This window comes from Ylistrum balloti, unplaced genomic scaffold (assembly GCF_031769215.1).
Source record: "Ylistrum balloti isolate Yb309-2 unplaced genomic scaffold, AGI_CSIRO_Ybal_v1 Utg370392, whole genome shotgun sequence".
Taxonomy (NCBI): Eukaryota; Metazoa; Mollusca; class Bivalvia; order Pectinida; family Pectinidae; genus Ylistrum; species Ylistrum balloti.
Genome location: NW_026782271.1, coordinates 17,758 through 89,846, shown reverse-complemented (window position 1 = coordinate 89,846; position 72,089 = coordinate 17,758). Strand labels below are relative to the sequence as shown.

The 72,089-nt window shown below is 34.1% G+C and overlaps 2 protein-coding genes across 2 annotated transcripts; both read right to left on the bottom strand.

Moving 5' to 3' along the window:
* Positions 1-20,042: 20,042 nt before the first annotated feature.
* Positions 20,043-55,407, bottom strand: LOC132554314 (carbonic anhydrase 2-like). The gene is made up of 8 exons (XM_060218620.1): positions 55,293-55,407; positions 24,314-24,343; positions 23,836-24,006; positions 23,465-23,613; positions 22,974-23,066; positions 22,683-22,746; positions 21,855-22,012; positions 20,043-21,361 (listed from the first exon to the last, which is right to left on the bottom strand). The coding sequence occupies exons 1-8, from the start codon at positions 55,393-55,395 to the stop codon at positions 21,134-21,136; spliced, it is 996 nt and encodes a 331-aa protein (XP_060074603.1). The 5' UTR covers positions 55,396-55,407; the 3' UTR covers positions 20,043-21,133.
* A 9,661-nt stretch (positions 55,408-65,068) lies between these two features.
* Positions 65,069-71,286, bottom strand: LOC132554345 (mesenchyme-specific cell surface glycoprotein-like). Its single transcript, XM_060218652.1, has 9 exons — positions 71,202-71,286; positions 70,192-70,390; positions 69,950-70,079; positions 69,508-69,622; positions 68,425-68,607; positions 67,529-67,612; positions 66,830-67,065; positions 66,060-66,283; positions 65,069-65,198 (listed from the first exon to the last, which is right to left on the bottom strand). The coding sequence occupies exons 1-9, from the start codon at positions 71,284-71,286 to the stop codon at positions 65,069-65,071; spliced, it is 1,386 nt and encodes a 461-aa protein (XP_060074635.1).
* Positions 71,287-72,089: the final 803 nt, after the last annotated feature.

The window sequence follows — 72,089 nt, the reverse complement described above, 5'->3', positions numbered from 1 at the left end:
TCTTTTTTGTAATGTGTGATATATTGTTGTACTTTTATCTGTTCAACTTGGAATCTCAACTGATTTTATTTTCATGTCTTATTCATTTCACTGTTTTTGTTTTTCCTAGAAACTTATTGACGGTTTCCTGAAGCAATCCATCAAAACAGGATGTGCATGTAAGGTGTCACGTCTCTTACACATGTATTATAGGTATCTTGTTCGTACAAATTGTGTTTTAAGTAATTATATTAATACATTATACATTTGCATACATAGGTGTATGGTTTCCATTATGTACGTATTAGCATGCCTTTTGTAAAATTAAGACACCCATGATAATGAAGCGTCACAGACAAATTTGCGCAGTAATGGAGAACTCAACGAACTTTATCCGCAATTGAACCAGTCATCGTGTGTTTGATAATGTTTTTTTGTTACTGACTGACCTGCTTGTTATTGTTGAAGAATTTTGTGGTACGAACCTGGATCCGGTACAACCGGCATGTTCAAGGTAATACGGGGCTTCACCTGTATCCGGTTCCCACAGACATGTTTAATTATCTAAATCTATTACATCATGGGGCTTCATATGTTTAAGACTGAGTATTTGAGAGAAGCGTGCTCGACCGACTTCCTTTTGTTGTATCATGTTCTTTATGAGTTCACACGTTTACGATAAATTCACACATATATAAATGTGGTTTTCGACTGTATTTGTTTGTTGGTGCAATTCGTAACCGTTTATCATTGTTGTTATTTGCTCTTCAAAACTGAGAGAAAGAGATAGTAGGAGAGAGAGAGAGAGAGAGAGAGAGAGAGAGAGAGAGAGAGAGAGAGAGAGAGAGAGAGAGAGAGAGAGAGAGAGAGAGAGAGAGAGAGAGAGAGAGAGAGAGAGAGAGAGAGAGAGAGAGAGAGAGAGAGAGAGAGAGAGAGAGAGAGAGAGAGAGAGAGAGAGAGAGAGAGAGTTCACTTGTACCTGTCTTGTTTGTATATTTATTTTATTGTTCTAGCGTTCATGCGTCTATGCAGATGATGTCTAAAGCCACGAGAGGTCAGTATGCAAGGATAGGGGATCTTTGATGGACAGTGACAATACATTGAATTATCCGGATATCTACATGGTGGCATGGTGTTTCATTTGGTAACATTTACTATCATTACTGAAATCCATCAAATGAGGCAGACGATGTTAAGTACCGTTCCCAAGAAACATGACTCGTCTGGGTCACAAGATCAGTACCTTTCAACATCGATATCAAAAAAGGAAGTATCGCCAAGTCAGAGGTCATAGAACACAAATAGATGATTAGAGGGAAGGAAAAAAAGATATTGCTGCATGTGGCGTACAATATATCAATCATATTCATCAACTAGCCCTATTGAAAAAATGAGTTAAAAAGAACAAATTCTTATTGAACCAATAAGGTATATGAGCTACTGAAAAAAGACTACTGATTTACAAGAATGTAGAGTTTATATTTTGACGAGTTGGTATGTTGTCAGGTGTGTTCCAATTCCATTAATGTATTTATATGATTAATTGTCCTATTTCGTTAAAAAAAATCCAACTACTTATATTGTCAGATCTGGGGGCCAAGTCATGTTATTTCATGGAGTAGATAGCTGACAACAAAACCAGCAACTGATCCGAGTGCGTGAAATCCTACGATTATACATATAATGTTTGTATATCAGCTGGTTACATTTCTGTTCTTGTTGACTTTGAAACTATTCAGAATTTGATTCCAACTGAAGCATCTGTACCTGATCAAAAAGACATTTGAAATAAATTGGTATTCCACTTCCCTCTTGATATCTACAATATGCATACAAGTAAACACCTCCTTTACATTCATACCGTATACATGTATATGTTAAATAATCAAATTGCCTCTGCCATCTAGAGTTCTTCAATGCTATTAGGCGCCTAAAGTGTGCAAATATATAAGCGAATCACTAGAACGAAAATAAACTAAACCATATTACAAATGACCCTTGTCTATAATCTTGTCTGATATAATCGATAATAATTTGAGTGTTTGGGTAATTTTTAACCGTTATAATATTAACTTACTTCCTCCAATGACAGTAAAGTCAGCAACAACAAACCAAAAGTCGAACTATCGAATGTCGAGCACATCTAACTCCATATCGTACCAGGAAATACTATGTTATTATCATTGTATAGTGTGTTTCCTTTGTTGCAAAATTTAATGCCTAATGTTAAGATTTAGGGACTATTCTTAATTCACACTTTCCGTCTTTGTTACTGTGACTTGGAACTTGAAATGGATTGTTACTGACATTTTAATTTAATCAATCTGCTAAGACGATATGAAATTTATCTTTTTATGTTATACATTTTTGTTATAATAATAGCGGCGTTTCATTAAATATGCATTAGTTTCTCTTTGACAAAATATTGTCGGTGTAATACATGCACATAACAACACTTAAACCCTGGGAGATAGATTTCATTACCAATATCAATATGATACTACCTAAAATATAAATGAAGCGCCAAAACAATTTTAGGTTAAGCGCTAAACGTGACTGGAAATAATATGTTTCATTTCAAATGAAATGATAAGAGTGTTCTACAATTATATTTAATGAAAATGTGATATAGATTTGTGTACCATGTTGGAAAAACCTGTACGACCGCAATTAATTTTTTTCATGTTGTTATATCGCCACTTTATAAATATGTTCTCTCATGCAATGTTTTAGGATATTTGAGGGGCAGTGGTGGTGTGTTATTTTGTATCATTTTTGCACGCTCATCATTCGAGTATTATGTAATGAGATACGACAGCCTGTGAATAGGTCAGCTTGTTAGGAAGAAGTCACGATCTTTAGTGGTTTGCCAACACAAATGTCAACAATCAACAGCTGTCCTATATGGCTTATTTCTATACTTGTATCCATCAATTTTATCATTGTCTCTCCGTAGGAAACATTACAGTTTTAACAGAGGTTGTATAAAAACGTATTAATAAATGGCTTATCTAATCAAGCATTTTATCAATTGTGCATACGGATAGGTAATTAAAGGTATAATTAAGATATTCCATTCATAGTCTCCGTCTCTTGGCCTAATTATTAGAATCGATACATTATTTGTATATATATATCTATATATCAGTTTGATTGTTCATTCTTTTACACACCGGATAAAAAACATTAGAGGTGGCATAGAAATATATTTTAGATCATAATCTAAATACAGAAACTATAGTCAAGAATACAAGAATATCGGATTTATGTATAATTATCTACTTGATAGCAGGTGTCACATCATGTAAAATTGTATAAATATATTCTGCAAAAACTAGGTTAAAATCTTTAGGTTAGCAATATACAAGGGCATTTGGTGCAGATTTATAAACACCAACCTACATTTTATTTTAATTGGACTATAATATTTGCATTGGTAATCTATTAGTAAAAATACCAAATGTCTAATACAGTGAAGTTTTAATGTTCCCTGTTTGCATTCAATTAATCAACCGGAAAGGCTACCTCAGCCAAGATCCACAACGAAGTGAAAAAGAAAAAATGCCACATATCAGTTACCATGGAAACGAGCCATGCTTCAATTTGTCATATCGCGGATGCACGTATTCTCAGAACATTCCGATGTCGACTGATTCATACTTGTCTTGAATCGAGATATGATTAGCCTTTTGAGAATGAAAAGCATTGAAATAGGTTAAGTAAACAAATGACTATATGGGTAATTTCGTCCAACTATCAGCTCTCCAAATTAGTGTCAATGGCATTTTTTTTAGTGTTTTCTACATTTTTTAATCTGTATTCTCCTGGTATTTAGTATATATATATAATCTCCCTACACAGATAGTATTTCTAAATCATTTCAATGCTTAACGGGTTTGTCTTGTCTCATCGTGTAGTAATGGCTGAAATATCCAAATGTAATTTTGTTTCATTTTTGTGATGAATAAAAACAATGTATCACCATAAATATAAACATGACAAGGCAAGAGCTATCGACTTTTAAACAATGAGTATATCCATCGATGACACCATAAGATATTGCTTAGGTTGTAATAATTCACTACTCCACATATTGGACTAGCGTATTACTATAGTGATAATACAGTCATTCATGTTACTGAGAGTTCCAACATTCCGCACATTTACCCACGGTTACTGCTGGAGGATAAAGTAACTGAGTGCAATTTTACGCACAAAAAGGCATTCTACTGAGGATAAGAGTGCTAGAATATTGGCCAGGAAGGTTACATGTACAGTCATTGAGAGTGAATGACCTGGTGTGAACTGTCAGGCATATCTAAGAATATCTACTGTACAGAAAACACTTATCTACCGAGAAAGTATGTACCTGGGATATATAGCCGATGAAACGGAGGTTAGTCGTCTACTGAAGAACAATGTGTCTGGTTCTCGCACTGAAAAGCAATATTGCAGGTTACGGAGACTTTTATTGGTTTGAAATACCCATATGGATTTAACAGTGGTAACCCAACAAACAATCTGGCAAGGAATAGAAATATCACCACGTGGATGTAAGATCATATACAGTGTAGAAGACCCAGATTAGTTGAGTGTGTAACGACACATTCATCGATCATCCTCCCGCAGTCAGATTGCAATCGCAAGTGCAAACTGCAATTTAAAGAATATATGAAGAAAGTAATTTAATGTTCAAAATACACATGTAATTTCACACTTCGTTCGCCATTTAAACTATCCAAACGACGGCAACATGGAGACTTCGCAGCGACGGAATCGTTAACACTTCTAAATGAGTTCCAAAGGCATTAAAACAAGCCAATTTCGTTTGGTACAGCTTAAATGAAAGTATCCAGGTTTTAAAAAAATCTGTGCTAATGACATCGTCTCTGAAACTACTTTATTAACATTTGCGAGTGTAAATTTAACCAAACTGCATTGGACAATATATGATTATTCGCTTAAGAATAAGACATCGTTCTGAGTAAAACCACTTTATCATAGCCTCCATGCCAAAATTTACCACGTTTTCACTATCCCGATGCAAAGCATAATGAATGATATTTATCGAACTGAAAGCACTCATTAAAACCATGTAAAAACGATGAGCTATTACCAGACGGCAGTAAACAGTCGATATGAATTCAATTTGGCGTTCAGATATTAAGTCACAAATTCAACTTTTATACAAAAGATGCAACTGTCGAAACGTTTTAAATTATTATTTTAATTTTCTTTCATTTGAAACAAAGACTGTTTATTGTGTTTTGGCAGTTCACTAAATAGTTATGCGACTCTCAATCATGTTTCGGGAATTATTTCACGTTTTCGTGTCATGGTGTGCATTGATGTGATTTTCCATTCGCTCATGTCAGTAAATGACGATGATTTGGTCGTAACGGATTGTTGTATCAACGCATGGGAGACGAATTTGACAAACTTGTTGAAAATATATTTATGCTTTATAATTTTATAGCTAAATGAATTATCAAAACAAGTTAATAATAGTTAATAATCGAAGGTTTGCTACAGAATGTCAATAACTCAATAACTTAAGCCTAACTCAATAACTTAAGCCACCTTCCCATTGACAAAACAATCTTACTTCTGCTATACAGTGCCAATAACCCAGGTCACCTTCCCATTGACAAAACAATCTTACTTCTGCTATACAGTGCCAATAACCCAGGTCACCTTCCCATTGACAAAACAATCTTACTTCTGCTATACAGTACCAATAACCCAGGTCACCTTCCCATTGACAAAACAATCTTACTTCTGCTATACAGTACCAACAACCCAGGTCACCTTCCCATTGACAAAACAATATTACTTCTGCTATACAGTACCAATAACCCAGGTCACCTTCCCATTGACAAAACAATCTTACTTCTGCTATACAGTACCAACAACCCAGGTCACCTTCCCATTGACAAAACAATCTTACTTCTGCTATACAGTACCAACAACCCAGGTCACCTTCCCATTGACAAAACAATCTTACTTCTGCTATACAGTACCAATAACCCAGGTCACCTTCCCATTGACAAAACAATATTACTTCTGCTATACAGTACCAACAACCCAGGTCACCTTCCCATTGACAAAACAATCTTACTTCTGCTATACAGTACCAATAACCCAGGTCACCTTCCCATTGACAAAACAATCTTACTTCTGCTATACAGTACCAATAACCCAGGTCACCTTCTCATTGACAAAACAATCTTACTTCTGCTATACAGTACCAACAACCCAGGTCACCTTCCCATTGACAAAACAATATTACTCCTGCAATACAGCACCAACAACCCAGGTCACCTTCCCATTGACAAAACAATATTACTCCTGCAATACAGCACCAACAACCCAGGTCACCTTCCCATTGACAAAACAATATTACTCCTGCAATACAGCACCAACAACCCAGGTCACCTTCTCATTGACAAAACAATCTTACTTCTGCTATACAGTATCAATAACCCAGGTCACCTTCTCATTGACAAAACAATCTTACTTCTGCTATACAGTATCAATAACCCAGGTCACCTTCTCATTGACAAAACAATCTTACTTCTGCTATACAGTACCAACAACCCAGGTCACCTTCCCATTGACAAAACAATCTTACTTCTGCTATACAGTACCAATAACCCAGGTCACCTTCCCATTGACAAAACAATCTTACTTCTGCTATACAGTACCAATAACCCAGGTCACCTTCCTATTGACAAAACAATATTACTCCTGCAATACAGTACCAATAGCCCAGGTCACCTTCCTATTGACAAAATAATGAGATCGATTTACAAAGAAAATCACATTTATACTACCTTATATCAGTTACTCGGGTCGTATGCCTTTTGACAATTCAATCTGGTGTCTGCTATATAGCACTAATACCCTAGACCACTTCTCAAATACAGACAAAATTGTAACGAAATTCAATACAGACATCATCTGGCAGGAATCGAATTCAAAATAAACGTACACACCGACACTTTTATTGTTTCTTTCATATTGTTAAAATTGTATTGTGAAATTATATGTCGTTTTGTCAGTGAAGTAGCAAGAAGATATATTTTCTATAAAACGGCCTCATCCACAGAAAAAAACCCAGTCTGCTGGATAACTACAGTATATATGCTTTATTTCCCTTTCTTCTTAACATCAAACGCTTGCTACAGGGCAAAGTACCAGGATCGTTTACAAGAAATCATTATTGTGTATAATCACCGCGAGAGTTTATGTCATTGTTTATACATTTAAATTATGTATATCTACAGCGATAAATATTTGCAGACGAATTACGGTATAAATTGATAACAAGAATATACATATAAAATAGATCGTTTGAAAAGTACGGTGTTTGGAGTCTGTTATGTCTTGTTTTTTTCTCTCTGTGAACACATTAATGAATCTACAATCCTTTGATCGACTGTGATAACCGAGGAAGTATCACAAATCAATAGCTGCAAGAGAGATTCTTTTCTAATCGAAAACACTTCTGGTCATAACATTATCGCTATATTCAAAACATAATATGATGATGGCTGGTATCCCTACCGCCTGGCAGTAAACACGAAAATACCTCCTTGATCAAAATCAACTCCGACCATTAGATTTTACACGCTGTGTATAATATTTCAAGTTCTTAAGAAAACCATATAGAAAACAAACTGGAACTATTCTCCGTTTCGTTGGATCGACAAGAAAATGCAGATATTTGAACAAAAATAGTTGAATCGATGGCATATTAACAAAAAGACTTTTGAACAGGCACAGTGATGTAAGATCAGATATCGATCCGTGTGTGTAAATTGATCTATCAGCTTTCGGAATCGACTTGTAAGAAACAAGCCCTAAAGCATCCACCGACTGTGACGCTTCAATGCGGTATGTTTGGGAAACAGGAATGGTGCTACCCAGAAATGGAAATATCACAATAATAATATCATCTTTAGTAAGATTGAATTACAGGATTCAACTATATCTTGAATATGGTCCTCTGGGGTCTCAATCTATCGCTCCCAATAATAATCCTAACAAGAGTTTGGTCAAGTAAAAATGGAACATTTTAGGAATACGTTTATGATTGATGATTTCTTTAGAATGAGGACTTATAATCAGGCTGTTAAAGGGTATGTATTTATGATGAAGACGGTTTATCAATTCCAAATATCACCAATACATCTCAGGAATGGAACGGCATCTGTTTGTATGGTCAGTGTTGCTAGTTTTGCTTGAAACTCGTAAGGAAATCAGTCTACAGAGTGGTACAATTGTCCCCATGTGAATACTAGCAACATATTATTAGATCTTTCCAACTATCTCAGCGAAGATTTGTCAATCACATTCGCTCTAGTATAGTTCATAATTCTATACTTAACATTTCTTTGAGGTGGAAGATTTTTTAAAATGTGTGGAAATTAAGGCGTATGTTTTTCAACAATCTCGGTTTTGTTCAACGTGTTTCCTTTTAGATACATAACATGACGCTGGACGGAATATCATTACAAAAAGAAGCAAAGGGCTTGATGTCGGCCATCACGGATGATGTTTGAAGACAAGTTTTCTTCCAATCATCAAAATTCTACACTCTTCTCATCGATAATTACATATACCACGTGATACCGTTATTGGTATATGGAAGTAACCTATTGATAACTCAGTAGATGGTATACTACTGAAGCGTGGTATACCACCGCCATTTAATTGGAAAGAAACCTACCACCACAGAAATACGCGAGCAATCTTTAAACAATGTGACGAATAACAGGCAGTCATGTGATAAAACATGTAATGAGGGACCAGCATGACCGCCAACAAATCAGACGGAAAGGAAATCTTAAAAGATTAAGGTCAGGGAAAACCGCTTACAGGCTGAACGTTTTCGTGGAATAAATACCTGAAAAAGGTCACGTTTCTTCTTACAGGCTTGACACTCTCTATAGATCTGCTGAATCAATCACACACACATAACGTTGTGATGGTGTTGGGGAGTGAGGAAACTAAACTGAAGTTTCATTCTTTTAAGAAAGGAACGCAAATGATGCCACTTAATTTGATTATGTTGACATTGTTTGTATTATAGTAGTTGTTAACTTGCTTCTGCTAGATATAAACTTTGCCGTAACCTGCTTTCCACGTGTTAATTCAATCGAATATTGACACGGTTCAGAACGCTCACATGTACTTGACGTTGGTCTGAATTTATCAGATATATGAAAATGACTAAATGTATTGAATTATGGGGGCTGTTACAGCTCTCCGTCTAGATTTTCACTTTTCTTTCAATTACTTTGAATTATCCTCAGTTGTCTCCTATATCATTAGCAACACTAACGAGTCCTAGAAACAGATATATGATGCAGGTTACTTCATTGTTTGTCTGTAATGTATTTAACTCTAAATTTGTATTGAAAGGTGCGATTCATTTGTGTCTTTTGTGCAAACTTGAGAATCATTCTCGTACAAAACAGATAGCTGAGTTTTTTTGTTTTTTTTTTTTTTTTAATTTTTCAATTCAAAGTTTTTTGCTTTTTACTGAAAATGTGAAACAAAATTTAGAAACTTGAACTTATCACTTTTGTTTACCCGAAATGACGTTTCGAGGAATCTTTATCGAAAAACGAAATCGAGCTACAATGGAAAGCACACATGGTCGGACGGGTTTCGATATTTAGGTTATACCGTGTTATTTTTCGGGAAAAAAATTACATTTTCGCTATTTCGAGGTACATTAACGAGATAGAAGAAATGTAATTTTTGAATTAATGAGACACGTGTGTATTGGGTGTCATTTGACATCCAGTTCGCGAAATTTTATTACATTAAGATATGATCAGTTCGTTTTAAAATAAAAACCTTGAAAATATTGACCCTTGAAAATTATCAGCTATACGGTTCATTTTTTAATGAATGCTGATGTAACATATACGAGAGAAAAGTATACTATACTATAAATACAGTGTGATAAGTTAATGTTTGATATTACATATTAAGGGTGAATATATGTCGAGTTCAGCTAAATAGATCCTAAATGTCAATGGTATATAACACTATATATGATGAGAAAACCTTCCACACTAGTTTGATAGTTTTAAAGAGTTTTAAGAATTAGTCTGAAGCACTTGTACGGCTTTGTAAAAAATGCAAGGTCAGGCAAAGGTTAGATAGGTTTCCTGAACTCCAACGATAAATAAAAAATGTGCATAGATTTGTATAATCAAGTTGTTTGTTTCCGGAATTAAACTGTTCAGCCATGGTGTTAGTTTCCTGGCGTCCTTCTGTGATTTAAAAACAGCATTCAAAGGGTTGATGTTTAAAATGCGAGAAACAAATCAGGTATGAATTAAGCAAGAGTTATGTACAACGTATGTCTTCTGAACGCTGAAAAGCATTAAACACTGTTTGATTGGAGAATTTTCACGCTTGCATGTATTACTCTTCAAAAGAAATCCTTACATTTTGAGCCTTCAAAAGACCTTTTTCTCAAAGATCAGAATTCCATAGTGAAAATAAATTCATTGACACAAAACAGTCGCTTTATTTTCATTTTTTTTATTCGGAACGAAGGAAATTTCTGAGAAGAATTCAGCGTGTCCATATCTTGTTCTCATACATTCTCTGTTTTCATTCCAACATTAACATCTCGAAACAGCAGGTAGTGGTTAAGGACGAAAGCCAATAACACCATCAATATCACTAATTCTATGTTTCTATTTCATTTCCAATATCATATTCAATCAACATTTACTGACAACTTCTGTAGATGTGTCTACCCTTAAATTCAATAATACACATCTTTCTCTGCCTAGCATAAAATTATCACGATCTGTTGTATACGTCTCTCGAGTTAAAGAAAATTGAACTGTGTTTGACGGATTAATACACTTTCAAACATGATGTTTATCAAAATCAAAATGTGTGCTACGGTTCCGTTTGGCAATACACAATTTGCCTCTAGTTCCGCCGCTGTTTCCTGACAAACAGATAACTAGCCATGAGAACTATTGACCCTTTGCTGGACCATAAACGTCCAGCTTCCTGGGCAGTATATAACAGGGTCATGCGGATGCCAGGAACAATAGTATATAGTATATGTATGTAAGCATACTCGTACTTGTCCTAAACACTATATTAACAGTCAACAAGCCTCAGGTCATTAGCAGCGTTGAATCAGTTAATTCTTCTTAAATTGTCAAGAGAGAAATTTAAAGAAACTTCCTTTGAATAAACGTGTTATTTTTCACTGCCTTGAAATATAACACTTATCAAAAGTTATCTTTCACAAATGAAAATTAACGCTTGAAAGACTTACACAACTGAAATACGAATCTTCTTAAAACATTGCCAAACAGGTATTCAAAAGGAAAATTGTCATATAGAGTTTTGACGTGTTTTCAGACATCGCTACACCTGTTGTCAACATTAAACTCTTTTTATATCCGGATGTCCGTCTAAGGAATTGTGCAGATTATCTTCAGTTGACATAACGAACATTGAAAAGGTTCTCTACAATAACTTGTTAATGATACTTCCCATCTCCTAGGACATATATTACGGTATTACAGTGATAAGAATATTCAACGTTCCTCTCTCTAATTCCACGAGGACCAGAGCCTGTATTTTTTCATCACTAAATACACAGATGGATGGGTCTTAGAAGTTATTATGAGAATGCTAATCAAGTTCTATTTCTACCTATAAAGTAGTAAGAAAATATACCGAAATACGCTATGATTTGCGGTGCCCTGTCAAAAACTAAAATTAAACACACGATCTGTAGCAGGTGTTGCTTATTCTAAAACAGATATCACATAGATTTCAGGTTAAAAATGCGATAAGGTATTACAAAGTAACATAAGTCGGTTTAAACATTTTTAACATTATCTGAAAAATAAAAAATGTAAGTTTTTTATTTATAGTATTTAGTTTCGTGAGACAAAATAAAATAATTACACAGCAAGATTCTTCCCTGTTTTCATTTGTATATTGTCTTGTACTGTTCAGTTTCTGGGACAAGGCTATTGGAGACCCGTTTTAGGATTTATAACTTAATTCAGTTTTATACTGTATAAGGCATCGCATGTAAATGAACAAGCCATTATTGGTCTCAACTCAGGTGCTTAAAAACCACGCATACGACATTTTTATCGGTATAGCGTTACTTGGCCTAATGTCTAATATAGATCAGTTTAGACAGAATTCTGTAGAACTGATGGCCCTGAATACTCCCACTGTGACCTATTTACTGTTGTTAATCACCATTTTTAAACAGATCTGTCAAATTCGTCTCACTTTCGGTTCTTTCCTGCTCAGTTTTCGAAATTTCCCCGTTTTCTGAATGAACGGATCCGTAAAACCGTCATTGTTATAAAGAGGCATGTAAAAGTACAGCTTTACGGAGTCTCGTTATCATGAATCATGTCATTCTACAAAAACGTTGTAAGGTGCTGCAGATAAGTTATAAAAGCTATTATCTAGGACATGCGATTTCACGCCAAAACTCCCGGTCTCGTGGCTTTTACAGACGTCACATGTACGTTTTGCACACCCATAAGCCTTCCATTAGATAAGCGTCGTGGTGATAAAGAGTTAATAATTTTTAGAATGGATATTCAGTCATGACTTGATAACTCCAACGCTCGTTTGTATTATCAACAGATAAGAAAAAATGAATAAATAAATACATACATAAGATAAAATAAACAAACATAACTGTACATAACAAAAATATTAATAAAAAAAATAACCAATTTACTCAGTTCTGAAAAAATGTCACGATAAGATTAATAGAACATACATTGTAACAGTAACTAATATCCCTTTAGGCAAGGAAAGTATCTCGTATGAGACGTTAGAAATTGGAATTTTGAGACTTGTGCATGAGTTCCCACATGTCAAAATTACATAAGCAAACTGCTGGTAACAGGAAAGCAATGAAATGGTTACAATAATATTTTGAATAAAGCATTATCTCTAGCCACCAACAACTGCCTACTGGACTCATAATTCTGAAAGAACTTTTAACGATAGACAACCTACGGAATGCATGTTTCAACGCTGAGATATGACTTTAAAAATCTGTTGTCAAAGGGATTTTTCTTCACATTTTCTTAACATTTACATTTAACATTACCAAAAAATACTTTTCTCTTTTTATTCAATCGTCAGTTTGTATACAACGAAATATAATAGACGTAGTTTCGGCTTTTCGAACTCTCGCTCGAGTTACATATATAGATTTATCAATATGATATGAAAGCTTCTAAACACTGGGAATATAAGCATTGGATGTGATGGAAATAATTCGATATTGAAGTCTGTTAAAACATGTACATCGCGACACCTGTTGTCGTTACTACTGGATCTCTATCATAAGAATAGTTCAGATATGCAATTATCTTCAGTTGACATAACAAACTTTGAAAGACTTCAATAAAATAAATTGTTTATGGTCCTCCGGATCTCTAAGGATATATATTACCGTATTAGAATAGTTGTTGCTTTGTACGAATCTCTAATTTTCTTTTCTTTAATTCCACAAGAACCAGAACCGGAATTTTATTTTCATCGCCAAATGCATGGTAAAACAATGGCGAAGAATCATTAGAAACAATTATAAGAATACAAAACAAATTCCTTTTTTCAAACTTTAAAGTATTACGAATAGACACTGTAACACGATTTGAATTGAAGTATCCTGTCAAAAACTCAAATAGATCGTAAAGCATTGTTGCGAATTCTGAAACAGATATTACACTAATTTCAGATTTAAAAACGAGATAATGTTCAGTGATACATATTAAAACAAGTTTCTTCAAGCAACTTTAAAACTTTGATATTATTTGAAAATTAAATGGAAGTTTCTTTTAACTTTTAACGCATTTACAGATTTTTAGTTCAAATATATACCCGATTGAACCGGGTACAATTTTCGACTACCAAATATTTATACAAAATCATTTGAAAATAAACTAGAGAAAAAATAAGATCCTGTATTACAATAAAGTCCTATAACAACGGAATAGCCAGGTATCAGGAATGAAGTAAGAACATCTCATTTCAGGCAAGGATGTAAAATGTTTTCAACTGAAATCGAATGTTTTCAATGAAATCGTCATGGCTACAGACATTTTACCCAAATCTGCTTCTCTTGAAAGCCAGTTGTCAGATATATATGTCTTTCAAGCTATCAAACATTACGTGAACAATAAAATACGATAGTATTACAACGTGATTGTATGATTTGTAGGGACAGGGGATAACAGAAAAGCCGACATATTATATAAAAGTACTAAAATATTGTAAAAAATAATTTGATTAATGTATGCAGATATCGAATGAAATTAAGAAACATGATAGCTACCTTCACAAAAGGCGAATGAAAAATAAACGACAGTTGAAACGCTGTGCTGCAAATAAGACATTGAGGTATGGAAGGTGACTAACAAGCGGTATCCTAACCAAATTAATTTATCAGATTACAATACACTAGACATTAGCATATCTATAATACTGTTGATGTTTTACTATAGACGTGGATATCACGTTCTGTTTGTGCAACACAATCACGTGTCAACGCGTAAAACACTTCCTCTTAGGGAACAAAAACGGAAATATGGTGACAAAGATTATGGGTTAATCATGTAAGATGTCAAATCTTATCCAACTAAGATTGATATATGTACTTTTTTACTTATTATTTCCCATAATATTCATGTGTCATTATGTAATGCGTTATTTTTTGGGTTGTGTTATCTCGGTCTGGATATTGTAAGTAAGTGTACTGCATCTGTACACTTTCAAAAACTCTATTTTTAATCGCCAGTAAAAAAAATGTACAGACATTACTGCATTTAATCCAACTCATTAATTTCTCCTGTCTCCTTAATGAGTTTAACATTTAACATTCTGTTGACAAGGCGGTATTTTCCTGGCTGGTTATCTATGTTATGATAAAGTACATGTTTGATTTGTTATTTTTTGTTACTACATGTCTGCTTTATTTACATGTATATTGTTTTATATGTTATTGCTGTGTTAAATTTCTTCATAATTCATGACATTTCAAGACAAAAATACTGTGACATACTCCTTTTTATATTGATTTTATTTCTTAAACGGTGATGTTGATATTTCTTCTGTATTACCTATATAATATATGTATGTATTACCTATTTTATATACATATGTATTACCTATATTAGATATATATGCACCACCTATAATAATCTATATGCATATATATATATTTATGTATTACCTATATAATATATATATGCATTACCTATATTGATCTATATGCATTACCTATATCGGTCTATATGTATTATAATCTATATATAATATATATATGCAATATATATATGCATTACCTATATTGATCTATATGCATTACCTATATCGGTCTATATGTATTACTTATATTATATATGATCTATATGCATTACCTATATTGATCTATATGCATTACCTATATTGATCTATATGCACCACCTATAATAATCTATATGCATTACCTATATTGATCTATATGCACCACCTATAATAATCTATATGCATTACCTATATTATATATATTTATGTATTACCTATATAATATATATATGCATTACCTATATTGATCTATATGCATTACCTATATCGGTCTATATGTATTACCTATATTGATCTATATGCATTACCTATATTGATATATATGCATCACCTATATTGATCTATATGCATTACCTATATTGATCTATATGCATCACCTATATTGATCTATATGCATTACCTATATTGATCTATATGCAATACCTATATTGATCTATATGCATTACCTATATAAGACATATATGTATTACATATATGAGATATATATGCATCATATTACATTAGAAAAAACGAATAGTTTGAAGTCTGAAAGGGTTCACATGGTTTTATGGTTTGAGTCGAGGTATTGATTTCCCTTACCTTATCTCAAACTTATCTAATTCTGAAAGTCACATGTAGGAAACATCTAATTTCTTTTGACAAAAAATGATTACAACAAGAAGCCCTACAGACTGCAGAGCCGGAGTATTGTGGTCAACAAAAATATGTGACGTCGCCGATTATAGAGTCGATTCATATTTTCATTTTAACAATTTAGATTTTCCTCCGGCGCATCTTAGGTTCTAAAATGAAGCACTTTAGTATAACTGATGAATCCTAGAGGGACGAAAAAAGTTATATAAGTATCACGTGGCACTGCTCTATCTAATTCTGAATTTGTATTAGACGATGCCATTCGTGACCGCTTGTGTGATTTTTGTACAACTTTCAATGTTTCTTCATATCAAGATTTATGTATGAGTATTATGTGACTGACACAGAGTAATGGCGAGACAAGCATTTCACCCAACTGATGATGTCTTCTAAGCCCGTGATCAATATCTGCATACATATTGCGTTATTTCTATATGTCTATTTAAAGGTACCAGAGTATTATAACCGGCATACTGATGAACCACATCATCTCTTTCCTGTATAGAAGCCACACAACAATTGTCAGATATTCAATGGTAAAGAACATACATATTTGCAAGTGGTATTGTCAAGACATCACCAGCATGCATATATTGTTGCATTTGAAAACAGTGATAAACAATGCATCGATATTTCATATAATGACTAAATCTACTATCTATCAAACACATTGCACAGAGAATGTTGGTTGTGTAGTCGCAAGCTGTAGAGTCACGATAATAATCAATAAGGCGTTCCTATTGTTCTAAGAAGTGTTACGGCGTGGTCAGTAAGCTCAACAGGCGTGAAACCTCAAAATGTTTTGCCTGATTCAAAAGTTGAAAAGTAGATATTATACAAAAAAGACATCGGAGTATAAATATCGTCTGATTTGAATGAAGCAAGATGTCCACCTGTAATTGATTTTGTAAATTTTGGTTAAAACAGGGAGCTTACTCCCACAATTCAATAAAAAATGGTCACCAGATCCGTTAGAGCTACGAGAGTTATTCCCCTTTGCTGTTGGAAAATATAGGTTGTCTTGTACTAAAGTAATGCGAGAACACCACGAGGAAACATGAATCAAAAGGAATTTGACTCGCTCGTGCATAGAAAATAGATAATGATGTATTTTTAATACAGCTTGTAAACTGTACATGTGTACCAAACCAGAAAAAAATGTTTTTTGATGTAGCCTGAAGTAAATTTATGGTCAAAATCATGATCCTATTGGGATGTTTTCTTGTGCTTGATCCTTGCATATTTGTATATATATTTGTGTGTATATATGCATGTTGATTTTTGGTATCACGTGTACCTATCTTGTGGACATTGCATTATTTGTATTGCCCATAAGTTACCTTTCTAGAACATTTTAAAGTTATAAATTAGAACTATATTTTTTTAACAATGATTTGTATTTTACTACACACAAACTATTGATTGATTCATTGATTTATTGATTGATTCATTCATTCATACAAATAGATACATCATCTTATATATGACATACACGTAACTATGACATGTTATAATGCATTCTCACGTTCTAAAGTTGTATTGATTAATATATCTTTATTTGGGATGTATTTGATTTGCAAATTGTGATAGAAACATATTTCGATCACAATATATTGATATCGAATTAGTTTTAATAATCATGTCAGTTTAAATGAACATTCACTTGTGAGTGTATTTAGTAATATGGACGGGATCCATCCCACTAGATAAACTTATTTGAGGTAAAGGAAATTGATTCACAATGCTTTAGCTTCCACAGTGTTCCGAGCGAAGGTTAATCTAAAGTGTGAAATGGATATGTTATTATCATATATGGTACAAAATCTAAAAGATTGAAGATAGCATCAAAACACAAACGTGTAAAATACGCGATATCCACCTGTGCTTCTGCTACTAATCAGTATAGCTTAACTCGCGCTGATAGTGACCCATTCGATAGTGACGTCACAAGTTCAACGAGTGACTGAGGGGATACAGGATGCTCCCTCACGTCGCCAGAACACAGGAGACGTCACGGAAACGATAACTCGTCAATCAATCAATCAATCAATCAATCAATCAATAAGTGCAGCAGCTATCAGTAGCCATGGTATGCAACTTCAGATTACAAATTAATATCACTGAGTTATGAGGAATGAAAGAATGATGAGAAGAACATTATGTAGACGTTATCCATCCACATGAATTTCGCCAAAATCTTTAGACAGTGGTTGCATTGATTATAGTTTCTGAACACAGAATTTATCAAATAAACGAGGGGAACTGATCAGTGAAGTATAAATGTTGTTAATAAAAATTAGTTCTTTGTTTTATATGAAGAATCAGTCAGCAATAATTTTATTTACTCTACAGTGAGACACATCACTCAGAGAACAGTGATACTTCGTACCAGAATTGATCTATCGCAAAGTTATATTCCAGGAGTACCGTTAGGGTCCAAAAATACAGAAATGTATCAATGAAAAATATTTATAAAACAACTTCAAAATTTGTTTCAATTGTTATAGTTTTCTCGGAAATATAAATGAAGTTTTTTTCCATAAACATATAATATACACAAGTTATGATTCAGCGTCTTCGCTCTCTAATCATCCCGATTCACTCCCTTAGTCTACATGGGTATGGAATTTGTGTACAGGTAGATAACACTAGACACACTTGTGTCACGTGCTGTCACGGGAAGAGAACCAATATACCCTTTTTTGCACCTGTGTCAAGGTATGACATCGAAGGGATTTCAGCAGGTGGGCAAGAAGTAACCTGAATTTGAAGTTAGCATTTTGATTAGACTTCCAATTTCCCATTTTACAAAAATGTCCACTGGCATGAAAACTGGAGCAAATATTTCAGGATTAATTTGAAGATATATAAATGAATGAAATACGTTAGCCTGGTCAGATAGTTCAGTGGTCAGATATCTCAGTGGTCAGATACTTCAGTGGTCAGATATCTCAGTTGTCAGATAGTTCCGTGGTCAGATAGTTCAGTGGTCAGATACTTCAGTGGTCAGATATCTCAGTGGTCAGATACTTCAGTGGTCAGATAGCTGAGTGGTCAGATATCTCAGTGGTCAGATAGCTCAGTGGTCAGATAGTTCTGTGATCAGATTGTTAATTGATACATTATGTCATTACTTATCTTTGTGAGACTGTCCATCAGCAAATAATAGTCCTTTTTATTGTGTTAAGTTCAAATGATAAAAACTACTATACTCAAATTTTCGTGTTTGGTTTTCAAAATTATTTGCAGCAAGCACATTGTTAAGATAGGGTAAGGAGTAACATTGGCATGTACATTCGTAAGTGAAGGTGTTTTATGAACACTAAAATTTACAAGGACTACATTTCCTTATGATCAGCAACACTTTGTGTGTTAAACTGTATTCAATTCAAAATAAGTATTAATCGAGAGAGCTAGTGTTGTGAACTAAACATATTTTCGTGTGCAGATCAGTATTGTTTTTAGGACAAATATAGAATAACCCTGGAACAAGAATGTTGTAATGATATTCTGCAATGAATATAAAATTGTCTTCATAATTCAGTTAATCTGCGATTTGTTTTCTAGTGTGGGTGCAATGTCTTCATAATAAGACAGACGCAGGGATATTAAATCCAGCACCATCTCTAAATACCGTTTCATTAAAATGACCTGTAACCCGAAACTCTGGAAAATCAAATTATACTGACCAAATTGTTGGTTAGTCCCTACCACCAATTCTGGCTTGATGGTTTCGTTCATGTGACATTGTTTATTTGGATAAACCTAGATTTCATAGCGAGTATTTGTGATGGACAAACTAACGCTTATCCTGGTCTCATTCTCCTTGTTGTTGTCAAACGACTCTGTTTAACTCTTTCGTTTGTTCATATTGTGCTCTAGTTTCATCTAAGTTGAGTTTGGATTATGGTGTTATTGCCATGCCATGTTTTTCTAGCTGAACATTATGCAGAATATCTTGTTAATTACACAGAACTCGTAACCTTCGTCGAATTCCTCGCATCGCATATACAATCATGTCGCACTCGACCTCAGACAAACAAAAATTCTTTGAAAAATAGTTTATTTCATATGATAATCATTACATTTCATATTTGCTATTAACATTTCACTTAAGGCCTTTACTTAACACGACAGAAACAAATAATCCACGTGGGACATTGCGAATGATCATCACAGCAACGAGTAAAACGAAAACCGGAAAGCATGAAGCATGAATATGATCACGTGGTATAGTTATAAACATTATGTATTTACCACATAATTGATTTGCCTGAAAACATTCTAAAGTCGATCTGTCTGAAGTAAAATAACATTAAATACAGTTACCGAAAGCTCCTCAATTATTGGAACATGTGCAAAATAAATCACATCACAGGTAACAAAACCTTGGAACACATTTGCTATTGCATGCATCGCTTATGTGACTAAATGTCATTCCACTTAACACCTTATCGGCGTATATATCTTCTAAAGTGATTGTGAAATTACTATTAACGGTTATAAATGTACGTCAAATTAAACACTAGGCAAGGCATGCCACTGTAAGCAAAACATATAAAATTCCGAAATCATGTTACTATTTAAAGCGATATCAGTACTTGTGAATTATCACGTGATGAGTAACGGATAATTCTGACAGAGAGTAAATTGTTACGGTGGAAGAACAAGTCTGTCATATTGTTGCTTTTACGTAAATTTCTATATGTTTCATGTGACTTTCATGTAGCTTAATCATGCTTTTCTAAAGCTATCCCAGGATTTCAAAATCTTATAATGATATAAATGTGTACAATGTTTGTTTAAATATGATGATATTGTTTTCATATTAAGAGCGATAAGCTGAACTACGACAACCCCCTGCCAAGCTGTCATGATCCTAATGTTATGTTTTCGCTGATATTCCAGTAATGACGTTTTCATATTATATATATAATAAATGCAATTTTAGATAATTTTCCTATCATAAATAGTTTGCATTCCGTTTGAAGGAGAAAATAAGATAATCACAGTTTTGTTTTTATAATAACACGTTTAGAAGTTTTTATCACAGAGTTTAAAGATCCTCCCATACCTTTACATCGGATGACATTATCCACAATCTACAGTAGTAGGCAATTCTATTCAACCTATGAAATTAATACAAAAACACATTTATAAAGACAGAAATGAATATCACATAGCATGAAATAACAATTTGGCCTGCACCGTTTTCTCCCTGAGACTGGTATGCTTGGAGAGTGTCTGTGTGACTTCCATATATTATACGATGGTTCAAATCCTGCACAGGCCGGAAGTCATCTGTAAGGTCAAGGTCTGGCTCATCCGGGTAGTTTTTCTTCACTTTATGGCGGAATTGTTGTAACTGTGTATGCAAGGCAATGCTTATAAAAAATCATACTTTTTTGTTAAAGTAATACATGTCCATATATGATCAACATAAAACCGAACTCCTAGGTTATTGTATAAAAGACAATAACAGCCTTACACATTTAGAAATTACTTATAATTAACCCATATTACAAATAAAACTACATCACATCAGTTTGGACTTTCAATTGGAGTTACGTAACTATAACTGTAAATATGGGCAGCTTTACACCAAGCTGTATGAAATCAATTTCTTCGTTTTTTTATTTTTCCCTTTCTGGATAGCAACCTTCCTGTACACCCAACCTATGATGCTAACATTTCGCAGTTGATTCGACATTCAATATCACGATGTTCGAACGAGATATCGTCAAATGACAGAACAAATCCTAACAATTGTTTCAAGAGATACAGGTTGATGAAAACTTTGGGAAAGTCTTACGGTCATCATACTGCTTGGCTGTCACACAGATGACGAAATATATTACCTGGTGTTCTGCTATTTCGATGGGTTCTCTAAACACAGTCCAGATTACAGTTTCGTAGCACGGAGGAGTGGTGAGACTTCCCCGGTACCGATAATACAAGTCCAAGTTATTGGCCATCAGTTGACGCAGAGGAATTGTAGGAATATTGACATGGTCATCTGAAAACAAGTGTTTTCATTTTTAATCGATATGAAAAGAATTTTCCCCGTGAATTTAAACACACTATTAAAATTGTTAGAAAAAGGCATTTTTCAAGCAAGCAAATGCTTTTTTTTTAAATGTAAGTAAAATATTCCAATCATTTAATGATAAAGTGTTTAGCGCGTCAATAGATCATTGTATTTATTTATCTATGTCATCCAGATCTCTAATTATTAAAACCTTATTCCATTGATGATATATTGTACTACATTGTAGTTAATTACAAAATAATCAGTACACAATATGGAGCATCATAATGCCTTTCCGCTGCTCCTCGGGAATTAAGTTGAGAGTATCTTCAAAAATTGTCCACACAACGTTTTACTTATTTATTTAGTCTTCCGAAGTAAAACTATTACATAAGATTGATATAGTTTATTCCACTAATAAATTGATAAGAATTGTAAAAACATCCCCATTGTTTGTTTAGCTTATGATTGCATAATGATTAAAATGTTTCAAAAACAAACATTTACAAAAAAGGGGGAAAATTTTCAAAACATTGCTTTTGATATGGATCTTGTTCTATTCCATAAACTTTGTAATCACCGTTTTACCTATCTAGTTGCTCTCATTTATGTAATCTTCATTGTCTGTATCTGTAAAAGTTCATTAATCTATGCCTACCTTTATGAGTTATTTCATCAAAATGTCCTAAAATGTCATCAAAGTGTCGATTATGTCTTCCAACCTAAAATAAGAATAACGACAGAATTATCATTTGATTTAGGTAAAGTTAGGCAACGACAATTTGTATACTAATATTAGAGTAGATATATATATATTCCAATGAATGATCAATATATGTTGAGCGAGAGATCATTGATGAAAACAATTTGTGATTGGCGTTCACCCTTCAGGATAAAGTAGTTATTCATCTCTCATGTCAAAGCGACCTACGTGTTCTCTTATACTTACTTTAAAGAAGAAACCAAGAACCATAAGACCATTGTCCTTATCCATGGCGTCTTTTATGCTGTTGTATTTGTCATGGTAATGAACGATGTGCATCTGTAAATAATCTATAGTATTAATATAATGTTCTTTATTTAGAAATAACTTAAATATAAAACCTATGTATGTCAAACGTTATTATTTATATGAAGCCATTAACTTAAAATGAAATATTGAACTTGCAGTGTTAGATGTGTGTTTTAAAACAACATAAGCATTGTCGGATACTATAAAAAATCAAGTTATCTGTAACGACAAATGTCTTGATAATTTTAACTTACAACAATGGAAAAGCAAATTATGACACTCCAAGATAAAACCAGCGATATGGCTTTTACCGAGTAATTCGTTATAATGTTTTGGTCGAAAAAAACAATATTTGTCTTAGTCATTTACTGAAATATCCCTAGCGACACATCATACTATCTTCATCTTATTAAATGTAAATGATTTACCTCCATCGGGAAGTTCTTGTGGTCGAGATTGTGTTCAGACCCACGTTTGTCCTCTGCTCCCCAGTGGAAGTGGAACTGTCCGGCCTTGTATACACCTGGTAGTGCGCCGCCTTTGACGGTGAGCGACTGACCCGTCAGGTCAACTCGAACTGACGACAAAACAAGTAATATTCAAATTCAGCAATTTATTTTACGTTAATGAATATTGGTGATATTTCAAGCAACAATTTAGGCAGACGAGAGGTTTTTTTTTTATGAACATGAGCCATGTTGAAAGCACAGTAGAAAATCACACGTGACTCTAAGGTATTTAGGTCCCTTGAAGAGCAATAGCAATGACATCTGTATGACGTTAGTGTATGTAAATATACCTGTATGTCCATTGTTGGTTAGACTCATGTTGACCTCTGACACACTGTTATAACCGTCTAACTGCATTCCTTTCAGTGCCTCGTCATACACTACAAGCGTTGTTTCGATACTGACCGGAGACTGGCTCCTTCCGCCGCATTTTGGGTAATTTTTATGCCAGTGCTCTGGGCCTGTAAAGCAATACTAAAGGATTTCAACTTGCATTCCTTGACATAATCACACCCATAGAAGAAAGAATAATTAAACCACCAATCCAATCAGCACAAGATTAAAATTTACGGAGGCTGCATAAGCTTATTGTCAGATCGGTGGTGTCGTCGTTCATAACTCACAAAAACGTACTGTCACGTTGAATTGGTAGTATAATGGCAAAAATATGTGCTTTATATATACAGTGTATCAACACATTGTCGCACAAGAGGAAGATTTTCACAAAGTTATGTAATATTGCAATGATTCGTATAATGTGGTACTTACCAATATCTCCCTCATAGTCCCATTCATTTCCTGCAAAATGAAAAGAAAGACATTTGAATAAACTTGTCATTTCTGAAAATAAATCGACCAGAACTCAAGAGTGTAGTTATTGTTCTGCAATGTGCTAGGAAATAAAAGCGGAACGCAATTTTGTGCTCCGTTCAAGTAACGTGGATGTGTTTAGAAATTACAATAATGTATTGAATTTGTATTGTATCTTACAGGTACATTCTGGAAAGTCACCAATATTACAAGCGTTGTAACACACATACACAATGACAATAAAATATTCGGTAAGATTACCAAAATATGAGTCAAATGTAATGAAAATCGTTGATATCAGCACCGTATGTCACTTTCATTTATGACGTGTGTGTGAAAATAACGACGTTTAAAATAAAAGCACACCTGTACAAACACAATGTCAACATTCATACACATGTATAAACAACATGTAATGTCAACATACAAAATACAACACTTCATTTACAACATTTTTAATGCAAGTGTGCATCACCAGCTTAGCAAAGATACGTGTTTTATCAGTAAACCATCAGCATAGCAAAACAATGGAAGGGTTCGTTCTTTTAACAATTTGAAACTTTGACTGAAAATCATTTCAGTACACAAAGTATTGCGTTAAGCTATGACTGTACAGTTTCTGTATCGCGTTTACCTGTCATTGCTGTGAATTTGATGCTAGTTTTATGTGTTAAAACGTGACAATGCGCTAAAATTTGATAGCGCTAACATGAGTACGTTTAAAGTATACTAAACCCAATAGAGGTGTATGTAAATAGTTTTTGTCTTATATACGAAAGATGTGATATATACAAACTAGATATTCAAATCAAAAGTGACAGGACAAAATACAAAAATCGCTGTATGAGGTTAAAACCTTTTAATACCATAACACCATCCATAGTTAATTGAATGAACGCACGAGCATATACAATGAACCAGGCCACACCCATCCCCTCATCTACATACGTATTGTTGGGTACAATATTGGTCAATTAAAAGAAAAAATCAGTAGTGATATACAGGTCTCGGTTGGTCCCTGTGTATAAAAACAATTTTGGCGTACGGAGCAGGCTGGAAAGTAATCAGCTTATACGTTATGCTTAATTACTCGAACAAAGAGTAAGTGTTCATCTTTTACGTCCAGTTAGGTTATTTAACGAAGTTTTAGCCTAGTCGCTTCAAATAATGACAAAGTGTGACGATCTTTTTCACTTATCAAAGGGCACAGAGGAACCCATTTCCAATTCAAATTTCCAGACACAATACTGATTGCTTTTTATCAGATCCATTTGAGTGCGGCATTATTGATATCTTTCTGATCATATGTGTTAACGACATTTAGGAGAACATAACATATGTACATATCTTTGTAAGTTCGACATTAAACATAAAGTATATGTACATGTACATAAAGCAAGGACAGAGAGTGCTTGGCATAGTGTTTGTTTTTAACCAAAGAACTATTAGAACGTGTTAATAAAAATACTTGATGGTTTCTTTAGCCAGTTCGATAACTCATATCGAATAATTTACATGTACTTCAAAATCATCAGATCATTAATGGTTTCTTTTTTGATATACCTATATACTTCGGCAAAACAGCACAGATAACAGGTAACAGATATATAATACTTGAATTGAACATTTCTATAGTATAAACCTTCTTGGAATGTGAATGTAGCTGTAAACAGTGTTTAATGACTATTTTATTCAAAACAGATATTAAGAAAAAAAAATCAGTTGATATTTTTTATTTAATTTAAAATAGCATGAATGTTTAATACCAGTGTTATATGAAGCTATGTCTAATTATATTTACCAAATTGATAATCAGAATCCTCTAATTACAAAATAAGCCTAAAGCTGATCTATCAAAAGAAACATGTAGAACGATCAGTAAAAAGACGGAGAGCAAAGGCAATCAGTTACTTTGTTAATTCTGTCAAACGCATATGTTAACCACTCCAGGAAATTACATAGTTATTGTATCAAAATGTATCAGATGCTAACAGTTATGTAATAGCCACGCTTACGCATGTTTAACTCAGTTCAGCAAATTGTAAAATCAATTTCTCTGTACAATCTGTCAGGGAGAAGATGGAAAGCCACCGTTATTACATCTGTAATTACCGGACATTGTAATGTAATTCTACGATCAATCTTTTCTTATAAATGATGTTTACAAATCAAAATGAGAAAGAAATAATTTTTTAAAAATATTTAATTATGATGTGCTTTTTATGCAGTTACCGTCTATATATATGTGGTAGCACATGCGCAATCGATGATTGCATATTATTGCATATTGTCCACTGCTAAGTTTATTAAACATATTCTATAATTTTTAGATTCTAAAATCTGAGAAACAATCATATAAATCTATATAAATCACTCTTGTTGTCCCAGATGACAATGCTCCATAGGTGATTGTTATACTAAAGGCAAGTATCGTCCATATCTATTTATGCCAGACAGAGAAATCGGACGGCAGTGGTTAGTGCGTTATTAATATACCACCCGAGAGCCTATGTTTAGTGCTCTGTTTCTCCCCTATATCTGTAACCATTTAATGAGTGAATTAGATCTGTAAGGTTACATTAGATCATTTATTTGCTCTGCGCTTTAACGTCATTGCAACAGCCATGCTCCTTTCTAGACTGTGACCATGGATGATAGAATCTTAAACGTGTGCCCTTGTCTTAATTCCACAAAATTTAATCCAATTGAAAATTGATACCGTGCACTATAAATAATGACAATAAAACCATTACATTATTTTAATTATAAAAAAAACAAATATAAATATTGACATGTCAGCAAAATCTTAATTCACTTTCAAATTCGATGAAGCTGAGGCAAAATATAAACAAAAGAGAGATTTTCATAATAACCATTAGGAAAATACATTCATCAGTCATTTTATAGATATATATATATTACAGTAGGAAATGTTCTCTGAAAAGACGATTAAGAGTTCATAAATGCCAAAAACAAACTCGCCCGTGGTCATTATATATTGATATATCAATACACAGCTAGTCTATTCATTGTGTCACTAAGTTTGTATGTGTTTTACATTTTATCCATGATACACTGTTTGAATTAAGATATGTCAGTATTAACTTTTTTTATTTATACATACATATTAATGCAAGATTACCACACATCACATTACTAAACATAGATAAGGTTACGGACATCATAAAAGTCATAAAAATAGATATTTATCCAATCAATGAAATATGGATTTATTTCAGAAACATTCTGTGTTACTATATATACATTTAGCTTTTTTTGGAAACAATATAATATCACAAATAGCGTTCGGTCGTCAACGGATGTAGTAATGAATGTATTATTTCCCCGAGGTTAGGAACAATTTTCTCGGACAATCAGCTGTGCTATCACCTATATATAGTATATCACGAAGGCATTAGACCGTGAACGAGTACTCATCATCATATCACCACCTGTCTTTCACGTGGTAAATGTCTATAGCCCACGGTTCTATGATAACACAATTCACTTTTGGATATTCTGAAAAACTGAATGTTGATGCATGTGAACAGAAATGTGAGATACTTCGATATGTACATTGCTGATCTTTCTTGGTTGATGTATGTTAAATGTTTTGAAACGAAATCTTTCTCTTTTTTACAGAGGGTGTTTTAAACGGTACCGGCAAAAACTATGAAATTGGTTGTGTTCATACGATATGAAATGTGAAACATACAGATAACTGTAATAAAATAAGACGGAATACAATACAGGATCAATAATTGATATCGGGCAGATCTTTTTAAAGAAATTCAAAGAAACATAAGGAGAACTCGGTAATTCAAGCTTAAACCATATTAAAGATATTTAGTTTATTGGCAAAAGAATTAAAAAAAGAAAACGCACGCGCATATTATATGTAATATTTTTGTGGACGTTTTTTTCTTGGAGGATTTACAAAATGGAATCTTTCTATTTTGTTTAGGTTATCGGAAAATAGCTGTAAATGACATTATATATAAAAATAACTTTATCTATAAATTTCTAATTCAAGTAAAAGAAACATACATTTCTTACATTTTTATCGCATATGAAATTGAAACGATTCTAAGATTATGTTAATCATCTAATTTATATCCTTGCAAACATTCATAAGAACAGCTTTGTCTTTGGTGTCGACACAACGAATACCATATCAAAAAATGTATGACGACGTGCCGCCAAACAACACAATCCTTGATTCGCTACGGCGTATGACACGTGTGTCATATCATAAAATATTTGAAAGGTGTTATTACACTGACAGCAAGGTATACACAATAAAATGAAGTAACCAAACGTCATATCGCCATAGAATGGATCATTTGAAGGTGTGTGAATAATAAGCACTCGGACAACTCTTTCAACGAAACGAATTAAATACAGTCCTGGAGCTAGACGGAATCACATACAAAAACGGTTTATTGTATACCGTACCAAGAATATACAAAAATATCTAATAATATTATATGTACGAAATTGTGAGACATTGTATCCGATCCATCTGGTCGTTGACATTAAGACATGTTTATTTCACCGGTATCATGTATTCTTTAACAGAACAGCTAAGCAGTTTGTATACATTGATCAAATTGACTTTAAAACCAATATTTCAGATCTTGTATAACTTAGCACAGGGAAAGTGATGGTTGTTTCTGCATTGTAAACTCTAGCAAATAAAAAAAAAACCTTAAGGACGAAATGTAAAACATATACTAGTTGCCCATATGCTTATCAATATCACACGAAGTCTTTTCAAATGTTGGTAGCATCTGTAAATAAAACACTTAATGAAGATTGTATTTTCCTATACAGCAATTGTTACAAATCATAAAGCTGGGTTTAATCAAGTTTTAAAATACACATTCATCACAGCTATTTCCGTTCCTTGCTGTCATTTATACTGAACACAAATGATTCATTTTTCCCGTCCATTCATTAACTTATTCATATATTAAAAACATCAATAAATAACTAAATAAGTATCGAGAACAAACCAGTACTGATAATGCAATGGTCAAAATTAGAACACATCTGTGAAATACAAATTGTTATTATCTATTTTTTACTTTTCATTCAATCGGAACATGTAATGGAATTATAGGTATAGTCTAGTCTATTAGGGATTTAAAATACGTCATATTGACGTCTTCATCATATCTAAGTAAGTCCTGATTTACATACCTATACGTCCGGCCTTCACAAATAGCGATACACGCCAGTCTAGGTACAATGCCCAAATTATCAAGAGATATGCCGAAGTGTTCATGCCTGATGCTCTGCTCTGGTCAAATTTAAGAAAGTTTAAATTTGCCTCCCTCTTTTTACAAATATTTGCACTGACCTTAGTGGGTCATCCATAACTATCTGAATCCAGATCGGCTGGTTGAACTGGAACAAAATTCCCCGAGGTCTTGGTACCGTGTATACGTGCTCCCGTTAATGATTCTACTAGGGAATGATGAGAGTAAGATACATAAACAACAAGTAGATACCAACATATCATAATCCAAACTCAAATGCAATAAAACGAGGACAAAAGAAAGATTAACACAATGTCTCCTGAGAAGACCAAGGTGGCCCGATGTTCCAGAAGAGTAAGCGTTTTCTACTTTATTGACGACATCCGTTATGTAAATCTCCGTCAAATCCAAGAATGTAATGTTCTCAGATGAGAAGGTATACAACGTCAGAATAAACAGGCAAACTAAATAGCATCGCACACCCCCAGCTTCATATCGCATAAAGAAATAGAATATTTCTCAATAAAATCACGATGACAACCGTAAAAAGGTCGTCGTTATTTTCGTCTATTTGTATTTGTAAACCTGTGTTACATCAGTTCACGACTTCTTCAACGAAAATGGAGATATTCGGAATAGGCCTTTTAACAACGAATCAAAATAGGTTGAGGGATGCAAGGACGCTGCTATTCTTAAATGGAAAATTCACAATGGGAAAATCACGCTTATCATACAGCTTGGTAAGAAGCTGTCCATGTTGGTTTCATTGTAGGATAATATCGGGATTTATGCTTTTACATATCAAAATTTCATTTAGGATTTGAATGAACAAATATAATAGATGACGATACTTTTGCTGGTAAAGATTTAGACAATTACTGTACTAATAAACTTTTAAAAAAAATGCTTACCCGAACATATTATTGTTAATGTCAGTACACATTTTTCCTACAGGTATTTTTGTGAGCGATTGATGCCCAAGTTTTTATGATGTACAAATGTTATGAAAGACGCTCCATTGACTACCTAAAGGGGATTTCCCTACGTTAGATAACTAAACTATCTGCATACATTTTGCAGACAAAGGACCAGGCTCGTTAAGTAAGATATAATGTCCCTACAACATGCGTTGATAACTATGATACTATCCTACTGACAAGAATAAAGGCATTGACAAATACTTGGTAATCATATTGCATTTTATTTCGATGTAGGGCATGCAATAGCATGCGGACAAAAACACATATACATGTAAATAGGCATTTTGTTGATAAAAATCGAAAAAAAATGCAATCATTGAGGACGTAATGCGAAGCGTATGTGCGGAGTTTTCGCTTCAGGTGAACTTTTTTATTATAGACTATACAGAGGCATTTCAGAAAAATAGGATATGTTGTTTTGTAGATAAAATTCCAAAAGGTATGCCTCTGATCAGTAAACATAACATTTCTTCGATAGAAATATAATTTAAAAACAAATTTTAGATGAAATGTAGTTATATGTCATTTTTCAGTTGAAAATTGCACATGAATCCCCTTCATTGTCTTGCCACTTTAAAAAGAAATATTGTTTTGACAACTTTAATGTGAAGTAAAAGCAATATTATGCCTAAACTCTGGGAACTTGCTTGCGGAAACAAACGTAGGCCGACAAATGACAATGTCTTTTCTTGACCTGGACAAGGTAAATTCGGATCGTGCTATCGACTAGTCTGTCTAAACAGTCCATGGATTCACTAAAGAATGTATAACTTATCGACTAATTATGCCTCGAACATTTGAACATGTCATATTCTAGTTAAGTGCGCCCCTGAATTGCTACCCGGGGTAATATCAATGATATTACACGTAGGAAGAAACAATTACATACGTCATTCTCTAATCTGATGATTAAATTGACCAATAGAAATAACTCCAAAAGAAAAATGATCGCTAAGGACGTCCGAAAGGTAACAACCTAGAAACACTGCTGATCATTCCAGTTTTAATGAGTACATCTCTTCTCTCTCTGGATGACGACCATCCAAGATTTAATCTGCAATGACACACATTGATGAACCAGCTGATAGGTGACTTGACCTAGGCCCTTGTCTGTATGTATTTACCCCTGCAGCTTCAGATATGAATCTGAATATATGTCTCCTTCTAATTTAACTTAAATGAGTCCATATTATCCATCGCATGAAACATGTAGCTGGTAAATCCATAACTATATAAAATATTTAAACCGCAAAGAAAAATCTTACATTAAAGGAGAAGAAAAAATCCTTATCCAAACTCTCAATAGGTAAAACTAGGCCAGATAGGAACAAGTGGACGGTTTACTCAGACCCTTGGAATGCACAAGAAGAGAATCAGACCAGGTGTTCCTGAACGAGGAACGTCTTCCGATGCATCGACGTCACGCATCATGAAAATCTATGTCTATCCAATATCACATGAGGAAAAATAGAACAAGATTTTAACTATGAAACCCACAGGAATATTAAGGGACATCTACCACACTTTACTACATAAAACACCTTTCATGGAAATCTATATATATGTACCAAATTGATATAACGGTATATATATATATATATACACGCACACGCACACACACACACAAACACACACACACACAAAGACACGCACGCACGCACTCACACACACACATACACATACACACACACACACTCACACACACAAACACACACACACACACACACACGCACACACACACACACACACACACACACACACACACACACACACACACAAACAAACAAACAGTTTACATTACACAAGTGTGATATCTTAATGGGGAAGCGAAGTATGTATTCATTGTTTTTTTCTTTTAGATAACCTGTATTACAGTGTAAGATGAAACTTTCAGTGTGCGTTTATATTTTCCATGAATTATGTATAATCGTTACAGAAGCTCATCCTGGATTTAATTATCTGATAGTAGCTGGTCAAAAAAGGTAAATCGAAAAAGAAAAGGTAATACATACATCTACTGTTCTTTTCACTCGCAAATTAAAAACTAATTTTTCTAGTCATTGTGTAATACATTATTTTTTTAATATGTGGTCTTTGATCAAGCGAAGACCGGAAATAAAGAGTAAAATCCAATTTGCATATTCAAATAAGTCATTTAAATATGTTATACAATTTGGACTTAGTAACGTTTTAAATGTCACTTTTTGAGATAGACTCTCGCCCACCATCCTCCCCTAAGTATTTTTCTCATATTGGTCTCATGAAATCGTCTATGTGGGTGTAGCGTCATTAGCATACACGGTGCTGATTCACTTAAAATTCAATGCAACCTGTAAAAGCAACCAATCGAAAGCTATCAACATTTAAAATAACCAGCTACGAAGCCATATTTTCGCAAAAAATTAAAAGGAAAAATAAAGCTGAAATATTTGGAGATTTTGACGCTAATGGGTTCTGGTGTAGTGAATCCGGTTTGCATACGTTCAATATACGTTACCTTTCTCATGATACCCAATGATATCATCTAAACATAGTTAAAAACAATTAGTTGAACGAGTGGTGAAACCGACTTTGATTGTCACAATTTACAAAATGTGATACCCGACATTACTTTGCTGTCTGATTCCGTTAGTATTCTTAAAGTGGCGTATTTTAAAATGAATTGTTTGAAACACCGCGTTTAAGTTTTTTTCTTGCTGTATATATAGAATACAATACCAGGATTTCAACACGTCTTCAAAACGAAGCCAAGTGTGATTTTCCTGGTAAGCCTGGGTTGTCACATGAACAAAGCTCCCGGAAATAGTGTCCTTCTTGTCCCTGTATTCCTAATCGCTTTTAAGAATTCGGACCTGCTAAATCCGTTACGGTATGATGAATTTCGGTGTACTCATGAGTCTTTTGTCTGTGGTATTTATCAATTTATTTCCGGTATTTTCTGTTCATGATGATTATCTGTATGCGTGGTTCCAACAGGTTCTTTTAATCCGTTTTTTTTTTTTTTTTTTTTTACTTTTTAATTAGTAGCGTTGATTGCATCCTGTCGATATGTGGTATTATATAGTAAAATCAGTTGATAACTTATCTTAAATTTTAGTCTCGTGCCAAATTTTATTTTTAGTATAGTGGCAATGTTATATACCTTTAGGAATCATTGTAATCCTTTATGTCAGAAATGTCCTGATAACCGGTACGTCACCAGACACTTGGGAAGTAGTTCTGAAACTAAATATATGCTACCCAAAGGAGATTCTATTTGATTTTTCATGACATTTTCCCGTTATGAACATTTTACGCATTTTTGCACAAAATAAATGTTTTTATCGGACATCTTTTCATGACAAAGAGTGAGATAGTAGCAAATATTGAATCAAATGCATCATACAGCTGTTCCTAAATTTTGAAACCGAGGAGGCGACAAAGGAAAATCTAAAATAATAATTTAAAAAAAGACAAGACAGGGAGGTGTAGCAGCCCAATAATTTGATAAATTTCGCAATTTTCATAAATCAGACAATTTTCGAATAGCGTCAAGTACATCTGTATGTGAAACAAAGGTGATTTATTAGTTTTGTTAACACATACAAAGTGTACATGTACCAGACGTGGAATGTTTCACTCAGGGTCATGATTGTCAGAGATTTAATCTTAAATGACACACATTGATGCACCAACTGATTGCGGACTTGACCTCGGCCGTTGTCTTTAGATATTCATTCCTGAAGCTATGACTACGAAACTGTACGTTTAAAGTGAATATATTTACCGATCGTATTTTACATTTACTTTATACGAGTCATTATTGTTAAATATCAAAACAACCCGAGAATATTGAGTTGACAACAAAATCTTAATTCAGCTTGAAAATCAATAAAAAAGACATAACTATAGAAAAAAAAAAGAAGAAAATAATTCAAAAGTACAGAGCATTCGGAACAGGAAACGCCATCTGCTTCAGCAACGACTTATTCACAATTAATCCAATCCGAATTATTTCACGTTTTCTAACTGAAAGCTATGTTTAACGTACAGTGAATATATCATACAAGGGATTCAAATATGTATCAGTGAGATCATTATATGACTACCAAACTTTCCCGTTTTCTTCACTAACCTGGTTTTTTTCTATTATCTAAGTAATTTCCAAATTAATCATACTAGGAGCCAGCTGGATTTCTTCGATGAACACTTTTCATAAACAAGCTACGAATGTATTTCTCATCTGATATCAGTTTCAACTTGAACAAAATTTATTGAAGCTGTTTGTGTGCCGATTGCAAATATATAATGCACCAAAGGAAGGTGATGTAACAGTTCCGCCAATAATAATCTATTTTATCATATGTCTGTTCTAAAATAGAGAAGGAAAGTTTGTTTCAGAAGTTTTGATAATGTGTATAACTTGTATCCTTTTTAATGACTAGTCTGAAATATGTACCTTTTGTTACTTGTTGCCTCTCAGATATCACCGTTTTGCTGTTGGTAAGGGTTAAGTGACCTGTATGATATGTTTATTTTATATACTTGTATTAAGGGGTGTGTACATATGTACAATGTAAATATAACTATTACAGTGGTAATAGATTGTCTTAACAAAAGAAATATTCTCAAACAGAGATTGATTATAAGATTGATGAATCTTATTCTATTATTACTGATCTTCAGTTTAGATTTAGAAAAGACTTATCGGCAGTGAATATTGTTCCCGTATTAGTCGTTATGATTAATAGAACTTTTAGAAATCTTCGTAAAAAACTCGTTTGATTATGTGTGTCTTCAAACCTGTGGTATAAGATGATAAAGGAAGGAACAGAGGGATACTTTTTTGAAAGTTATAAGAAGTATGTATAACAATATATAATGTACAGATGTAATTTCTTCAAATGTAATTGTCAATTGTTTCCTGAGATAATTGTCTCCCCTTCTCTTTACTTTATTTGTGGATGACGTAGACATCGATTTTATGTAAAAATATATTCATCAATAAGGTTTCATGCTATCAACCTTTTCCTGCTAATGTATGCTGATGACATAGTTTTCTATCAGGAGCTGGAGGACTTACTGTACTGAAAAGAGCCTAGCTCTTTTAAAACTAGAGTATGGGAATTAGAATCAGAAATTTAACATAATTACCTCCCTTCCCATATGCGTTCCCTGAAATTTTGATGGCTCGAAAGAAAACCGGAAGCGATATTCCACGGGGAAATAGTTTTGAAACAAGTCGAGAAACCACAGCGAAATATAGTTTGGTATATATGAACATAACATTATCTGATATTTAAGATTTAGTTTTCAATTATATTTTGCGAAAAGGAAAGGCAGTTAGTAACAAACCAAGATGCGGAACTGTATAACTTATCCTAGTCTCGCGAGAGTGGCCAATGTCAGTGACTGAGGTGGTGTTGTGATCTGTGATTTGGACATGTTTTGCTTCTCTGCGTTGTGTTTTCTTGATTCATTGTGTTTGGTTAGTAGAGCATGGTTCCCATATATATATATATATATGTATAAGAGTAGTATTCAAGTTTCGGTAAGGCAAGTACCGCTTTTAGTTGCATGTTCATTAACTTGTGTTGAATTGTTTTCGAAGTTACGTTTCTGACATAACTGGTTTGTCGGTATTGCATGTGATGTGTAATTGGTGTGTTCCATATCAGATTGATTTTGTAGTTACACATGTATATATTTGCTTGAATAAACATGTTATAACGTCTGGCTGTAAAGTTTATATTCATGCTTTACTATCTTATGTTTGTGATGTTAATGATATCGTATTCATCTCCTTCTTCTTCTTCTTCTTGTAGGTTGATAATATCTTCTGTATTGTGTGTTGTTTTGTATATGATACCATCATCTACGAAATGTCTTGAGTGTGATGGTTTCGTGTAGTCTGAAAAGGTCATTATGTAAATAAAGAAGAGTATGAAGCCCAAACCGGATCCTGGAGGCGCATCTGAATACACATGTATCTTTTCTGACTGGTTAGATGCGATGGGAAGTTGTTTGTCTCCCATGTGTGTATGTTCGGTTAGATCGTAGTATGCAAGCTTGTACTGTAGGCGTTAGTGTAGTACTATGTCAAAGGCTTTGGCAAAATACATTATGATAACGTTTGTTTGTTTTGTTTTTTGTTGCTGCTGCTGTTGTTGTTGATGATGCTAATGATAATGATGATGATGATGTTGTTGTTGTTGTTGTTGTTGTTGTTGTTGTTGTTGTTGTTGTTGTTGTTGTTGTTGTTGTTGTTGTTGTTGTTGTTGTTGTTGTTGTTGTTGTTGTTGTTGTTGTTGTTGTTGTTGTTGTTGTTGTTGTTGTTTGATCCTGCATAACCAAAGCAATAAAAAAAACATATTAGCATACACATTGGAATAATTACTCAGGTTAAACGTAAATTATTCTTTAGGTTATTTTTTTTAGAACCATGTACCACTGAATGTGGTCGTATCTCGACGTAATCAAATAAAAAAGGTTCCGTAACTATACCTACCCACGTTAGCCAATGCTGCGCTCTTTAAAAGACTTTTTCTCTTAACATATTAAATCTGTAGATTTTAACTGTAAAACATATTATTAAGATTTGTGAACGCCCTAATTATGAACGCGCCCAGACACAGATGCACCAAGGAAAGAAATATCGTGTAGCCTATTCAATGAGCACGATAAAGAAGAATGATATGATTTTATCATTAAATATAATTTTTATGCAAACATTCGAATCAATTTCATAAAGCCTTATTACAGTAGTCATCCTAGTATGTTTCAGCTCATTTCGATAATGGAAGTCGAAGATGTAAACAGAACCTAATAATTAAGGAAAATATTTCACAATTAAATGTAGGAAGGATTCAATGTCAGGTCTTAATTAGAATATTATTGAATACTAACGTTTTCTTCTCCTGTATCAAACGCTAGAAAAGCGCGCGTTTGTATCGAAGCAAATCTAAATTATATAATTAAGTGGATGCAATGTATGATAGAAGACGCTGAATCAGTAGCTCATTATTTATAAACAAGGAAAAATAAAAAAGCAAACTTGAAATTTTTTAAAACTTCACTACAGACGCAAACATTAGAAAAAAGCACACTACAATATATACAGTGGATAATAGCGACGGAAGGCAGATTTTACACTACTGGAAAATCTGTGGGTTTTTTTTTCAAAAATCCCGGTATCACTACGGTTCAGGGGCGGTAAATCGAACATCAGAGAACCCACGTTTGTCCCGGGAAAGCAAACAGTTGTTTCTGTAAAGTTATTCGTCATTGTTTAATCCGTCAGAAGACAACAATTGGTCGTTCTATGAACTATTATATACTGTATAGATAATTTGTTACATCTTACGACAACATCAGGCAAAACGCCATTTTAATGAGTTTGTGGTCAAACATATTATGTATCAACAAATGTTTGAAATATTTTTTTTCCAAAAGTATTGATTTCCTTTAATATCTTATATTTGTATGTTCTCAGAGATACATGCAGATAATTGTACAGCCGGACATACATCTAGTTTATTATTTGTTCTTCATTCATAAAATACAAGAAGAAGACATGAAATAAACAGAGTAAAATGTAGCTTATGTTAGTTATCTCCCATTAATGTAAATATCTATACTGATGTTACTACAGTAACACCTACAGTAGTACACTGTTCAATTCACGGCAACAGAATCACGTGACTTTGGGGTTTACTGGATCGTTTTGCAAGAGTTACCTCGCTTGATTCGCCATGAAAATGGGTACTACCTAAAGTTAACGAGATCATAACTTTGTGATCATAAGATATGGAACTTGCTAAGAGGAAGACTCTCACAGTTATGGATGTTGTCTACGTTCTGAGTGACATTTCGCATGCCAAAGTATCGTTCTATCACTAAAATATGTAATATTTCTTATAAGTAAAAACATGAATTACTAGATCGTTATTGCATCCCTATAACACATACACCATCTCCCAAAATACATACACCATCCCCAACACATACACCATCTCCCAACACATACACCATCCCCAACACATACGCCACCCCCAACACATACACCATCCCCCAACACATACACCATCCCCAAACACATACACCATCCCCAACACATACGCCACCCCCAACACATATACCATCCCCAACACATACACCATCCCCCTACACATACGCAATCCCCCAACACATACGCCATCCCCAAACACATACGCCACCCCCAACACATACACCATCCCCCAACACATACACCATCCCCAACACATAGATACGACTATACCATCCCCAACACATACACCATCCCCCAACACATACGCAATCCCCCAACACATACGCCATCCCCAAACACATACGCCATCCCCAACACATATACCATCCCCAACACATACACCATCCCCCAACACATACGCAATCCCCCAACACATACGCCATCCCCAAACACATACGCCATCCCCAACACATGCACCATCCCCCAACACATACGCAATCCCCAACACATACGCCATCCCCAAACACATACGCCATCCCCAACACATACGCCAACCCCAAACACACACCCCCTAACACATATACCACCCCAACACATACGCCTTCCCCCAACACATATACCATTCCCCAACGCATACGCCACCCCCAAACACACACCCCCTAACACATACACCACCCCCAACACATACGCCATCCCCCAACACATATACCATCCCCCAACACATACGCCATCCCCAAACAATTACGCCATCCCAAACACATACGCCTTCCCCTAACACATATACCATTCCCCAACGCATACGCCACCCCCCAAACACACACCCCCTAACACATACAGCATCTCTCAAAATACATACACCATCCCCAACACATACGCCACAACCAATACATACACCACCCCCAACACATACGCCATCCCCCAACACATATACAATCCCCCAACACATACGCAATCCCCCAACACATACGCCATCCCCAAACACATACGCCATCCCCAACACATACGCCAACCCCAAACACATTCACCATACCCCCAAAATATACGTCATTCCCCCACCAACTTACACACCATCCCAAATGACATACACCATCCCTCCAACACACACATCATCCCTCCAACATATATATCATCCCAAAAACCACACACCATCCCCATAACACATACAGCATCTCCCAAAATACATACACCATCCCCAACACATACGCCACCCCCAACACATATACCATCCCCAACACATACACCATCCCCCTACACATACGCAATCCCCCAACACATGCACCATCCCCAAACACATACGAAATCTCCCAACACATACGCCATCCCCAACACATACGCCAACCCCCAACATATACGCCTTCCCCCAACACATATACCATCCCCCAACACATACACCACCCCCAACACATACGCCATCCCCAAACACATACGCCATCCCCCAACAGATGCACCATCTCCCAACACATACGCAATCCCCCAACACATACGCCATCCCCAAACACATACGCCATCCTCAACACATACGCCAACCCCAAACACATATACCATCCCCCCAACACATACGCCATCCCCCAAACACACACACCCTAACACATATACCACCCCCAACACATATGCCTTTCCCCAAACGCACACCCTCTAACACATATACCACCCCCAACACATACGCCATCCCCCAACACATATACCATCCCCCAACACATACACCACCCCTAACACATACGCCATCCCCCAACACATACACCATCCCCCAACACATACGGTATCTCTCCAACACATACACCACCCCCAACACATACGTCATCCTCCAACACATACGTCATTCCTCCACCAAGTCATACACAATCTCCCAACGTTTACACCATCTCCCAACACATACGTCATTCCTCCACCAAGTCCTACACAATCTCCCAACATTTACACCATCCCCAAACACATACGTCATTCCTCCACCAAGTCATACACAATCTCCCAACATTTACACCATCCCCCAACACATACGCAATACCCCGAAACACATACATCATCACCCAAACATAAACACCATCCCCAACACATACGCCATCCCCCAATTTTGATACACATTTTATGAATAATTGCCAATATAGTTTATGAATTATTTACAATGTACATACATTCCATCCACTGGCTACACGTACTAATATGCTTTTTACACCTATTGTATTTCAACTGTATTTAAACCATGTTACATTTTGCGTTATAAAGTATGTCCTTTGTTCCGTGCTTTATTTGTCATTACATTATCCGGATATCAAATCACTTTTAACGGGCTTTATAAAAATAATCTCTTGCAAATTTTAAATCGATGGTTTACATATATGGTAAATGATGACATGGGCATCAAGCTATGCGATATTTAGCTTTTCCAGTATCGTTAGAATGGGCGCTATCTCAAGGTAAAAATGGTGGTATCCGCATTGATGATAACAGTTCCGTGTAATGCATGGTCCCTTACGTAATCGTTCATGAGATTCATTTATTTATAGTGAAGTACATTATTGACGCTGACAACATATACTCGAATGAAAACATATATTGCTTCATTCGTGCGATATAAGTTTGAATGAAACATACGATCAATATGTAGCCGGATCTAAATCGTTCATTATTCTAAATAAACACTTACTTTAAGATCATACGTGGTTATCAGATAAACATCCCCGCTAAACTTAAAATATTTGGCGAATTATCACTAAAATGGACCAGCTGTAGTGAAATAAACACTTACTTTCTATATTACTGTTCCTACCATTAAGGACAACCAATATAGATAAAAATATTTATAATGATTGGGTGTTAAGTTTTGCCTAGTTAGATATTCTAAACAAATTGTCTAAATATTTTCAAATATCCCCCATTTTGGCGGTTTTAAACCGATTTATTTCTGGTCTTCAGTGTCTGATAACTCATGTAATTGAACAGTGCTATACATCTATCGTTTTGTAACCTAGTCTCCACTATCGCAAAGAACTACCAGTGGCCAAGAACGATAACTCATGTAATTGAACAGTGCTATTCATCTATCGTTTTGTAACCTAGTCTCCACTATCGCAAAGAACTTCACTTAGTGAAGAACGACACAGCTTTGTCCCATACCTACAATATTTACATCTATTTATACTGGGTATGAATCTTTTGAAAACAGTAGGTAGATGAATGTTAAACTTTGCTGTGGAATTCGTAGTCTCTGGGGTTAGTTGGACACTCTTTATCATATTTAAATCCTTCCGAATACAGCGGAGATAAGAAAATAAGCACACATCCGATATTTATATAAAAATAAACATCCGAAATATCGAATTCATCAGTACTTCACGGTTTAAAGGTCATTATCCATTTGCCAAATGACCATTTGAACTGTTAGAGGAAAAAAAGCCCAACTCAAACAGACTCTAAAAAATGTATGTCTCTGTATGTATAACCTCCAGCGTAAAGTCAAGCAACTTGTAATCGGTTATTAGAACAATCATCAGTGTGTATTAGAAACAACAGATTCCTTGGAAATAAACCCTGACGGACACCTGCTAAATAATTACCTCTTTCGGACAATATACTGATTTCCATATTGACAAACCATTACCAAGAATTTCGTGCCCAAACCATTCCAACTTTCCTGTAATTCAACATCACTTTCTGAATTTGCGAAACGTAATCCTCTTTGCCAAAATATGTACAACAGACACACAAATGAAAAACGCCTATGATTACAAATCAAGAGTTAGATACAGTAGTGTAAAACAATAAAATAAACTGCATCATACAACTGTCTCATCCTTCTAGAACTCCTTAGTTACGCCAAGGGCCTGAATTTTGAAACATCGGAGGCGACAAAGAGACACTGTAAGACAATCACAATTTATTCAATACAATTGCGGTATGTTCCTTTCTTTTTCAGCGCAAAAGCGACATTATGGTTGATGTTTATCAGTTAAATGGTAGCAGAGACATTATGAAAGAATATTCAGACGCAGGTCCATAGAACAATTTATGTTCAACAAGGTGACATTTGACATGTACCACATTTATATTACGTCAACACATTTCAATACAACGATCAGAATGTAGTGTTCTAAAGGTTCAGATTTAATACTCATAAAATAACAATCATATGAAATTTCTTACAAATATTTTTACATTGGTTAACGTCCTTGCAACATGTAGAGTCGTAAAATATTTTACGCGAGAGGAAACTGATACAAGAGATTCGATTAACAGATATCATTTTAAGCATTGTTTTATCACATACGCTGTCCATATTCTGATAAGCGTTAATATGTGTACAATAACAATAATTTAATGTCAATCGACTAATTTAATATGGTTCCTGTGAGTAAACAAGATAGGGAACAGACAGACACTATATATAATTTCGTATTTATAATCAACATCGGATACAGTTTTAATATATACATGGTAAGGAGTCTCGGTGGCCGAGTGGTTAAGGCGTCTGGTCGTCTTTATCACTTCATCTCTGGGTCGTGGGTTCGATAAATATGTGGTGCAGCTAAGTGCTGCCAGGTACTGGCCACTTATAGCAGGATTTTTTCCGGGAACTCCGGGCTTTCCTCCTCCATCCAAACCTGGCACGTCCTAAAACGACCCTGACTATCGTACAGCAGCATTAAACCATAATGACGAACGGCGGGAATATCTCCGTCATCAATGTTTCAATTATCCTCAAGTAAGTGCTTAGACTCTACTATCTATACCTGGTCAAACAAGGGTATTCCCCCTAATTATCCTTTCTCATCCTCAAGTAAGTCTTTGGGCGGTTTTCTCTACTATCTATACCTGATCAAACCTAATTATCCTTTCTCGTCCTCAAGTAGAGCCTTTGGGCGGTTTTCTCTACTATCTATACCTGATCAAACAAGGGTATTCCCCCTAATTATCCTTCTCATCCTCAAGTAGAGCCTTGGGCGGTTTTCTCTACTATCTATACCTGATCAAACAAGGGTATTCCCCCTAATTATCCTTCTCATCCTCAAGTAGAGCCTTGGGCGGTTTTCTCTACTATCTATACCTGGTCAAACAAGGGTATTCCCCCTAATTATCCTTTCTCATCCTCAAGTAAGTCTTTGGGCGGTTTTCTCTACTATCTATACCTGATCAAACAAGGGTATTCCCCCTAATTATCCTTCTCATCCTCAAGTAGAGCCTTGGGCGGTTTTCTCTACTATCTATACCTGATCAAACAAGGGTATTCCCCCTAATTATCCTTCTCATCCTCAAGTAAGTCTTTGGGCGGTTTTCTCTACTATCTATACCTGATCAAACAAGGGTATTCCCCCTAATTATCCTTCTCATCCTCAAGTAAGTCTTTGGGCGGTTTTCTCTACTATCTATACCTGATCAAACAAGGGTATTCCCCCTAATTACCCTTCTCATTATCATTATAAGTTGTATCTATTTACCTTTGTTTCCCCATGTCCCTAGTCATCACCATAACACGATTAAAGGATGTTGTTTCAGTTTTTACTATAATTTACAAATTCCAAACATGTATGAAATTCATGTCTTGCATGTATTCTTTAACAAATGTCCTATTCTATCATAGACAAAAAAGTAAAAACTAAGAGAGATGCTTATTTCTGCCTCGCTATAACATATCAGAATGTCTATAACATATGAGATATGTATTGTTATAAAGAATGACGTCATTTTGTAGCGTCACGTTTCACTGGCGTATGCGGTGATGTAAGACCTAACCAAAGAAAAGAGTCTATTTTAAATGTATAATGTATTACAACTTGTTATTGAAATATGAATTAATTTTATTTATTTTAATCACTCTTGTTGACCCAGATGGAAGCGCGCTTGGGGTCTACTTGCGGGAGGAAACGAGAGTATCCGGAAAAAAAACATGGTGCTTGGGCAGGTGACCCCGTACCTTTTCACGTCTGCGCGGAGACTCGCACCCTGGATGTTTAGGTGGAAGGCGAGTGTGCTACAACTGCGCCATACGATCAAATTAAAACAGTGAATAATATGGATTGAATATTTTTTTTGTAACTCTTTTTTATAAACCTCTTCCGGTTTATTTGGAATACACTCTAATTATTGTGTTATGTCTTAAACACTTAAAAGAAATACAATCCTTAAGTGATATAGATATCGTCATATTCGGGTTTTGTAATTTATGAGCAAACAAAAAATATTAAAAATTACTCACATACATCATTGCTACCTAACAGCGTTATTTCTGATGTCGACATTAAAAAAAAACGCTTCCAGTCAGAAGAAAATTTAAATTAGTATTATGTTAAGTCGTACTTTATAAATACTGTATCAGGGAGATGATAACAAGACACATTGGATTACAATTAGATTATCGCTCGATATTTCTTTTTTTTTAATTTTTTAATTAAATATAACATATTTCACAAAGTCTTGTGCTATCGAATTCACGCTATCCTAAATTTGTCAAGTATTCAGACTTTATCATACATTGTTGAAAACCTAGGCGTTGAAATAGAGGAAGCAATTTCACAAAATAAATGTCAGCCTTCTGTTGGGGAGTTGCTTGATCTTAGAAACTTATATTTTTCCGTAATTTTCAATATTCTCTAAAGAATACCAGTTACTAAGCCAGGATTCAAATTAATGAAAACCCGATGAACAGGATTACCACGAAGTTCTTTATTCTATCAAAAATCTTAACCTCCTGCAATCAAAATGTTGAAGTCTTTTTTTTTCAATCCAACGGTTGAACAAAATTATCTGATATTATACAATTTTAAGTTACATGGTAGTTATTGCAATATAAATATATATGAAAAAAATGAAGAACAGTTGAAAAAAGGACGCACTGATCATACTTATACCGAGTATTATGCGGATGACCCAAGAGTACTTATGTCACATACGTAGGCAGATCTTACCGAGTTTGGAAAAAAATGAATGGACAAAATTTTACTACTTACCTATAATCGAAGCTTGTAAGGACGGCAGTAATACAACCAGAGATGTAATAATGATCGACATTACACTGACTCAAGTGCTGCCTGTTTACATCGAAATGGTCGCCTTTTATAGTTCCAATATTGAGACAAAATAGTGCCGTATATATACATGTAACATAAAAAAAGTGTGATGATATTGGCGTCTTAAGGCAGGTAGTCTGAAATCGTTATATACCTTGTTCTAAATAGCCCTCAGCAAGTTAGGCAAAACATCCCGTCACCACATGGAATTTGTGATAATTTATACATCTGACAACTAGTTAACGTTTTGTCTAAAACGATAGAATTAAATATATATATATGGTCTTTTCCGATAGACCCCCTCTTTCTGTGTGTGTGACATGAAGTGCCAATAGCCACGCTTAATAACAAGGAGATCATTTGGTGATCGTTCGACAAAATGTCTACCCATTGATCGCATTATGTAAATTCAGGTTCAGGTTCTATATAACTTCCAAACGTGTTTTTATTAATTTTCGTCAGATTGTGTTAAATTTGAATATTTGTTTGTAATTTCATTTTAAGCTCTTTCATTCCGCTATCTTTTGTGAAATGAGATCAGCCTGAAGATTCTTGATATACCTTTAATCTGTAGTGTATCTATGTAGAACAGTGAATTTAAGAAAGCTTCATTGCATATCAATATAAGGGCTAACGTGGGCTTTAATTGCTCGTGTTAAAGTAGGTATATATATAGTTGGATGTTCAGTGAATATCGACATAAGGAAACTCACCACTGTATCATACTTTCACACTCGAGATACTTCACGAAATTATTCATCGCCGAACTACACAATGCTTATTCAACTCCACGCTTCATTAACGCCACCTGTACCACAAAAAACACATTACAACGCCATTGAAGCCCTAGACATCACACATGATTGAAAATCCGTGCTGTGATTCACACGAATGACGATTTACCCTAGGATATGGCATTTTCCTACCTATTATTAGTGTAGTTTTCTACAAATTTGCATGGAGTCTACTGAACTCCGATATGTTAATATCACAAACCTTAAATACCGAATTAATTGTGATATACAGCCACCGTAGTTTACAGAACAAGTGACGCTGCATTCTAGAAATGGAAAACTGTCTTTAGACAATATTTATTTTCAATATTAAACAATTCTACATTACGATTTTTATTAAGGATTGCAGTACAAATAGAACGCACAAGAAACTTATTACCACTTGGATAAGTTATGGACATACATGTATATGGATTTAAAAAGAAAAGGAAAACTCAATCGGTGGTATTAATGGTTCCAGAATTGGCACAATTAAAGTATATAACGTTTTAAAATTGTTCCCCTTACTCTTTTACACAAAGAAAACTGATATTGATATGATGCTGAATCCTGTACACGTTATTGAATCTGGATGAACATTGATTAAAATGAAACTTAACTGTTATTTGCAGAACAGTTCCATAGACTCTCCATACCCCATTTATCCTATCTACAACTTCAAAAATGTCCCTTTCCTCATCTTTAAATTAACACAACACAGATTATTGCTATATAAAGATATATTGCGCTCAATTTTCTTTTATTAAGAAATGAGCATGTGGAGTTAGGTTTTCACGAAGGTACTTATAATTGTTATATGCAACGTTTCTGAAAGAATCATCCTTGTCTTGAAAAGAAAGAAAGGTCATATTTGTATGTACGAACCTGAGCTTAAATACCACGATAGACTGGAAACAGACGACTTTCTGTTTAAAAAATATTACACTGGTAAAAATTCCGAGTGTTATCTTACCAGTAACATCATATCAAGTGTTTTTATATGCAAAGAGAGTTTGTTTTGTGCTGAAAGCCGCATTACACACGGGATTAGCCGTTACCTGGTACGTACGTGCATTTTTCTTTCCACACTTGATTATCGTGTGATGTTTTAACCCAGTAAGATAAACTTTATAAAACATCCCAGAGACGGGTAACCTTCAATGTATTTAATGACATGATAGCCATGTATGACCTTCCATTTTACATTGGTCATGAGCGACATCCAGGCAACCAGTAGTTCACACCGATATCACCACTAACCAAATAGATACAAGTTCTCCAACTGGTATGTCGATTGTTTAGTTTAGACGTAAACTGCTGACTCAGTAGATTTCTTTTCCTAGTTTTACAAAAAAAGCTTGACGAAAAAAAGATGTTTTTTGATAGCAAAAATATTAATGATGATGATTTTGCGCCTTATAAATTGATTTTTTTTCAAAGTATCTATTCATATATTCTCTGCTTGAAATAGCGATATGTAAAACTCCCATAAAGGACGAGTGTTACAGTATTGTTACCAAGATAATCCTGGTAAAAATATGTATAAAGTTCCTTTTTGTGATCTTTCTAATGGTATTCCAATTTTTAGGTCTCGATACAACCACGAAGAGATGTCACTTAGTGTCATGGTGACCAAATATATCGATGATGTAATATGAAAATATATGCACATACCATACTGTGCATGATTATACATATATACAGCAAAACTAATTTGTACAAGAAATTAGTGATACGCTACAGAGAACGTTTCATACGGAAAAAAACTGCATAAAAAATAATGTAACACACATTGCATATCAAATAACTGAAATGTATTGCAAAGCTGTTACCCCAATGATCAGAGTGAAAAAACAAGCATGCGAATTAGATGAAATGTTCAGGTATAGGTGGATAGGTGCACTAACACCATACTTTTCAAAACATTTTCAAGATTAGAAATATCTTTACAGAACATCGTGAATATATATATATATATACATAATAAGCCGCGCTAATATGAGATCTGTGACCATACAGGGACACAAAGTCTACCACTGGAGCTTACCACCAGAAATCTCAAACGATTGTACAAAACACTTATAAGTGAACACTTCATTATCATTAATTATCCCACAGGAGAGTTTTCTGTTATGTATTCACATTATGCGGAAGCGTTCTGATGAACTGTGTTTAAGTCTGTATCGGTCGCTGAGAAGTCTTGGTTATTACCAGCTGTTTACAGAGCTTACATCAATAAAAACAATAGAACAATTGATTGATATCAAACTGAATACATACAGGTGTGTGAACACTTCCTTACCGCTTCCTTCAAAGCGAATTCTCGCATTATTTAAATCGGTAACAGTAGTAACACACCAGACCAAAGTTTGATAAACATTCACATCTTCTCTTAATTACCATATCCTGTTGAACTCCGACATCTGAGGTTTCCATCAACAACGTGGTTTTAGGTAACAATATCGCGTCCTAGCATGTATCTTAATTTCATTGTCGATTTCCTTACACTAGCTTGTACATTGTAGGGGTTTGTGTAGGGTAAAGTCAATTGATATTATTGACATTGAGATCTAACGGAAAGCATCAGAAGTTGACATACCCTTATAAAATAAATGTTATTGTCTGTGTGAGATCAGAGATTAGATTGATATGTTCAATGTATCAATATTGTTTAAATTTCCAATTGTTTGCTATCTGTACTGTTATTGAATTATAAAGATAGTGTACGCGTCTACAACAATACCAAATCATACTTACTGTTAACTTCTTCATTTTCGTAGTGGTTTTATTTTCGTTGAATTCATTGTCAATTTTAATCGATAAATATATATGTCAGTGAAATAATAAGCAGACAAAAAATCACTGGTAAATGTTGTTAGATCTTGGTGAGAAATGCCCCGTTCAATACATTAAAATCGATATTCTGAAGTCAGATAAGGTGTTCCGGAAAGATAAGCGTCTTTGTCCTTAATGACAAAACCACACATAAATAGTCTAGATATGATCGATAGAGAATATATTATATATCATTATATTATATATCAGTTTCTTTTCCCAAGTTACATGTTAACATTTTAGAATTCATGCCAGTAGACGGTGTATGGATGATTTAATAGTATGAAGATTATTCTTAATAATTAAATATAATATCAACTTCTGACCTTGTTAACATGCTCACTTATTACAATATAGGGGTGGATGATATACTGGTATGCAGGTTATTTTCAAGTTTTAATATCGGTTGCTGGCTCCAATAATAAGTCAACTTTTTATGATATATGAGGGTACACGATGTATAGATGATTTACTTGTATGTAGGTTATTGGGTAGTACAAATCTAGTGTGCAGATAACAAGAACAGCCGATTACCCAATGGTCGACAACCAGGACGCAATGGATTTGTGCTTAAACCATGACCCTTTATATGTTAATATAAATTGGTTAGTATTTCACACAGTCATGGGGTTACGTAGATAGGGTATTTCGGTTTGTGTCAATCCCTATGTGGTCAAGGTCATGCGACTTTGTTGAGCAGCAGTGTATCACTAATTCTAAAACATCCCTACTGGAAACAAGGATGTATATTCCCACTCAGTCAAAATCGAACTTGCACTTGAATAAAAGTGAAGGAGATGTAGATTTGGAATTAATTTTCATTGAAATGGTAGCAATAGAATATGGTTATTTGAATATTTTCTCATATTTTTATGCTAAAAAGATAGAAATGTGTTATTGATGATAAAACTCACGATGTTATAAAAATGGTGTCTCTTTAATAAAAAGAAGTTTTCAAAATGACTGCATGGCAAAAATGAAAACTAGATAAAAATAACACGAGGATAGACACCTTTATTATTTCAATAAAACTGGAGGGGAGGTTGTGTTTTGTATGGTTATCAGAAATACTTTTTCATGACCTAAATAAGTCTTTCACTACCTAGATACATGACAATGTTTGTTTAAATGGGGTCGTCCTCTGAAAATACACAATATTCTGAAAAAAGACATAATACCATTTTCATTTAATAGTTATTTAGTGTGGACAATTCATGCTGATTGCTAATAATGTTGTAATGTCTGGTTATAATAGCAATTGTATTGCATATGTACCTATTTAAAATCTGACTTGTACTTATGTGTGCTTATTCAACGTACTACGTAAAAACGATAGGACAGCCAGAGGCAAACAAATTATTCCATTTAGATGATGGTTACTGCATGATTTTGTTTCTCTATGCTTTGTTCCTGTTTTCTTTATAATCAGTATGAGATTCATTCAATCTTAATCCCTTTCTAGACTTATCATTGGTTATCAGTATCAGATCTCTTCGATCTTAATGCTATCTATATTTATCATTCGTAATCAGTATAAGATCCATTATATCTTAATTCCTATCTTGACTTATCATTGGTTATCAGTATCAGATCTCTTCGATCTTAATGCTATTTATCATTCGTAATCAGTATAAGATCCATTATATCTTAATTCCTATCTTGACTTATCATTCGTAATCAGTATAAGATCCATTCAATCTTAATTCCTACCTAGACGTGTCATTGGTAATTAGCATAGGATCTATTCAATTTAAATCCCTATCTTGACTTATCATTGGTAATTAGTAACAGATCCATTCAATCTTAATCCCTATCTAGACTTATCATTGGTTGATAGCATTAAGATCCATTCGACCTTAATGCTATCTAGACTTATCATTGGTAATCAGTATAAGATCCATCCGATCTTAATCCCTATCTAGACTTATCATTGGTTATCAGTATCAGATCCATTCAATCTTAACCCATATCTGGAATTATCATTGGTCTATTTCATCATTAATGCAATTTTTATTTCTTCCTTTGACACGAAGATTGTATAGAAATAAACGATTATTGATGTCTTCAGTTATACGCTAGATAAACTCTTGTGTGGTTAAATCATTGATATTCTATCAGACTTTTTACTCTACAGAAATCGATAGTATATAACTTATATCATTTAAATCACATTACCTATCATTTGGTCACTTTTGCTACCGCTTCGTCAGAGAGCTTTATTTAACGAGTATTTGAGTATACGAAAGGAATAAATGAATCAAACCACAAAGATATTGAAATGGTTTCTAATTTTTTCTTTATCTGGTTTCGTTCGTCCTTTATTCATATAGTTAGATACTCATCAGAATGGTATATATTTAAGGTTAGATTGGTGCTTTGGATACTATTTTCTTATACACTAATACAGAGGACAAAATGTGCCAATTGCCGTCTTCCGTGGTTGACCGAAACAGGAAGTGTTCTCTGATTTTCGTGAAACCTGTTAAGTGACTTTTCATATAGATAGCATGAAGTATTTCCGGTATGTGATATCGACAGTTTGAAATGACATAATTTGAAGTGGCGATGCATTTTTCTAGATGAAATGTGTTATTAAATGACTAAAGAACCGTCTCTAATCCTTAGGTAGTGTTACAACACCGTCTACATATACATACAGTCAAGAGTCCTTCAAAGATTATTTGAAATGAGTTAAAAGTTCTTTAAGATGCATAACTGTGGTAATATTGTATAAGCACAGTTTGAGATGCAATATTACAGTTATAATAGTATTATCAGCTATTGTTATTAAAAAGACACGCTGTTTACCAAAACAAAGTAGGTGAGGCTAACAAAAGTTTTGGAGGTAGAATTTCATCACCACTGCCAATATGATTTGATCAAAAGGCAACTTTTGAAGCGCGTGTCAAGGTTATTGTACGGCGCCTGACTCCTAAGATGTGCAGAGTAGATATGTTTGCTGACCTTTGTATTATCTAGCTATACTGACACACCTTTATCGTCTGTGACTATGGCCCTATTTCTAAAGGTTGATCTCTTTTTCTTTTGCTTTTGGTGTCATTATAATGGACATATTTATAACATGTCTCTAAACGCCTGAACAGATAACACTGTTTTCTTGAACGGTGGACTAGAAAACAGTCATTTAGTATCACTCCCAGATTGTAAAAAAGATTACTGAATGACACCTTTCAACATGAATTTTGAATTACATATTGTATAGTCAAAGAAATAATTAAATTGCATCAGCTGTTTCATTTTTCAAAGGGGTCATAAGTGATGTTAAGGGCATATATTCACTACTGAAACGGCTAAGGGAAGTCACAACTGACCGCAGTAAGTATCGAAAATCCATATAGGGAGGTACGCCAACCTGAAAATTCAATTAAGTCAATAATTGCCAATATTAATTGATTTTAACCTTATCTTTGTAACATTGTCACTGATTGGGTGAAAACTGAATGCGTCACCTGACATGGTGTTACGATATCAGATCTCTTTTGAAAATAGCAAATGACTAAATTGATAGTTTCGTTATCCCAAACAAAGTAGGTTAATTTCTGTTTGTTCTATGTAATAAACAACAAAGGATGACCTTTTTATAGATTAATATAAAGCTTTATTTCCAAGTTTAAAAATGGTTAGATGATTAGATAACGCATTTTTACAAATAATTTTTCATGGCCTCATTCCCGATATACTCAAGAATTATGCCGCTAGCCCAAACGGCCATCTTTCTGGTTGAGGCAGATGATGGACAGCGACATTGGATAAATATATTATAACGACATGCTAAAGTGTGTCATCGAAATATTAAGTCAAGAATACGACAATGATAATTTTTCTGGCATATTCCGATTCTAGTGACTCTGTCAAAAATGTTAGAATGTCGATAACTATCAACATTGGTCGATAATATCACAATTGAATGAAATCATGTCACATGGTATTGTGTTCTGCTTGTACTGGATAATGTTATATAAAATGATACATAAATCCCTATTTCCATTTGAAAGAAACATACTAACTTCGGATGAGTCTCCTGTCATGACCTTTTGGTGATGTCTCTCTGCCATGTCCATTGCTTTATCGACAGAGAGCGACATTGCACATATTAGGTATGTACAACAGGAATCACCAGGAATCACAAAGAAACATTTTAAACCTTTTTTTTCAAATGCGTTGACAACTTGATTAGAAAGAGAGTGTAGCTTCTATGTCATCAATGGTTGAAAGAAGCGTTTTGATTTGCTGTGAAATATTGGTGTGAAGATATTACTTTTTGTTGATTTTTGCTGATATTGCGATAATTACATTAATTGTAGACACAAGTTATTTTAGTATGGCAATGGAATCCTTGTTTTTATGGGTATACTTGAAATTATATAATCAATTTTATTGTTTAACACTTGACTGCGTCGCCAAAAAATGTACAACTAACGAAAGGTTACCACCAGATGTGATATTTCTCGCGGTTACGTCATCTAACATTTATTGATACACAAACGTTCACATTACATAACAACCTCAGATGTGGTTTACATGGCGTTTGTCGTCGATGAAGCAGAAGACGATTAGTCTTCCGGTACACCTGTTCTTTTTCTCCTTGCACTTTTTCAAGAGTCTACGTAAAAATCTTTCTTTTGTTCAGTTTTGCCCAAGTTTTATGGAATCTGAGTTTGAATTATGATTAAGTGGCTATCTTGGTATTTTCTTGATTTTTTTTCATGAGAGTTACACCTGCGGGAAATGCTACCTCTTGTTGGTTATGCACTTTCGAATTACCATATAAGCTCCGACATGATATTTCACTCTTAAGAAATATTACATTTGGTGGTATATAAAATTTCAGGATACCCTGAATTCGGATTTGATATTTATCGATTGTTACGCCTTCCGGAATCGAAATGCTTCATCTGTGTATAAGTGAACCTTGTTATTGCCACATAGCCAGGATGTGATATTTACCAAGGGTTACTCCCTCGGAAATACTACATCTGATAGTACATGAACCTTCAGATTATCCTGAAATCAAGACAATAATTACTAAAGAAATACTTGAAACGTGTGGGATATTTAAGTATTGTAGTCAATTAATAGACTTTGTCTACAGTTCTATGAGTCATGCTACATTGCTCTGAGATGTAACAAGCTAATAAAGGTATGGTTATCATCTTTGTAATACTAGTACTTCATGATATCAAGTCGTGGTCGCGCTTGATTCATTGATCCTACATCAATGTTTCCAGTAATATCAGCTACTAACAGGAGCAAAACACCTCACAGACAATAACAGCACGGTAATATTAAAAGTACATTTGTGAAGCAGCTCGTTACTGAAACTTGTACATCGACATTAAGCATACATTATAGAGCAGAGTAGTGTTGTTTTTTAGCCAGCTGTACAAAAAGTATTCATTCGAAAAGAAATCAGGATGTAATTAACTTCTCAGTTCAGGGGGAAAGTTCAATCCGTCTATCTGTGCATAACAGCACTATTAAGAATACCAAATGCCAAACACATGTTAACATGCTCATGTCTATTGCAGAAACACAGGTGACGTCTTACATATTTATGTAGACTGATTAACGATTTATTAATTACAAACAAGTATTTCCTGTCTATATTAATAGTAATGAAATTAATTTTACACCAAAGCATTTTAATTTCATGTCGAATTGAAGTTTGAGTATCAGGATGGAGAGAAGTAAAGTATTTTTACTCTTTGAATACAGTAACGCGACTTCATGAATTGAATAAGTATATCCCAGGCAGATAACAATAACAGTGAAATAAAGAAGTATTGATTACAGACAAATAAAAGTAAAACATTAACAAACAATAATGGATCTAATCATATTCGATGTGCGTTTCACACATTTTGTATTAGCCTTATTTTCCGTCGTTCGTCTCAATAATGAAAAATCGCAAAGGCAGCAAAATGTGTTTCAATCTCATATATTAAAATGCACAACACTTTCAATTGTTTAACAGTTAATGAAAGGGTTAATTATATATTGTAGATTGAAGAAGATTTCAATGTAATGAATAGGAGATTTAAGTGCAAACTATAATACTATAAAACGGTTAGCTTAACTTAATGATAAGTAAGTTCCCTACCTGCACCTGCTGTTGTCGGGTCCACCAAATGTGCAAGGAAGAAAAATAGAAGATGCAGACCAAATGCACAACCTCCTTTCGGTATCATGACCATGTTGGACATCTGACAAAAATCTTCTTACAGTGAGAATCTCAAACCGTTGTTTATATACATACCTACGCGATAAGGATGACCTCGAATGTGGCTCGGATGTGAAGGGTAGGACTGAGGCGAGGAAGTACGCAAAATATAGGCCACTGGGAAATTATACGTCATCCGTAATCATATTAACATGTGCATTGTCTTCAGCTATTAGACAAAACAAACTCCACTGTCCTACTTATACACATGATACATAAAACGATCTTATTTAATGGAAGGTTGTTTCCATCTTGTGAAAAACGTTCGTGAATCAAATAATATAAATTAGGACATTAAAATGTATTCACACGTTTTGCCTTTTCAATTGGAATTACTGTTATCTTTTCCGTTTCTCCCCTGACCTTAACCACTTACCAATATACACGTGTAAGATATATTTCTGTGAAGATACAAAGTCGTCCTTTACAATGCAATGAACTAATACACATTGTAATAAAATGCTTTGTCGACATCCTTTACGAGTTAGCCTTGAATAATTTGCGCAGTTTTTAAAGAGACATATCGACGTGGCTCTGAAGAGGATACGATACATATGGTATTCCCGGTGCATGTGCTTATTGATATGGAAACTGACATCTAATGGGTACGTATTTGTATATCAAACTAACGATATTTACCTTCTATGCCTAAAAGGGGTTTGCAGTTAAAATCTTTTAAGATATGGTATGTGTGGTGGCAATATCAGAATAAGTGCTATATTTTTTCTACGGTTAAGAAAATAGGTTCTCTTTGTGTAACAAAATTGCTGATGTAGACATTTGAAACATAACATTTTCTCAAACATATGTACCAAGCTTTCTTTAAACCTGTAGCGAAGTAACGAAACGTTTTAAACACCTGATAGTTTGCTTGTATACCTTTGAATATGTGTCCATTTTTTCATTTGGTTAATTCCTACAGTGATTCGGAAGTACCTCCATCGCATGCCATTGTGGCATTACATTTTAACGAGGACATGTCTTTTTTAAATTTTATCTTTGTATGTGAAAACGAAAGTCCATTCATCGATTATGAATTTTATCTTTTACAAAAAACAGTACAACGATCTCTTATTTTTATTTCTTAAAAGCACAAGGGTATCCCGATTTATTGCTATAATCTCCACATAAAATTAATATCTACACATCATGAGACGAGTTACGCAACTTCATCTTTTTTTGATCTGGCAAAAATTGTAATTTCCATATATATATAAGTATCCAACATTGCACAAACACTGAATATTACCTGCTACAGTTATAATACTTTAGTATTAGACACAGTATAACCAAATAATTACGGCAAACATGAGGAACTAAACGTCCAAAAGACACACAACTGAAGAGGACCTTCCAATAATTAATAATTTGATAGGGTAGAGCCAATCAGTAAGTTCATTATACAGCAGTTTTATCCTTCTGTGATTCGTGCGTGATACTGAGGGTCTGTCTAATATTTGGGGGCAACTTTTGAAAATGAAAAAGATCGAAATAAATGTCAATAATTAGACGTTGAAATGTACAGGACTCTTTCTATAACTTCTATTTTTTATATTTTTCTAGATAAGTATAACCCTTTTCACTTGTTTATTACTTAGTATTCCGGCATTGTGCATTACTAATAATATATTTACATTGGTAACACCTGTTACCATGTCCTTTTTTATACCCAGTGTTCGCGTGATACAGATTTCTAGTCGGTATCATGATAATTTCTTCTTTCTTTTCAGCATCGACATAAACTGTTTCTATCACAAACGATCCTTCGACATTTTTGGTACGACTTTTCCTGAGTCTAACATTGTACTTCTGAAAACATGTTAGGTGTGGAGATTTGGAAACATAAGCAGGTTCAATAGGGCTTATTTATTTAATGATATCAGTAATGTCATAGTTTTTTTTTTTTTTTTTTTTTGCAATGCAGGGGTAAGATCAACGTACTTCTTACCTCAGAAGCAATAGTTGAAAGCATGCTTTTCTATATTCAAAATCAGATATTTCTAAATTCTGTGAAATTAGTATTCAAACACATGAAGAAGTGTTACGTATACTTTCTATAAAATCCATAGAAATACTCTAGAAATGAAGATATTCTATTCTATCTAAATATATCTATATAAGATCATTGCCGCTATGAAATTGCACATAAGAAAAATGAATGTTACTTTAAAGTTTCGTCACTGAATAATATTAAAACATCAGAAACACAACCGTTTAAGCACTATGCTTGTTGACGCGTACTAAGCTTATTTCAATAACTATAAATGAGATGGTAGAGACTAATCCAAGGTTTTCAAGGACTCCATCTGTGGGTGGACAGCGACTGTAATTTAACTGACACTCAACTTCATTTCATGCCATATTACATGGTATCAATCGCTCCATCACAGGATAATGCTTACAATATTTATTTTTATGCTGACAACGCGTTAAGTTTTTCCTCAGACTATCAGTTTTCACAATCTCCTAATGTCAAATCTATTAAATGAATTATGAATATTCAAGTTTAATGAGCCCCTGGTGAGAAGTGCTGACAGGAAATAAAAACAGTACCATCAGAAAAACACAAATGAAAACAGCAGATCCGTTATGAAGAAAACCCATCTGTTTTAACAGAATTGTCATTTTGGTTTAAGCATAAGACAATTCTTGATGATACGGTGTCAATATACCTCTAACTTGTTGTCATATAAAATCCGTGGTAAGTGAAGCCGGATATATATTGCACTACAAATTGGAATCATTTGTTTTTTAACATTGACATTTTGTCTGTGTGCTGTATGTAGTCTGTTTACTGTCACCCGCAGGGAGTGTACCAACATGACCTTTGACAGTAGACGTACTTACACTGGGTGCAGCCCAGGGCTCGTTTACAGATTACCATTAAAACATCGATATAAGATATAATGCACTTGAGTTTTACTTTTTTATCATTCTTAATGTCCATATCGTACCAGGGTATGCTAGTTTTATCAAATAGTGATTTTTTTCTTCCTTGTTATATTTGCTGTTCGACTTTACAAAACGCCTTAAAGTATATGGAAGCACACTTATATTTGACGACTGCGAATTACACAAGACAAAAGCTATGCTTCGTACATGAAAAAAATATAAATCGAGCAAACGGATGATAAGCCCACCAGAGATATTTAAATATTTTCAATAAATCGTGAGACTTATCAATATTGATTATTGAAAAAAACAAATATTACTTTCTTGGGTTTATATTTTCTACAAAATTGAACATTAACAATAAGATTGAGATAGACTGTTACAGTACATCTCATGAATTCATTGAATATTACATCCGTTTTGCTGCAAGATTTTTGTAAAACAATAAAAAAAATTGAGTCATCGTAAAAGAAAAAATCCTATATAGTATATATTGAATTATTGAAGTTTTTTATGATAAAAAATGAAATAATTGTTTTTGCCACGCGTGGTTAAATGATAACGCTATCATTGGTTGTATCTCCAGATGTTTTCTTTTTTACAATTGACTAACATGCATTGTGCAATACATAATATAGAGCGTTTTATTCTGTATGTCTAAATTGCCAACAATTACTCCATCAGTGAGCTATTGTCAGTACGATGCAGTAGATATTTTCAGTGAGTGTATTGAACGATTATTCAATATATAAATGACACATGTTATATATGGTTTGTACTATTCGTCACTAACAATTTTATAATGGAGTGTGCGATGAAAGATAGGAATAATTGTGACTACATACCATTGCGAAAATTCGCTATAATACTTACAAGTCCATTCAGTCTGCCATCCCCCTCGTCTTAAAGCTATTACAGGATATATTTAGACAATTTTGAACTATTGGTCGCCGATCACCTCTACCACAAACGTGTCATACAATAGACGTAATCCCCAAATAATAAAACGTTATTAACAGGGCAAGCAAAACGGGAGAATGTCTTACACAGAGAAATGTGTAACATCAAACGATTTAGTTGAATAATCTGGAATCCAAATATACATCTGCAAATCATTTGATTTTATTCAACTCAGCAATATTTGATTGCCCATGGACACATATAATTCACATTAGACTACACTGTATTTTCAGCTGTGCTGGAGTGATAGAATTTATTCTGTTACGACGCTACATGACTTACGAGGTTGACTGGTTACCTTGGTAACTACCGCCTTGTATATCATTTCATCCCTGTTATACACGTTCTGTAAATACGTTTTGTTATCCATTATTTCTAAAGGTTTGATTTTTTCTATTCCAGTAATTAAGAAATGATAGAAGTGTTTTTGTTTTAATATTTCTTCATTCTTGATTTTTTATTTCTGGAGATACGCTACGTTAAGTCACAGCTATATACAATGTGATTTTCGTTATTTGACCTTTTCTTTAAGATATTACTACTATTTCTTTTATTTTTATTTCTTGTCTCAATATATAATGTTGTTTTTCAGATATACTGAGACTACAATGTATATCAATAACTTTTTTCCTGTGCCCTTTTCCTTGATGAAAGACTTCAGCGTTACGCTAAATAATCCTATCTTAGTCCTGATATGTCGTTAGGCCAAGTTTTATACACACCTGGACCATCATGCTGATACATTTGTCGAGCTGAATTTGACTCAGTATTATAACCGTATTGAAAGCACATATATCTCCATAAGGCAATTACACATAAAGTAGAACAATATATACATGTATGACGAGGCTTTTGTAAATGATAACTATGTTTACCGAATACTTGTTTTGATAAATCACATGGAAGTATGTGAGAAATTGAGTAATCCTTATCCTCAGAATATGTTCGTTTTGTAGACTCTGCGTAATCTAACCAAGGCAAAACAAACATAATTTCAATTACATATCAAATGTTCTCGATACAAAGAGATCCTGTTTGTTTCATATCCTTATGAATTTGATATACCACCTCTGGAATGAAACAATAAAGAGGTGTTCAATACATTGAAAGACATCGTCTCGAAGCATGGTATGTATATATTATATATGTATTTATAGTGTACTGTAAAGCTTCAATGACCTTCCTGTTTAATCCTCCAGCGTAGCTAGTATGCATACCGAGGAGTTATTATAGCAATATCACACGAACTTCACACACAAACTACACTTTATGTCTGACACTTAAGGACAATACGTGCTGAATCTAGGGTTGTGCTGCATCAACATTCAATGGTCTAATTTACACTTTGTCAAATCAAATTCTGTAGTGAATTGTATTTTGTGTCACAAACTTCAGTAAAACTCTACTTTGCTTTTATATGTATTCTTGATAAAATAGGATATGTACGTTATCATTGTTGAATATTGTATAATGTTGATACTCTCACGTGATGTGTACGTTATCAAGGCTGTATATTGTATTGTGTTGATACTCTCACGTGATATGTACGTTATCAAGGCTGTATTTTGTAATGTGTTTATACTCTCATGTGATGTGTACGTTATCAAGGCTGTATATTGTATTGTGTTTATACTCTCACGTGATATGTACGTTATCAAGGCTGTATATTGTATTGTGTTTATACTCTCACGTGATATGTACGTTAACAAGGTTGTATATTGTATTGGTTTTATATCCCACGTGATATGTACGTTATCAAGGTTGTATATTGTATTGTGTTTATACTCTCACGTGATGTGTGTGTTATCAAGGTTGTTTCGAGATAACCGATTAGTACATTTGTTTATTGCTGTTTTACCTTTAACAAAACAAGTAGTAAAGTAAATGTAAATGTGCAGGTGATGTAAGATAAGGATCACTTCTTTCAGTCTATAACGTTACTGATGTTGTTGGTAATGGCCTGTTCTGTGCATATTTGTTCGTGTGTTTTTGTGGTGGTAGTGTTCAATATAAGCGAATAGTAAATAATTAAACAAAGATATTGTCAAATCCTTCAATTTTACTTTGAGATATATTGGCGATGTCTTGTTTCATTGGTCAATATCTGGGATACTTTTCTAACAGATTGGTTACCTCTGGTTTATTTAATACTAACTTCAAGCACCCGATACCAAAACATTAACTAATTCACGATTTGTTTTACACAGGTGGAAACTTCTACTTACTGAAGACTATATGTTTTACCTTTATCTACAAATCGATACACGCTTTGTTAGCAGTATCATGTCCATCTAATGTGTTGCAAAGCCAAACATTTTTTACAGATATTAAACTTTAAAACTAATATGGGTCGATCAACCGATTGTTCTTGAGGACAACAAAATCCTTGCTCGTGATTAATTGTTGAGCAATAAACGTAAGAGTGCAAACTCAGCTTGAACAAAAATGTGTTCATGGCTTTTGTGTTACCAAGGCACATCTTACAACAACGGTATCGTTAAGCAGTCTAAGGTGTGTATGTTTATTCTTTCAAAAGGAAGATGTTACTGAGAAGAGAGATGTCTCTGGTTGTTTTGATATTAACTAACAATGATAAGTGTTATTTCAGTTGTTTCTTCTAATTGATTTTTAAGTACGCAAATAAAAGATCATCGGGTTCAGAAACTGAACCGATTTGGATAGGAACGTAGTGACGACTCATGTTGATCATACACTTGGTGACTTATCGTTGCTTGTTGACTTTCTTCACGAAACATTGGTTATCATTGATACGGTTGTCTGTAGGCGTATGATTTACATAAACGTTTCTGATTTATATCCACATAATGAAATGGTTTAAATGTATATATCACTGTATTATGTTCATAAAACACTTACGGATATTCATGCTGGCTATCAAAGTTGAAATTATCAACAGAAGATAGCACGTTCAATTATCATTCAATTTGAGTCCCCTGTCCATTCCAGCTCTGGACGACTAGCATAACTGGTCAGTGCGCGATGTGATGGGATATTAATATAGACTATACCTCAATGGTCAATAGGAGATAACATTACGCTGTGTCCAATACACTGTACCCAATACAAACAGCGAGGATGTCCTAAACGGCATTCCAAAAAAATAACACTATAAATGTCAGATTCTTTATGTCCAGGTTTGTTAAACTTCTTCATAGAACATAATTTTGAATACAACACGTCGAATCAACTACGAATTGTAAACACCAAAGTTAGTTTATCCCAGATGCTACTATCTAGAAATCGAAATATCACGAAAAAGGAAATTGAAATATTCGAACCCTCCATAGAGCTTGGTGGGAAGCTATTCTTGTTGGCTACATGTTTGGAGCAATTGTGGTAAGCCTCTGTTTTAGGGACGGGTCTGTCGTTGCCCTGATTTCCGTTTACGGTCAGTATATACGATGAGAAACGCTTGCTAAAAGCAATTAAAAACATGATATCTGAGGTGATGATATGACAAATGTATAGTAATGCAGCAATGCCATTATTTTGATAAGATTTATATAATCTATTAATAACGATAAAAGCTTGGTGGTGGAACTTTACATTGGTGTTTATTTAAGTATTCAGTGACTTTGAAAGGAAGACATTTTAGAACGTTGATTTGATAGCCATGTTTAGGAACGTAAGTCGGCAATATATCATTATAATTACATAAAAAAAATTATCAACATTCTAATGGACATGATGCCTGAGCAGTCACGCATGTATTTAGGAAAATGGGAAGTAGATTTGATGAATAGAACAGAAACGTAACAATAAAACAGCACTTATTACGAGGTAAATGTAGGTCATCGCGTATAATTTTATTAATATTGACATGGCTGACGTCGTCAATGAAGCCTACTCTGACGCTGTTTACATTTTATTCTGTTTTATTCTCGGTGATATTTGTTCTGGGATCTTCGTGTTTCACTCCTTTGTTTATATTTTGCCCTGGTTTCATCGATTTTCAGTTTGAATCAAGATTCCATTAAGATTTTCCTCATTGATGTTGATTTTGCTAAAACGCCGCAAGGTTTGTTGTCAGATGTTACTGTTTATAACAACGTAGCTCTATTAAGACTACAGTATGGGATTTAAAGATTGGAGACCTGGACATGATTATCTCCCTTTCAATTTTTTTCTGGTGGTCCGAAAAACCGGAAGCTGTACTCCATGTAGAAATAATCTCTAAACAAAAAGAGAAACTGCGGCGATATGATGTTTGGTATATAAAGATATAATTTAATAATCTTAAAGTAAAGTATTATTTTGTATTACATTTTGGTTTTTTTTATACGGAAAGGAAGTAAGTAACAAACCAAGATGCACAGCTATACATCTTGTTCTATTCTCGCGAGAGTGAGAAAAGTGCGTTATAAATTACTTCGCCGGTACCCAAATATTTGCAGAACCAAAACATTTACAACCATATCGGCTTAAAATTTGATGAGAATATATGATTTTTGAAACGGTAAACTGTCATTTGAAATAAAAATTTAAAAAAAAAGAAATAAACAAAAAGAAAAAAAAAAAAGAAAAAAACGTTTCACTGAATATAACTGATAGAAAATTGAAACCGGTCGCATCACGACGGGAACTTCCATCTACGAGAGGATTGGTTTACGCCTTGTTCCAGACTATTTAGTAATAAGATATACATATATAACGTAACAAAACCTGCGCTCTGTTAAATGCTTTGTCTATTTACATAATAGCATTGTGACCCTTATCCTAAGTGTACACATTTTAATAAAATATACATGTTTATGTGAAAAGGCTTTACATTTCTACATCATCAGTATGGTACTTAACCAATCGCATTCATAGTAACAACGAACACTTCATTTCATTGGTGGAAAGCTTTATTATATATCAAAAGCTGGACATCACAAAACACTTAGCGTAGTATATATTTCCTTTCGTACAATAAATCAGTATTTGTTACCCTGTCATACAAAGCTTACCCGCATCACGATTTATATGTGACATGTGTCAAGAGAAGTATTTTTCAGACTTACTCTCTTTCACAACTAATCAAATAAAAAGCGTATACAGTTGCACTAAGTTTGAAACAAATAGAACAGCACACATCCCCACGTAAAAAGTTCTTATGATATGAATAAGCATAATTAATGTTTGATAACAGATCTAGATAGACTTATGTCGGTCTTGAAAAAAATTTTTTTTAAAAATGAAACATACGAACCTGACTAACTTAGAAACTCGTTTTAAAAAATGACAATTTGCACAATGTCCGTCAGTATGATTCGTCATAAATTCATAAAGAATGTCTGAAGTACCACTAGAAATGGAATATTCTGTTGAAGTAACAGAATAAAGCGGAGTCTGTAGTTCAAGTGTCAGATTTCTATCACGTGCAGTTTACATACTAACCCGTTAATATTTTTCGCACTAAGTACAACGAGTAATGCATATCATACAATGTGGGCAAGAGAGGTGATACCGCGAGTAGTAATCAGACGCTTTATGAGACACTATAAATAACCATCCTACATGCCTGTGATGCCGCAATGTTAAGATGTAGTACTGTTTTCCGCTCACTAATTTAGGCGTTAGTAGCCCTAACAATGGAAAGCTGTTATATTAACTACGTCACACAAGTGAACAACCTTGAATGGAGTCGTTTGATGAGCTGCATAAATTGTCACAATATAATTATAATATGGTATGTTCTATAATAAGTGCTAGCGAATAATATATATAAGTTGATTTTTTACATCGCCCCTTCCATTACAAGGGTAACATAGTTATCTCCCTTACAGCGTACCAATAGACGCTTAACGCACATTGCCGCTGCCGATAGGTCCTGTCAAACCTTTTATCTCAAATATGGAGACTGTACCAGAAGTGGACGCTGTACTCAGTAACAGTGGCTTGTTGTTGGGGCTCTCGTTAGCAGGAATGTATCTGTATAAATAGCAAAAATGATAAAATCCTACTTAAGATAAAGAAAAAACGCATAATGAAAAAACAACAGAGTAATAATACCGGGTTAATATGGTTATAACTCACAAAGAATTGATTTGATTCTCACATTTCAATTAATTAATTAATTGACACTCAAACTTCATTATTGTTTCCTCAATAAAATAAAAAAATAAATACACAAGGAAAAAGGTGAAAGCAAAGAGTAAAGAAATTCATTAGTCAGTTAAGCAACAATTGACCTACCAAATCAACGAGTTTTGATTTTTTTGTAGGGGAGGTGGGCTTCGAGTCAGGTTGATGAAGTGACAGTATACTAAAGTGTCAGTCAAGATATCAAGGACACTTTTAAAGAGATCAATGATCCTTTAAAGATTTCAATAACGTCGGGAATCTCACATTTCTATTCTCTCTTTACGTTCCATAAGGAATTCTTGTTTATAGAGAGTTACACGGAATAAGACTAATAATTATAGAAAAAATTACTTTAATTGGAAGAGGATAGGATAAATTTTGTCTGAATGAATTAAAAGATATTATGAGAAGACCGAAGGAAACAACATGGCCTTTTTCCACTCAGTAATATTCTACATCTGCTTGGTCCGTAGCTTTAAAAACTTATGTGATATATAGGTCAATGTTTAAAAGAGAGTGGTCGATTAATTTATTTGGGTTCTTGTGACACATACTTTTCATTCCGTTTACATACATACATACCGTGTAAAATACCTGCTATTTACAATCAGCCAGGGTATACTTCTTTAAAAAAAAATACTGTTAATGGTCCTTACATATACATGTTGCTACAATTTGTCTGTCACAATTTAACATCTCCTCCCTCACCTGAGATCGTCAAGACCAACATCGCTGATGACACGCTGATTATAGAGACTCTGATATGTTTCATTTGTTTTCGGTATTCCACTCCAAAGGCTCTCAAACTTGATGGCGTTCACGTCGGAACCTGGGATAGAGTAGATGGCGATGAGGCCTGGTCTTTCTATTCCGACGAAGATCACTGTGGAGTCACCATCTTTAGCAACAGCTAGACATTCAACTTCTGGACCCTTCGTCGGGAAAAAAAATCGCTGAATATATTGTATTTCATGCACGTTTGTGTTAGAAAGCTGCCTATTACCAGCGATAGAATAGATCCTTTATCAACGAAGTATACGGTAAGGAATATTCGTGAAATGAGAAGATTTCAAATAACAGGGCAATTATAGTAAAACACAGAACATTTATTGTTTCTAGCGAGGTCGAATGATAATATAAGATTGTGAGCAGAATTACGAAGAAACAATGATTCATCTAAACGTTATTTTTTTACTATGTATATAGGTTATGCCACCCTACGCATTGTACAATATACAGTTATACCGCGTTTGTATAAGATAAAGTACAGTTTGTAGAAAACACAGTATTCTTTCTGGCGCAATTCACTTTCGCGAATATCGCGATCGAAACATCTTCTTTAAAGGTTTATAAACAACTATTATAGGCTTTTATTCTATAGTCTGTTTCGCAAAAGTTATGCTGTAAATAGTTGGACGTTGTATGGTAGCTCTACAGATATATGGAAGCGAAAAAAATGTTACGATTTGCTACAATACCCTTGCATCAGACCGCGCATCTTTAGTTTTAGAAACAATCGACGATTCAGGTTTCCCATTGGCATTGAACAGATCCGGTTGATATTGTGCTATTTTTTCCTCTACGTCACTTCCGCTGTCGTACACTTGGGTAAAAGTGCTGGTGTCATATAACGATATACTCCTGCCGCCAAATGTGAAGAGGTCGTCATAAACATTGTCATGCTTGCCCTCTAAGTTACTGACCACCAACCGTCCTGCAGGTAATTATAGTCCACACGATAAATAACTTAGCACCATTTGCTAAACGAAGCATTACTCTATTTCAGCACAGAGTCATATTTATTGAATATTGCTGCTAACCTTTATTACTGTACAATTGTTAATATTCGAGGGGAATTTAATTTCACTATATTCATTATTAATAAAGGTAGAGCGAAATTGAATACACAGCGAACACTGCTACAGTGGAAGAAAATGATTGTTTATAGATAAAAATATATAAGCGGTATTTGGTACCAGTAATTATATTTACTGTTTGCGCTTTAACATGCTTTTGCGGACCTAGAACGAATTTAGACATTTCCTTTCTAAATGATAAATTCATTTCTATATTTTATTAAAATAAAAAAAAATTAAAGGAACATCTTACTTGTTTAATGTGTTATATAGATATAATAGTTTAATAACGATTACAACTCACAACATTTTATCTATTACCTAGATTTTTCTCGGTTTGAAGATTCCAAAAAAATCCGTTCTGGCTCGCCCAAAATGGAACATGCGCAGTTTCGTGATAAGGATCTAGAATGAGAATAACACAAAACTCAAGATGTCTTTGTAATTGATAGTTAACGTTTCCATTTTGTTGGCGACACTCGCTAGATATCATTAGACAACAAGAGTCATTATCATGTTGTCATCAGCATCGACACTAAGATTGGAGAGCACACACACAACATATTTCAACGTATTAATTTCTTTATCAATAGGAATTCATTAGGAACTCCCAGACGATTCCCAAGCTAGTTAGTTTTGGATGCTGGCCCTAGCTAGGTAACCATCTAGTTGTTTGAGTTTAGATAGTATAATGCACATCAATGTTTGCAAACCAGGTTGGAAGAAACTTAAAATGCTCTATTTTTAAAAGAAATATTTATTTCATTTAAACGGTAGATATTTGGACAGTATATCAACATTGACATTGTTAGATGAAAAGCTATGATTTCAGTCTTATACAATACTATCTCTCACGTCTTAAATGAAGTGACTTTTATTTCTGCGGACTAAAATTATTTTGAGAATATATTACTTATCATTTAAGATATCACTTAGATATAACAGAAAAAAATATTGGTGCAAAATATCCAAACCTATTTTAAAACCTAAATTATGTCTAAGCTACAGTTATCATTAACACAATACGAATTGGAATGACCTCGAAAACACAGAATCAATTGACAACATATGTCTGCTAATTTACCATATCAAGAAAGAATTCTACTTTTAATATATTACCTTTACCATTTAATATGTAATGTAGTGGGTTTTTCTTTAAGTAATCCCAAACCGTTACTATTTATAGAGTTAATTGACTTTTTTACTTCTATATATACCATCTATGGTTAAGTCCTCCACCCTCGACGCCTCATTAAAGCCTCCTGATCCTTCAATATCAGAGTAGTCCTTTGTAGCACCCTCGTTAGCTGTGAGGAGGTAGGACTTGTCGCCAATGGTAACAAATTTGATGACGTCAGGTTGGTACATACCCATCACCGGCCACTGCCGAATATTTATACCTAGAAAAAAAAAACGTTGAAACAGAAATTCACAATATGCATAACAATCGCCATATTAAAAGATTTTATGGATTATTTCACAGGATATATTTTGGTAGTACTTTTCTCGTAAACAAACATACATTTAAGTATATGCAGATAAAGATCTGTCTTACAATGCAGTATACTTTATTCATTCATCAATTATAACAATTGATACAAAAATTGATATGAAATACCGGAAAGGGGAAACAGGTGAAGTCAAGATTAAAGAAGGGATGATACAGAGAATGGGGGAGGGGAGGTATATTGGATGCAATAGTTGTCCCGTAATTATATTCAAACTTTTTTTAGTTATACGAATGATTGCACTAGCTCTGATGGGTTTTTTTTTTTTTTTTTTTTATAAGTTTAAATTGAAAGTTCTTAATCTTTCCGTTAAATGATTTCTTGATGAAAGATCAGCAGAAACCGATTTTGAAGAGCATTGAGTAATATTTTTCATTAATTGCCAAATTGTGACCAAGAACGTTAGCCATCGTCATTAACCTCACCGCAATGACATGTAAATCCCTGCATGGAATAAGTCAATTTTCAATCCGTTACAATTATGTCTAATTCGCGCTGAAATAGCCAAAACATCTTGGTTACCGGAATTCAATTATTTAAGCAAAATGGAAGGCACAGATGATATGTACATGTTAAATACTGAGGATGAGTTGAAATATTTTACATAATTAAAAAGTTAATTCCATAAGTTTGATGTAGAGGTGGTAAATGGCTTATTGAATACAAGCTAGTGTACACTTTGGCAGTTGATAGCTATATGGATTACGAAACTCACGGAAAAATATCTCTTAAAGGAAGTAAACGTTGGAGATACTCAGAGAAATTTATAGTTGGTCCTATCAAAGTGTTTACCTTTGTCTTTATCGCTGACGTCGAGTTTGGATTCTGTCCAGTTTTTGAAACCTAGCGGGTGGATGGCTGTAATATTTAGTGTGATCAAGTCTACCTCGGCAACAGCATTGTTCTCCTGTAGTGATAATATGGAAATGGATGGAAAACCTCGTGATCATTAAGCAATTTGTGACAAGCAAGCTAATTATATAATCTCAATGTACAATCCTTATCTCTTATACAGACACCAAACTGTTTCTTTGGACATCTTAATCAACCAAGACAAGAGCACAATAATAATAAACAAAAAAAAAAAACAAAAACAAAAAATGGGGTGGGGGGATAATTTAAAAAAAAACAACAACATCACGTCATGTTAGCAAACCTGAGACAGATCATCATGTATCGTATAACCTAAAAGATAATGGAGCAAGCAAGTAGATGAATAGTTAAGAAAACTTACCTGTAATGATACGTATGCGATGCTCTCATCCGTGTTAAATGTGATATACTCCGGTTCCACATCATTGGAGAACTTGTTGTTGTTCTCTCTGTAGATAAACCGGGCTCCACGAGATACAAGGTCCTGCCAACTAAACCGAAGAAAGTTAAAAACATGTATTTCATTACATTGTATCTCTAATCCTTATTGCAAATTAAAAAAAAAACAATAATAACGACAAGATGTTAACAGATTCTACTTACGCGTCATTAAACTTTCTGAAGTCGAGTTGTGTATATTGGTATGATCCCGCTATCCCGTCGGCATGAGGAAATCGAATTATACCTATAGCGCCCTCTGGATCGATAAAATGGGAACCGTTGTTGTACGCATTGCCTTCAACGGCGAAAACAACAGTTCGGCAATCTGAAGTAGGCATAATCATGTCTGGACGAACGCCAACTGCACAGAAGAAAAAATAGATAAAATTAATGAGTTGTATAGGACTGGTCATTAAGATTTGATCCAATAACTATTAAAGTTTTTAATAATGTATTTGAAATATTGGACGTTGTGTTTGCTGTTTGAACTCTTTTTAAGAATTTCAAAGCAACGAGATGAAATCAATATCATGATGTTCTCGCAATGGACTTTTCTATGTTTCTATGAGGTTAAACGGACAGTCCACTACATAGTGCCTGGTTCCATTTTATACGTGTATATATGGTATTTTAGACGATAATAATTATCACAAGAATACCAAAATGTGTTTGTAACGATCAAAAGTTGATAAATCTTTAAATCTGCAGGTAAAGGCTTCATCAATGATAGATAGGGTATTTGCCATGCTTAGAGGGGAGACATGTGATGTATCCAACCCTGTAATAACGATATTCCTGTAAAATTAGTGTGATTTCTATGAAATCATTATGATACATCACTTATATCAAGACAGGATGACTGTGAAATCTTGATGACATGCCTGTCATAGTATGAGATACATATGATATTAAAATTTGACATTCGTGTTATCATGATCAGACCCCTTAATAAATACCATATGCTACCCGAGGTACTGTACATCAAGTATGGGTATCCATAGTTTGTATTCTGTATCCCTGTAATATTATAACTATGAAACAATTCCATATCTATCATACATGTATAACTTGATATATACTTGGGTTATCCTAATTTGACATTCGTGACGTTATGATCATATCTTCTTAGATAATAGATCTGGTTACATGGGATACATAATAGCTTCGGTTACCTGGGATACTGTGCATTCTGGTATGGGTACCCGTATTTTCGATTCTGTATACCTCCAAAAGACCAGAGTTTTCGTTAATCATCATTGATAAAAACAGATAGTTATCACAGATCTCGACAGCCCTCAATGTGACTCCTGCCGATTGATTATTGAAGATGATAGTCGGATTGCTGACATTGCTGATGTCGATAGCATGGAATACTTCACGACCTGCGAAACAGAAACAAGAGTTATTACCCTTCCATAACATCATTAGACTAACATAAATTACGGGAACGTTTTACGGTTATTATAGTGATTTCATTGAGAAATATATCTTTTTGTATGATATGTTTATTATTTGTTTGATTCCCATTGGTTCCGTTGTTGTATGCCTTGCTCACATTTGAGAACGTGACATCACTTACCGGGATTGACAAAAGTTTACATGGCGGTTGTCGTCGATGGGTCTAAATTTTTTATAATTAAGATCAATGATCTGCAAGAATGAACTCTATCACCAAACAGTTATGCTTGCAGAAGAAACCAAGATACCAGAAGTGACACCGATCTGAATGATCAAATGTATTACTATAAGAATGCGTCTTATACTTTGTCTTATTGCAATTTTATCACTGCATCCTAAATAAACAAACAAGGCAAATGTTGCTTGCTTGGAGAATATCAGAAAAGACTTGGGAAAACAAGTTGACAGGAATATTTTGTTCTATAAAAAAATAATCTGTCTTATGAAAAAGAAAACACAACGAAAAGATAAAAAAGGTAAATTTAAAAAAAATCAAATGTATTATCACAAGGTTTCCGATATTCAAACTAGGCAAAAGGAACGGATTGTATTAAATCATTTTTGAAATTTGACATACGATTCAGTAGAATACAATTATCGGA

Bases quoted from the DNA above. Each gene is read 5' to 3' on its own strand.
- LOC132554314 (XM_060218620.1), bottom strand. From the start codon at position 55,395: ATGTCCAACATGGTCATGATACCGAAAGGAGGTTGTGCATTTGGTCTG. The intron at 22,747-22,973 runs GTAAGTATAAGA...TTCTTATTTTAG, and splicing joins TTCTTGGTTTCTTCTTTAAA to GTTGGAAGACATAATCGACA. The intron at 22,013-22,682 runs GTAGGCATAGAT...ACTTGTTTTCAG, and splicing joins TGATGAAATAACTCATAAAG to ATGACCATGTCAATATTCCT.
- LOC132554345 (XM_060218652.1), bottom strand. From the start codon at position 71,286: ATGATGATTAACGAAAACTCTGGTCTTTTGGAGGTATACAGAATCGAA. The intron at 69,623-69,949 runs GTAAGTTTTCTT...TTATCACTACAG, and splicing joins TCGCATACGTATCATTACAG to GAGAACAATGCTGTTGCCGA. The intron at 68,608-69,507 runs GTAAACACTTTG...TTTTTTTTCTAG, and splicing joins CGTCAGCGATAAAGACAAAG to GTATAAATATTCGGCAGTGG.